At 38.0% G+C, this 72,089-nt stretch overlaps 2 protein-coding genes and 1 pseudogene across 2 annotated transcripts; all 3 read left to right on the top strand.

Annotated features, from left to right (window-relative positions):
* Nucleotides 1-4,357: 4,357 nt before the first annotated feature.
* LOC121465846 (olfactory receptor 4F3/4F16/4F29-like) lies at nt 4,358-5,329 on the top strand. The gene has a single exon (XM_041679256.1). The coding sequence runs from the start codon at nt 4,358-4,360 to the stop codon at nt 5,327-5,329; it is 972 nt and encodes a 323-aa protein (XP_041535190.1).
* A 41,844-nt stretch (nt 5,330-47,173) lies between these two features.
* Nucleotides 47,174-48,145, top strand: LOC121465845 (olfactory receptor 4F3/4F16/4F29-like). Its single transcript, XM_041679255.1, has one exon. It carries the CDS (start codon nt 47,174-47,176, stop codon nt 48,143-48,145), a length of 972 nt encoding a protein of 323 aa, XP_041535189.1.
* Nucleotides 48,146-57,618: 9,473 nt separating this feature from the next.
* On the top strand, nt 57,619-58,563 carry LOC121465708 (annotated as a pseudogene).
* The last annotated feature ends 13,526 nt before the right edge of the window (nt 58,564-72,089 follow it).

Below are 72,089 nucleotides of genomic sequence, written 5' to 3'. Positions count from 1 at the left end.
AATCGTGTTATTAGAACAAATCTCATGAAAACATACAGACCGTTATCTTGCAGTGACATAATTATTCACTATATGTCCCAATGCTTTCCCAATTTGATATTATTTTCCAACTCTGTTCATCTCTCAGATTTAAGGAGACAAAAGGTACAAATATTTCACCACTCCAGTTACACCCATTTTCCATTTCTCTCCTTTTTGTGGATATATTAAGCAGCGGTCCACACCCTTGACACGAGTATGCCATTCCTTGTTGCAGCCATTTCCTTACAAGTTGTAGAAAATCAAATCACAGTATAGTTCACTGTTGCTACACCCTTACTATGCTGTGGTACTTACTGAAAAATAAATCTATTTTTTGTCCACATTCATGTTTATTTACTTGTACAACAGTTTAATAAATGATGTTCTGCTGTCAGCTCTTTGTATAAACTGTGTAACTTTTTGTACATAGTCTCAACATTCTTTCAGGGGGTTGTAGGAATTGCCATGGGTGGAGCATTGTTTCTTTGTTATTCTTAGTTGATAGATATTTTGGACATCATAGTTATAGGTCACAGTTTTACTGAAAATGAGGACTTCACACAAATTCTTCTTCTTAAACTACACTATAATTGAAATATTAGTTTCATTTAATTCTGTGATGATAGTTAAACTTTGAGAGAATATTTATCTATTATTCAGGAATAATAGCAGTGATATATTTTTGCATTGAGCAGGATCTCACTATGTAGCTCTAAATGTTTTGAAAGTCACTATTTAAGGCTGGCTTCAAACTCACATAGATCCACCTGCCTCTGCCTTCTGATTGCCGAGATTAAAGGTGTGTGCCACCATGTTAACTGTTAAACTTTCAAATGCATGTAGTTTAATGATACCATAATAACCCTGGTTTCTTTTGTTTCTTCTCCTTAATATCATACTGTGAGCTACAGAAATTGTTTGGTCACACAGACCAAATCCAAATACTGTAGAGAAAAGAATTCTATAATTAAATGATGCTTCTAAATTGCCATGTTTTTGTAATGACCCTTCGTCAGTGACCTCTTGAGGTGTATATAATGAGTTTCTTATCTCCCTAATGGAAAATTCCATGTGGTATTTTATGTGAGGGCACACAGAGAAGCTTGACTCTGCTAAGACGATGTTGTTATCATTCAGGTAAAATGCATGGCCGGAAATAAACTTAGCAATGTTTGGGTGTCTAATTCCTAGATGTTAGTTTGTGCTGGGAATTACTGTGGATAAGAGTCACATCCTAAAGGGCTTGAGGAAGACAAGCAAAGTAGAGAGCAGTCAGGAAAAGGAATTGAATGCACAGGAGGATAGCTGATAAACAGTAACTGAAGTATTGGCAAAGGCTAAGTAACTGGCTGCCTATGAGCTAGAACCACATTGTAAATAACCTTGAGAAATCAAACAACCTTGTAACATTTTCTTCTAAGTTTATGTAGAAATATAATTAATCAATTTTTGCTCATCAATAATTGATTGAATGAATGATATAATATCCTACAAATGGGTAACTAATAAAACATTAATAATTATAGATAAACACAAGGAGATTTGTAGTTTTCTTCTCACTGGCTTTTTGAAATAGGTTGAGTGTTAACAACTCACCTTCTACAAAATGTTTGGTGGATGTTCTCTAAAACAGAAGGAAATTTTGTGAGAGTTTTTCATACTTTTCAGGTTGGAAGAGTGTTATAAAAACCTGACCAGAAGTAAATTTTAACATGAGACCAAATGCCTCAATGTTGAAAACAGCTGTTGTGATAGAATGTCATTTTAATTTCCGAACTAAGTGGTATTTAAAATATAAAAAATTGAAATTATTTTCTTGTTTTCATCTGTGGTGTAAAATATAATGTTGGTATGTTTGAATTAATTTGATTCTGATCAGTGTTTTTTATCAGGAAGACTAAAGATGTATGTGGTGACTTTTACCTAATTATGTAATTGAATAAGATACAGAAATACTTATATCTCCCAAACTATTAAATAAATGTAGTAATGTTCTTAAATTAGGGGCAACTATATTTGGTTAGGTTTCCCGGGATTTACGAAATGCTTTGAAAAAATAAGCATAGTGAAAATACAACAGATTCAACTGAGGGGGATAAGTTCATAATTTAAATATTTATGCCTATTTTACAGTAAGCTTTCTCATTTTTCTATTCTGATTATATAACAACTTTTTAAACTTCATAGTCTGTCTATGAGCATTCTACCTGATGTAGATTTAGATTTTTCCTTCATTCTTATTTATCTCATTATTACCACTTTTTAAAGCCTGAGAATAATTTTTTAGTGTTTAGAAGAAAATTACCCAAGGGAAGACAATTTTTAAATCTCAGAAGTACTTTATGGGAGGAAGGAGAGAGAGGGGCTGAAGAAAGATAGAGACTGAGAAAGAAGGTAAGAATGTGAAGGAGAGACAAAGAGAGAATTAGTTAAGGTGACTTGCACAACAGGTACATGAAGGGAAAGAGGGAAAGGAACTTTAAAGAAAGCATAAGGAAGCCCTGAGAACCAGAGGAAGTATGCTTAAGACAGGCTTAGGGCAGAGTTAGAATGCTTAAAGAAAAGATTACAGTTCATTTTCTTTATCATTTCATAATTATATCCAATCTTTAATATTATATAATCATGTATATTTTGTAGTTTTAAAAAACATAAATGGAAAATTTTCAGTGTTCACTAAATATGTATTTTTCCTAGTTTTCTAGGCTTTCAGAGTCTAGGCTTTGGTATGCACTAATGAGAAGTCATACATAAATTGAGCTGTATAGAGGTTGGTGTTTGAAAAAATGAGCCAATTAATTAGTTTTTTTTAGTACTAAACATATATATGATGTTCTATGAGAGCAAATGCACCAATTTCACATTTGAAATGTGTTATGGTGTTGTTGAAATGATGTGAATAATGTAATGTGTTAGTTAATGGGAGATGGGTAATGCTTTTGGAACATATTTGGGCATGTTAGTGTGACGCCCTCTGCTTGTTCATATTCATTAATGATTTTGAGTAATCTCATGAATTGGTCACTGCTATGAGCAAGAGGAAGAAATGCATGATATTATGATATTGTTAGCATTAATTAAATATCCATAAATGGAGCTCTTATCTATTGTAGACATGATTGTGTTTATGGCTGCCTCACTCTGTCCTGCCCACACCTTACTGAATGCATGAATGTGATCTGTGTTTCATTGCTATAACTTCACTGAAGTAACCATTTTAATTTGTTTAACAAAAAACTCCTCAAGTTTGAGTGCTTAGCAGCTTTTCTAATGGTAGACAGCACATAGCTGATTAATCAAGGTTCCTGAATCTAAAGAAAAGATGATGTCTGCTATGCTGTTCCTTCTCTAAATAAAATAATACTACCAAATAATATAAATCTTTTCATAAGATTATGATAAAAGGATTCTTACATTTTTTTGGTTTTTATATATGTGCCCTTATAAATGTCTCTAAATGTTAAATGAACAGAGGTTGTTCATCATAATATTAATGTTTTAGAAATAATAGTACAATAAAATGGGAAACATATTCATATAATGTTTCTTCTGCTTATATACCCTTAAGGTGAGAATTTTTATATTATATGGTATTTCTCTTTTAATCATTTGCATCTTTTCTCTTGTCTACTTTTTTATACTTTATACCCCACCCCACTTCTTTTTTGTATTATACTATTAAGGATAAAGCCAATATAAAGAAATAAATTGTTAGACAAGCACACCTATAGTGTGCTGCAAATTTAAACTGTAATTCAGATTTTGAAAACTTTCCATACTTTTTTTCTTTAATGAATGTGTTAATTTAAATGTCATCAACAGTTTGTAAAAATATTCTCTTTTTAAAGGTTCATTTAAAAATTACTTGTATGTGTCCTTGTGATTAAGTTCATGTTTCATGTTTGTGGAAATTTATGGAAATCAAGAGGTGTCATTTGACTTTCGGGAGCTAGAACTCTAGGCTAGTTTAAGCTACTTGAATGGAGGCTAAGAACAAAACTAGGGTCTTTTGAAATAACAGCAATTGCTCTTAAGTGATGAGTCATCTCTCCAAGCCCTAATATCCCCTTTTAAAACCCACCAAACCTTATTGTCTTTTGAGTTTTTGGTAAAACTTTTACTACAGGTGTTAAGTCATAATTCAAACTAATTTATAAATTTCAGATTATTGATTGTTTATAGAACTTCCTTCTCTCACACTATTTGCCTTAAAGTCAGTTTCAATGCTGTAGTAAAATAGATTTTCATAACATGGAGTTTCTCTTATTCTATTTATAAAATTATAATTTACAGTTTCTCACATTTTCTCCTTCAGGTAGTACTACAAACAAAGGCAATGGAAGGAGAGAATCAGTCTGTGGTGTCAGAGTTTGTGTTCCTGGGACTCACCAACTCTTGGGACATTCAATTATTCCTCTTTGTGTTCTCCTCCATGTTTTATGTAGCAAGTATGACAGGAAACTCCCTCATCGTTTTCACTGTGGCATCTGACGCTCACTTACATTCTCCTATGTACTTTCTGTTGGCTAACCTTTCCTTCATTGACTTGGGTGTTTCTTCTGTTGTGTCCCCCAAGATGATTTATGATCTGTTGAGAAAGCATAAAGTCATCACTTTTAGAGGATGCATCACCCAAATATTCTTCATTCACTTTGTTAGTGGTATAGAAATGGTTTTACTCATAGCCATGGCTTTTGACAGATATGTGGCCATATGTAAGCCTCTCCATTATCTGACCATTATGAGTTTAAAGATGTGCATCTTGTTTTCAGTGTCCTCTTGGGTGGTTGGATTTATGCATTCTCTCATTCAATTGGCTTTTGTAGTAAACTTACCATTTTGTGGACCAAATGTTTTGGACAGCTTCTATTGTGACTTTCCTGGGTTCATCAAACTTGCCTGTGTAGATACATTCGGTACATACAGACTGAAATTACTGGTCTCTGTCAACACTGGATTCATGGCTGTAGGTTTCTTCTTCATACTGATCATTTCCTATATTGTCATCATATTTACTGTTCATAAACATTCTTCAAGTGCCTCCTCTAAGGCCCTGTCAACACTTTCAGCTCATGTGACTGTGGTGGTCTTATTCTTTGGCCCTGTGATGTTCATCTACACACGGCCTTCTTCTTTCACACACTTGGATAAATTTCTGTCCATATTTGAGGCAGTTGTCACTCCCATTCTGAACCCTGTGATCTATACATTCAGGAATCAAGAAATGAAAAAGGCAATGATGAGAGTATTTAAACATATAGTGGGCTGTAGACAAATAATCAAACACTTGCACTCTTATCATTCTTAATTGCATATAAATGTTCATTGTTCACCAGTATTAAAGAAAATATTTTCTTGAAAATTTTGATATGTTTAGTCACTGTCATATATATTCTACTTTGTCTTGTACTTAGTAAGAATGGCAATATATCATTTACTTAAATAGTGAAAATATAACAAATCTAAATTCATATGAAATAATATTTTTCTGTAGAAAGCTCTTAGACATAGCAGAGGCGATGTTGCTTTAAGGTCTTCAGGTAAAGGAATATTTTCGTTCTACTTTTCCAAGAATTATTCTCTTTTATTATGTTGCTTGTATTCTGTATGTGCAAGTGTCTTAAATACTTGTAAGCAGAATTCAAGAAATACCAAATATTATTTGTTAGGACTCATTTAGCTTCATTCATATTTACAAAGGTGGTCCAACATGCTTAAAGTCAATAAATGTGTTTTATCACATGAATAGTCTCAAAGTCAGAGACTGCATGATCACATCTGAAAATGTAGAAAAACAACCTTTAATCCAATTCGTGACTTCATGATTACAGTAATGAATAAGCTATCATTAGAAGGGAGCTATCTCAAGACAATAAAAGCTATACTCTATAAATCTATAACTAACAACGTGGCAGATGAAGAAAAAAACTGTAACACTTTATTTAAAATCAGAAGAAAGATATCCTGCTGTTATTCAATATTAGGATTTGATTATTAACTAGAGCAATAAGACAACAGAAAGTATTAAAATGATATTGAAACTCTGAAAGTGACAGTGGAGAAAGGAGAAAGGTATTAAGTACTTTTGGTACTGTGACAAACACCTGAACAAAAGCATCTAATGGAAGGGTTTATATTGACTTATGTTTCCAAAGGGGAAGCCCACAATGAAAAGGAAAGCATTGCAGCAGGTGTTGCAGGAGGAAGCATGCTAATCTAGCTACCAATCACACACAGATAGTAGAGAATGAACTAGAAGTGAAGAGAAGTTATAATTTTTCAGGACCTCCTTGGAAATGCAGCTCCCCAGCAAAATATATATTCTATGAGTTCCATAACCCTCCAAAATCATTGCTAATAAACCAAGAGCTCAAATACATGAGCCTATGAGAGGCACTTCTATTCAAACCCCAATAGTAGTCCACAATAAGAGACAGACTTCCTAAATCGTACTCTGGTTGCTCAGGAAATAAAGCCAACAATTGGCAAATGAACTTTATGGAATTTAAAAGCTTCTGTTCAGCAGATAAAATTGTTAATTGAGTGAAGAGGTAGTCTACTACAGGGTAGGAAATCTTCCCCACCTATATATCTGATAGAATATTACTATCTAGACTATATGAAGAACTAAAATCTGTATTAATAAACAACTTAATAAAAATGGGCTACAGAGCTAAACAAAGTTCTCAGAAGAAAAATTTTAAAAGTTTGTAAGTATTTTGAATGATATGGAGCCTGATTGTCCATCTTCTATCACTAGGCTTGGCTCCTAGTGGTGACACTGGGATACTAACCCAGCCATAAAACTTTTGACCCACAACCTGTCCTGTCTGCAAGATGCCCTGGCACAGTGGTGTATCAAAGCTTGTGGTAGTGGCCATTTATCTGAGGCTTAAGCCACAAGAGAAAGCACTTCCCTGACACTGCCTGGATGGCCATGAATTGGAACCTGGATGGCTCCAAAATCTGGAAAGAATCAAACTTAAGTGGGAAAAAGTCAGTAAAATGATTTTTAATAATATTCTGCTATAAGCAAAGGTTGGTGTCTAACGCAATTGACCCCGAGAGGCTTTCTCCAGCAGATGATGGGAGCAAATGCAGAGACCAAGTGCTTGGTATAGATTGCTAAACTTGCAGAAGAAGAGGATGAAAACTGTAGGAGTCAGAGGATACCAGGAGCACAAGACCCATAGAATCAACAAAGCAGGGCTCACACAGGTTCACAGATAATAAGTCAACAACCATGGATCCTGGAAATGTTTGCACCATTCCTGTGCATACAAGTTGTGGTTGTTTAACTTGAGGTTTTTATGGGACACATAAATGTTGGATTGCAGATGTCTCTCTCTCCTTTGACTCTTTGGGGGATCCTTTTCCATATATATATATATATATATATATATATATATATATATATATATAGTCTCCATCTATGATTTGAGGGTTTGTGCCTAGTCTTATTGTTTCTTGTTATTCCACATTATGATATCTTGTTATGATATTCGTGGGAAGCAAGCTTATTGTTGAATAGAGACGGAGTAGTGGATCTGGGCGAGGGGGGGGCAAGCGAGGAAGGAGCATTGGAAATATTGATCGTGTTTTTACAAATGAAGCATCCTTAGAATCGGAGGGTGGTGCTCACCAATAGCGGATCTAAATGACTCACTGGGGTTTAGAGGACTATAGACAGAGAGAAGACAGGAAGTAGCAAGGTCCAGGAGGAGAGGATCTCTTTTTGGATGGAGGAATGGTAGAGGTATGAAGCAACTGGTGGCTGCTCCCTTCTTCTCTGGTCTTTCAGATTTTAACCCCAAAACCTGACTCCTGGGATTGAAAGAGACTAATTAGATTAATGCTTTGGAGGAAGGCAGGTTGCAAATGGGATTTATTGCATGAGAAAAGAATAAAAGGAAAACACTTTTATTTACTTATTACTTTATAAATAATAGGAATCAACATTTCCACTTCCTCTCCTTTACTCACTTCCCTCGTGCTTCCCCACTTACCTTTCTCCCCTTGCCCTCCAGTCCTAAGAGAGGGGAGGGTACCTTGGCCTTTACGATGTCCAAGGCTTTTCCCCCTGCATCTAGGCTTAGAAAGGTATTCATCCAATAGACTAGTATCCCAAGAAGCCAGTACATGCAGTAGAGACAAATACCAGTGCCATTTTCATTGGCTTCTAAGTCTACCCCAATGTCAGCAACAACTCGAGGCTCCAGTTTGATCCAATGCTCATTCAGTCCAAGTCCAGTTGGCTTTGGTGAGCTCCCATTATTTCAGGCACATTGTCTCAGTGGGTGGACCAACCCCTTGTGGTAGTGACATCCTTGCTCATGTTCTCCCTCCTTCCGCTCATCAACTGCACCTTGGGAGCTCAGTCCAGTGCTCCCATGTTGGTCTCTGTCTCTATCTCCATCTGCCACCAGATGAAGTTTCTGTGGTGATATTCAAGTTAGTCATTAGCCTGACTACGGGACAAGGCCAGTTCAAGCACGCTCTCCTCTACTGCCCAGAGTCCTATCTGGAAACATCCCTGTGGGCATCTGGGACCCTCTTTAGAGTCAAGTCTCTTGCAACCCCACAATGCCTCTTTTAATTAAAATATTTTCTTCCCTGCTCCTATATCTGTCCTTCCTCCATCTCAACCATCCCACTCCCCCAAGCTTTTCCCTTCTCCCTTCTCTCATCCCCTCTTCCCTTGCCCCCATACCCAGCCCCATGCTCCCAACTTTTGCCTGGCAATCTTTTCTGCCTCCAATTTCCAGGAGGATCTATATACGTTTGTTTTTTGGCGGGAGTTCACCTTATTATTTAGGTTCTCTAGGTTCGCAAACTATCGGCTCAATGTCCTTTGTTTAGGGGCTAGAATCCACTAATGAGTGAGTGCATACCATATTCATATATTTGGGTATGGGTTATCCCACTCAGAAGAGTGTTTTCTACTTCCATCCATTTTCATGCAAAATTCAAGATGTCATTGTTTTTACCACTGAGTAGTACTCTAATATGTATATGTACCACACTTTCTTTTTTCCACTCTTCCATTGAAGGGCATCTAGGTTGTTTACAGGTTCTGGCTATTACAAATAATGCTGCTATGAACATTGTTGAACAAATGCTTTTGTAGTATGATTGGACATCTCTTGGGTATATTCCCAAGAGTAGTATTGCTGGATCCTGAGGTAGGCTGATTCCCAATTTTCTGAGAAACTGGCATACTGATTTCCAAATTGGTTGTACAAGTTTGCATTCCCACCAGCAATGAATGAGTGTCCCCTTACTCCGCATCCTCTCCATCATAGGTTATCATTAGTGTTTTTGATTTTAGACATTCTAACAGGTGTAACATGATATTTCAAAGTTGTTTTGATTTGAATTTCCCTGATTGTTAATGAAATTGAACATGTCCTTAAGTATCTTTTGGACATTTGAAATTCTGTTGAGAATTCTCTGTTCAGTTCAATACCTCATTTTTTAATTAGGTTGTTTAGAATTTTTAATGTCTAGCTTCTTGAGTTCTTTATATATTTTGGAGATCAGATCTTTGTCTGTTGCAGGGTTTGTGAAGATCTTCTCCCATTCAGTGGGTTACCTTTTTGTCTTAATGACTGTGTCCTTTGCTTTACAGAATTCTTTTAGTTTAAGGTGTAGGGATAAGTCCCGCCCCTTAGGGGGCGTGTTCGCCTCGGGCTAATGTCTGCCTATAAATTTGGCAAGCATGCTCTGAGCTTCACTTCTGCTTTCCTGGTCTCTGCGGGAATGGTGGTTCTGTAAGTCTATTTCTACATTAAAACTATATATATTTTTACAATCTGTCTGCATTCGTTTACGCCGCTACATTTTGGCGCTATTTTGCCCCCACTCAAGCGGGTAGCCCGCTAGCTAACACTGCACCCTCCCTGGTGCTGTTTTTCAGTTCGTGACTCCGGCCCCAGTGCCGAGTTCGAGACATACTCGGCCACACAGGCCCATTCTGCCTGCCTTGGCTACGTTTTGCAGCGAAACCCCACTGCCTGAATTAGCAGAAGCTCAAGTACCTGCGGTTTTGCAACAAAAGCTGCCACAACGTCAGATTTGGTCTGATACAAAGTGACTTGGCCGGTCAGTGGTGGTGCACGCTTTTGATACCAGCACTTGGGGGCAAGGGCAGGTGGATCTCTGTGAGTTTGAGGCCGGCCAGGCAGTGGTAGCACACGCCTTTAATCCCAGCACTTGGGAAGCAGACACAGGCAGATCTCTGTGAGTTTGAGGCCTGCCAGGCCGTGGTAGTGCACGCCTTTAATCCCAGCACTTGGGAGGCAGAGATAGGCGGATCTCTGTGAGTTCGAGGCCAGCCTGGTCTACAAGAGCTAGTTCTAGGACAGGCTCCAAAAACACAGAAACCACCACTGGCAGGAGCCGATCATTGCAGGTAAAAATTTTTTCTTTTATAAATAAAATGTCTGAACACATTACTGTTCAAGAATTTAACAGTTTTTTTAATTGTACCATGTGGGAGATTTTACAAGAGGTGTCTATCACCCCACATCTATGGATCCTTCTGGGATTCGTAGTTTTCATTGGCACCAAATGGTTTGATAATAGAAATATGATAAAGTCTTTACGAGACAAATCCAGGATTCTTAAGGCAGAGATTGAACACTTAAAAACAATTGAGAATGATAACAATCTTCTCAAGAATCAGTTTGAAGTTCTCCAGGCTGATAACAATCTTCTCAAGAATCAGTTTGAAGTTCTCCAGACTGATAACAATCTTCTCGAGAATCAGTTTGAAGTTCTCCAGGCTGATAACAATCTTTTCAAGAATCAGTTTGAAGTTCTCCAGGCTGATGTTAAGGAGAAATTCATTACTATGGAAGAGGGAACAGCTGATCTGGATCATAAGGTTCAGTCCCTTTCTGTAGGAACTGAAACATTAGTGGCTGATATTAAGGAGAAATTCATTACTATGGAAGAGGGAACAGCTGATCTGGACCATAAGATTCAGTCCCTTTCTGTAGGAAATGAACATTAACTGAGAGAATCAAAACTGCTGAATGTGACAATCAGATTTTGTCTAAAGCTTATGACAGATTGACGGAAAGATTGTCAATACAAGAAGGCACGGTTTATGCCATAAAAATTATGTCCAAAGATGAGATGTTATCTCTAACGGACAAACTTCATACTTTAGAATCCTCAATGAAGGCTTTGGAACATAATTCTGGACAGGAGATTCAGACATTGCAGAAGGCAATGGTGAATAGAATTGAAAAGACTGAGGAATTTCTAAATTCTGATGAAGAAGAGCAAAGGGTAGAAAGGCAAATTTTAACTACATCTGTGGGTAAGTCTCTCCGGGACAATTTCCACAAAGCTCTACCTACAGCTCTACCTGCCTTTCCAGTAATAACAACAGAGAAGGCGATTGGTTCCGGAAACCCTAGGGTCATCAAGGAGGATACATGGGAGCCTGTCCGTATGAATGACCTCAAGGAAATTAAACAGGCTGTCATGACTTTTGGGATGCAAGCCTCTTTTGTTAAAGAGATGCTAAATCTTGGGCCATGACAAGCAGAGCAACCCCCTCGGACTGGCTCCAGCTGAGCTCTACAGTACTTGAGAGTGGACCGCAATTGAAATGGAAATGCTTATTCAGGCAAGAGGCTAGAATCTTAGAACAGCAGGAAAAAGCAAAGGGAATTGACATTTCCCTAGATCAAATTCTAGGTGAAGGGCTCTTTTCCGACCCTCAGGAACAAGCTAATTTGGATGAAAACACACTCTCCATGTGTACTACAGCAGCCTTAAGGGCTTGGGACAGGGTACAAGACCCAGGACAGAGAATGGAATCATTTGTCAGAGTTAAACAGGGTCAGAGAGAACCCTTTAGTGACTTTTTACAAATATTAACTAAGGCTGTACAAATAGGGATATCTGACCCAGAAGCAAGATGTATAATGATTGAGTCTTTGGCTTACGAAAATGCAAATGTGGAATGCAAAAGGATTTTGGGGCCTTTAAAGCTCAGATCAGCGCCTTTGGAAGAATGGGTCTTGCATACACTCAATGTTGATACATTTGATTTTGGCACTGAAGCATGGGTAGAAGAAGCAATTTCCAATGGTAAAAGGAGACACCAGAATACCAAATGTTTTAATTGTAGCAAAATGGGTCATTTGAAAAGGAATTGTAGACAACGGATTTTCAGAAATAATAATAATGATAATAATAATAATAATAATGCATCTTTCAGAAATAATAATAATAATGCATCTTCTAGAAATAACAGAAATAGGAGGACTCAGCCTTCAGGTTTATGTAGAAGATGTGGAAAAGGCAGACATTGGACGAATGAATGCAGGTCTACAAGAGATAGACAAGGCAACCTGATACAGTCAGGAAACGTGAGAGGGGGGCCTCACAGGCCCCCATGGCAAACATGGTTCAGTCATATCCAGTTTCTGCAGAGAACGTGCCTCATCAGGACAATTAGGAAACCCCATGCCTACTGTTACAAGCAATAATGATCAGAAAGATACGTTACGTGTGTTTTGGCAAACTTCTATAAATGATCAAAGACCTAAACTGAGAGTGTGTGTAAATGGCATTTTTATTACTGGCCTGCTGGACACAGGTGCTGATGTAAGTATCATTACCCCAGAATCTTGGCATCCGTATTGGCCTCTTCAAAATGTAAATGTTCAGCTCCTGGGAATTGGAACCCTATCTCGAGTAAGGCAGAGCACGAGATGGGTTGAATGTATAGGGCCAGAGGGACAAATAGGAAAATTAAAGCCATATGTAGCCAATATCGCAATGAATTTATGGGGTCGTGACCTATTACAACAATGGAATACCGAAATTAACATTCCTGCTAAATCTAGAGCCTATATTTCTGAGAATAATATTAAAAGATATTACAAACGGAGAAAACTGGCCATTCGGGCTGTACAAGAACAAGCAATTGATGTCCCTTCAGAGATACCAACAGCCTTGCCTCTAAATTGGTTGACTGAGAAACCAATATGGACAAAGCAATGGCCTTTAGCTGAGGAAAAGTTACAGGCTTTAGAACAGCTGGTACAAGAACAATTAGATGCTGGACATATAGAAGAATCTACCAGCCATTGTAATTCTCCTGTATTTGTGGTTAAGAAAAAAATCAGGTAAATGGAGAATGGTGACAGATCTCAGGGCCATCAACAAGGTTATTCAACCTATGGGCCCTCTGCAATCTGGAATTCCTTTGCCCTCTTTATTACCAAAAGGATGGCCTCTCATAGTTATTGATTTAAAGGATTGTTTTTTCACTATACCTTTGCAAAAAGAAGATAGAGAAAAATTTGCCTTCACAGTGGCTACTTATAACAATTCTCAACCTTCTAGGAGGTACCACTGGACCGTTCTCCCCCAGGGTATGTTAAATAGCCCCTCCCTGTGCCAATATTTTGTGAACCAACCATTGCAAATAATACCCAAGAAATTCCCCAAATCTATAGTATACCATTACATGGACGACATCTTGTTATCCGATTCAAACATGGATACCTTGAACAGACTGTTTGAAGAAATAAAGATACTTTTACCTAAATGGGGATTGCAAATCACTCCTGAAAAAGATTCAGAAGGGAGATTCTGTTAATTATTTAGGTTATAAAATAGGTTTGCAAAAAATTAAGACACAAAAAGCACAAATTAGGAGAGATCGCCTACGGACTCTTAATGACTTTCAAAGACTGTTAGGAGACATTTCCAGTCTATGACCAGCTATTGGAATAACACCTGATTTAATAATTCATTTGAACAAAACCTTGGATGGTGATAAAGATTTAAACAGTCCCAGAGAATTAACCGCTGAAGCAGAAAAGGAACTGACAATGATTGAGGAAAAATTACAACAGGCACATGTGGACAGGGTGAATCCAGAGCTCGATTGTATTCTCGTCATACTACCATCAAAAATTTCTCCTACAGGAATTTTAATGCAGAGAGATGATATTATTTTGGAATGGATCTTTTTACCACATAAACCAAGTAAGAAACTGAAAACGTATGTGGAAAAAGTCTCTGAGTTAATTATAAAAAGCAAGCTGAGACTTCGTCAACTAGCAGGCATAGACCCAGCAGAAATTATAGTGCCATTCACTGCTGATGAACTAAAGAAATTATGGGAAGATAATGAACCATGGCAAAGAGCTTGTGCTAATTTTTTGGTAGACATTAATAACAACTATCCAAAAAGCAAGCGGCTTAACTTCATAAAGAGAATCTCTTGGATTCTTCCTCGAATCGTCCGTGATGCTCCAATAACTGGAGCCCGTAAATTCTATACTGATACCAATAAATCAGGGAAGGCAGGTTACAAATCAGAAGACTTGGATAAGGTGGAACAAAGTCCGTATAATTCTGTCCAGAAGGCAGAATTATATGCCATTCTTATGGTGCTAAGGGATTTTAAAGAACCTATTAATATAGTCACTGATTCACGATACGCAGAAAGTGTTATTTTACATATTGAAACTGCTGAATTTATACCTGATGATACAGAACTAACCTCATTGTTTCTCCAGGTTCAAGATTTGATCTATGTACATAACACACATCTGATCCCATACAGGTCTGCCAGGTCCTCTAGCACAAGGTAATGCAGAAATTAATCAATTCTTGATTGGCAGTGTGCTACAAGCCTCTGAATTTCATAAAAAAACATCATGTTAATAGCAAAGGTTTGAAGAAAGAATTTTCAATTACATGGCAACAAGCTAAGGAGATTGTAAAGAAATGCCCTACTTGCTCTTTCTATAACCAAATGCCACTGCCTACAGGTGCTAATCCAAAGGGCACCCAAAGGAATGAAATCTGGCAGATGGATGTGTTCCACTTTGCAGAATTTGGCAAATTAAAATATGTTCATCACACCATTAACACGTATTCAGGCTTTCAGTGGGCAACTGCTTTAAGTTCAGAAAAAGCTAATTCAGTAATCACTCATTTATTAGTTGGCTATCATGGGTATACCTACACAAATAAAAACGGACAATGGTCCTGCTTATGTTTCTAGGAAAATGAAACGGTTTTTTGATTATTACAATATCAAGCATGTTACAGGTATACCATACAATCCTACAGGTCAGTCATAGAAAGATCAAATCGAACTATAAAGGATATGTTGAACAAACAGAAAGGGGTGGAAAACACCCCCAGAAATAGGCTACATAATGCTTTGTTAATCTTGAATTTTCTCAACACTAATGAGAAGGGAACAACGGCTGCAGAAAGACATTGGATAATGGAAAAGTCTACTGAACTAAATCAACCAGTTTATTTCAAGGATGTGCTGACCTCACAATGGAAGCCAGGAGATGTGCTATGTTGGGGAAGGGGTTTTGCTCTTATCTCCACAGGTGAGGAAAAATTGTGGATACCATCAAAATTAATAAAAATTCGGTTCGACGAATAGAAGCCACTTGGAAAAGATAAATAACAATTCTTTCATAAGGATGGCAAACATACTGATGGTAATAAAGACAGATAGGTTGGAGGCAGGGTTCTTTTCTTATCTCCACAGGAAAATACTCATCTTCAAGGAAATTGAGGGACTCTGAATATTTAATTACTGATGGATGGACACATTTTGTAAGTATTAATTTTTATTTATATGTCTTATTAAACATTTCTTTATAGATATATAGAGCTGGTTTTGAAGTTGGACTCTGGCTCAGTCCCTCTCCAATTCCAAGCCTGTTAGTAAGAGACAAACCCAGAGTTTCTGGAGTTTCTGTCTCATGTCAAGAGCCATGATACGGGACAGAAAGAAATATGAGTTTAGAAAACATCTTTGCTTTTCATCATATCTATCATACTTGTCATTGAATATATCTATCATGCCTATCATCGAATATATATATGTATGTCTATATATGTCTATATGATTAATGTTTAAGTTTTTCACAATGAACAACGAGTTTTTCCTGAAGTGACATTTGAAGTTTCCAGGAAGAAGATGGGGCCCCACAACAACAACTCTACCTGGTTGATATGACGTCATGATACTGATAGCGCTACTACAAGACCTGTTTTGGATACCAGCTGCACAAGACGATCCCAACTTGGTTAGCTGAAATGGTGCACATCTTGTACAACATTCTGGCCAGACTGCCACAAAATACTCAGAGACTATTTGCAATTTTAAAAGACATTGATCTTGAAATTTAACCATCATTTTACTTTCACAGGATCCCCCAGAAAGAACGTCGCCCCCATGACAGCTGGAAGTAATTCTAGAGGATGACGTCCCCTCTCCCAGTAAAGTTTACCCCTGGGTTTAGGGACATCATTTAGGGGTTGGGAGGTTGGGGGAGGAATTTTATAAGCTCAGGGATCATTTTGAAAGAAAAAAAAGAGGGAATGATGGGATAATAGATTTATAATTGTGAGTTACTGCTTTTAGACAAATATATTGGTATCAATTCTTGTATATTGAAACAAAGTTAAATTATATTGACTATTGTATGCTTGCATGTTTCTATCTCTGTTTAAAACATTTTTATGTATTGACATATATTGTATTGATATATATATTGTATATATTTACCATATTGCAATGTACATTTCTACCTCTGATTAAGATACTTATATAATGTTTGTGTATTGATATATATTTGCCATATTGCAATGTATATTTGTACAGTGTTTATATTTGGAGGTCATTATCCTCATTTGTTACACAGTTGTTTATTGTCTTAGTCTTTAAGTTAGATAGATATTGAGAATTATATAGACAAATAGTCATCTAAGTTTGTCATTTATAATCAGACTAATCAGGTTCTTTAGATATATAGAGATTATACTCAGTATAGATAGATAATCTTCAACCTCTTCAAAGATCTGTAGAAAATGGCCTTTAATCTAACTCAGAGTTTTGTGGTAGTGAAACACAGTTGCTCCTGGAAACACTGCTGTATTCCTGAGAGAATGTTGAGCACCAAAGACACTCCACCTGGAGCCTTTCTTTTTGGCAGAACTGGCCTTTGGGCAAAGAAATGCCCATTCCTCAACCACTGAAAGATATACAGAGCATGCATCAATGGATAAAACAGGACTGTCATATCCTGCCAAGACAGGGTAAGATAGTTTTGAAAAGTTCCTTGCCTTTAATATTGGTATGTCAGTTATGTTAGGCCTTAGCCAAAATTGGTTGACTCAACATTGCAAACGAGACTTTGGGTGATTGACCAGGTAGTCAGTTGTCTCTGTCAATTGTTGTACATTTCGGATATATCCCGTTTATTGAGTAGTGTTTATTCCCTTCTCAGATCTTTGACTGAGTTGAACATTATATAATTGTAGTTACTCTTTACATTATTTGGACTCCTTGAGATAGAATGTTTAGCAAAGCTTTTGTTCTCAATATTGTTTGTTATATTTATTATTTGTTGTTATTGTATTTGTATATGTAGTTGTATTTGGTTTAGTTCTGTCTTATTTAGACAAAAAGAGGAGATGTAGGGATAAGTCCCAACCCTTAGGATGCGTGTTCGCCTCGGGCTAATGTCTGTCTATAAATTTGGCGAGCGTGCTCCGAGCTGTTGCTTCTGCTTTCCTGGTCTCTGCGGGAATGGTGGTTCTGTAAGTCTATTTCTACATTAAAACTATATATATTTTTACAATCTGTCTGCATTCGTTTACGCCACTACAAAGTGATGTAATGAGATTACATCATAATCACAAAAATAAGAGAAAAATATCTATACAAATATTGGAAAAAGCAAAACTACTGACTGCCTTTGAGCTAAAACCACATTATACATAGGGGAATATAAGTAGTACTGGAAATTGACAAAAACGTTGTGATGTTTTGTGTGAAACTTCTGCATTAATCAGTTATTCTATGCTCAGATTATGATATAATCTCCTACTAAATTACAAATAAATAATAACTTGTTAACACGTATAAATAAAATGGCAGTTGTTGCCATTTCTTTCATTTCTTCAAGTAAAGGATATAAACTTACCATTTTGTTTAACATAGTAGCAATTTTATTAGTGAGTTTGCAAGATGACAGTGCCTCATGTGTTCCTTAGTAGGAGACAGCGCTTAACATGGAGAATACAAGACCCAGTGCTGAAAGCATACTGTCCCATTTAATTTTATTTTTACATCATGATGGGGCAATTTCAGAACACAGTGATTTCTGAGGAGCTAGGAGTTATATTTCTTTCTTTCTTCATTCTAAAGAATGTAAATTGTACTGATAATTTTGTTTCTAAACTATAAGTATAGTGGAGAAGGTTTAAAAATTTTATCAAGCAGATATAGTAGAATGTGAGAAAGAGAATCATTAATACAAAGCCATTGCAAAAGCTATTTAGACAAGTGTAATCATTGTAGTTTTTGACTTTCTGTTTATTATCATTTATTTATCCAGCATTCTCTATTCAGTTTTAATAATATCATTTTTCTTCAGTTTTCTCTGTTGCTTCAGAATTCTGCCTAGACTATCTCAATAAACTATACAACTACATATAGAGTTTTTCATCGATAAATAACATCTTTTCGCATTCTACAGTAAAATATAATGACATCTTGAAATTTACAGGCAAATGGATGGGTCCAGAGAAACCATACTGAATTAGGTAACCCAGAACCAGAAAGACAAGTATAATTCACACTCACTCATAGTGACTTTCAGACATAAAACAACAACAAAAAACCATTTACAGCCTACAACTTCATAGAAGCTAGACAACGAAGAGAATTCTACGAGAGCTATACATGTTCTACATAAATAGGAAACAAGACAAGATCTGCTGAGTACATTGGCAACATGAGAGTCACAAAAGAGGATAGAAAGGGAGATGGGAGAAAAGAAGGAGAGTGGAGAAAATGTATAGTTCAGTAAAAGCAATACAAAGAACATCTTTTAGGAAATATTGGCTTCTTCCAATTTTAAAGGTTTTATGATTCTTTTTGAGATGAGAAGACAGGAAAACAGACATAAGATGAAGCCTAATAGGCTGATGTCTAATTGAGGAGGGTTTTGTTGCGGGAGGTCCTCCCACTTCTCCAGCCTATCACCGCTGAGGTACCAGCCCACTGGGGCGTGGTTTCTCTCCCTTTAAAAAAGCGGCCACTTCCCTCTTCTCTCTCTCTTCACTTCCTGCTCCGCCTGCGACTAGACTCCTTTCCTGGTTGCGAAGAGGGCTGTTGCCTGGGACAGTGATCTGTAAGTTTTTTCCCCTTTAAATAAATACCACCCTAATAATCATAACCCCGAATTGGTGTGGCATTGTTTGTGACTTACGCCTTCATTTTGGCGCCCAACGTTTGGTTTTAGAACCTCTCCTTTCCCCACTCCCAGCTGCAAGTTCGGCTTGGAGGCCCCAAGTTCCGCTTGGCGGCTGCGGGCTTGGTGGGCGCAAGTTCAGCTTGGCGGCCGAGGGCTTGGCAGGCTCTAGTTCGGCTTGGCGGGAGCCCCTCCTTCCTCAGCGCCAGAGGCCTTGGACTCCCCACGTGGATTTAAACTCCACAGGCCGGTGTAGTCTCTGGCCGCCTGGTTTGCTCTTTTCTTAGTCATTTTTAAATCTCCCTTGCAAGTACAGCTCTTAAGTGGCACGAACCAGAGCACGTGGTTGCTGAAAGCTGCAACCCCTCAGGGTGACTTGTTCCTTCTCAGGAATTGATTTAATTAAATTTATTTTGTTGAGAAACTTGCATTTTCCAGTTTTTAACATCTACTAAGGCACTGAAACAGGACCATGTTTTCACCGCGACTCTGCAACAGCGCCACCTGCTGGATAATAGGTAATATTGCAGTTTTTGTTTCTAACGCAAATTTTACTGCTTTGTTTTCACTAATACAATGGATTAGTAAATTTATATTTACTAATACAATGAATTACATCATACAAGGTTTATATGATTATGGGGATACCTTAATTTGCTTGTTACTAGCCTTCAGTTTTCTTTTCCATATTCTATCATTAAGGAAGTATATGGCACTCCTAAGAACGATTGAATCTTTACGTACTAATAATGAACAGAAGAATATGGCACTCCTAAGAATGATAGAATCTTTACGAACTAATAATGAACAACTAATTGACAGGATTAAAATTATTGAAAATCAGAGGTTATCTGAACAAGTGGATACTATGACAGACAAAATTGATTCCATATCCAAGGGTATTAGAAAGTTACCTGAAAGGGTTCAGGCTGTTGAATTTGACGTTCAGACTTTATCACAAAGTTTTGATAAGGTAACAGACAGAATGTACCTCCAAGATGGGAATCTACATGATATACAAGAAAAGTTTAAGGAGGACATGTTATCTTTGAAGGAAAAAATTAAAGCTTTGGAATCACAGGTGCAGAATGGGGACCAAAAAATTGATACCTCAGTGAAATCACTGGAAATATATACAGGTCAGGAGATTCAGGATTTAAGAGAGACAATGATAAAAAGATTTGAAAAGATTGGGGAAATTATTACAGCTGGTGAACAGAGTAAGGAGACACAAGGACAGGATATAAGGCCTCCACCAGCTATTAGAACTGGCTTACCCAGGGTTCTAGCGACATACCCTATACTTAAATCTGAAAAAGCATCAACTTCTAAAGGCTCAAAGGGAGTCAGAGAAGCTAGATGGACGCCAATAGCAATGAATGATCTGAAAGAAATTTAGCAAGCTGTTGTTAATTTTGGCTTGCACAATGCATATGTAAAGGAAATGATAAGGACTTGGGCTTCTAATGCTAGAGCTACTCCCCATGATTTCCATCAGTTAGTGTCTGCAGTTTTAGATAATGGACCTTTCTTGATGTTCAGAATTTATTTCAGAGAAGAATCCAAACATATGGAACAGAAAGGAAGAGCAAAAGGTATTGAGGTTTCCCAAGATCAAATTCTTGGTGCAGGAGAATATGCTGATCCACAGGTCCAAGCTCTTTATGACGATGAAGTACTGTGTCTATGTCACCAAGCAGCTTTAAATGCTTGGAATAGGATACAAGATCCAGAAAAAAGGGTTGAATCATATACCAGAATTAGGCAGGGACCGAGAGAACCCTTTATTGACTTTTTGCAAAGATTAATTAAGGCTCTGGACATAGGGGTAACAGACCCAGAAGCTAGACGAATACTTCTTGAATCTCTAGCTTTTGAGAATGCAAACATAGAATGCAAAAAGATAATTGAGCCTTTAAAGTCTAGATCAGCACCTATGGATGAATGGATTCAGCATACGATGAATGTTGAGACGTTTAGCTATAATGATGAATCTTGGGTAGGAGAAGCGATTTCCAAAGCAATGAGGAGACATCAAACTGCCAGGTTTTTTAATTGTGGTAAATTAGGACATTTGCAAAGGAAATGCAGGCAAAGAATTTCTAGGAATAATATCTCTTCTGGGAATGACAAAAATAGGAGACCTCGGCCTTCAGGTATATGTAGGAGATGCGGTAAAGGCAGGCATTGGTCCAACGAATGTAGGTCAACAACAGACAGACGGGGCAATCCGATATCATCAGGAAACTCCATGGGGGGCCTCTCGCAGGCCCCCAAGCCAACAGTGGCCCAGTCATTCCCAGTCACAGTGGAGAACGTGCCTCACCAAGAAAATTAAAAGCTCCAATTTCTGCTGTAAAAAGTAATACTGGTCTAAATGAAGAATTACGTGTGGAGGATGAGTCAAAAAACCCAATAGGACAGAATAAACGTATATTTTGGCAGACTTCTATTAATGATCAAAGACCAAAGCTAAGAGTCTGTATAAATGGCACTTTTATTGAAGGCTTATTAGACACAGGTGCGGATGTAAGTATCATTACCCCAGAATCTTGGCATCCGAATTGGCCTCTTCAAGAGGTAGATGTTCAATTCCTGGGAATTGGAACCCTATCTCGTGTAAAACAAAGCACAAGATGGGTTGAATGCATAGGGCCCGAAGGGCAAATAGGAAGACTAAGGCCATATATAGCCAATATTGCCATAAATTTATGGGGCCGTGACCAGCTACAGCAATGGAATACCCAGATTAACATTCCTGTATTTCCAGGAACTCATAATTCTGGGAAGGATATGATGAGGTATTATGGAAAAAGGTCACCAGCCATTCAGGCTGTACAAGAACATACAGCAAATACCAAACCTTTAGAGGTACCAACGGCCCTACCTTTAAAATGGCTAACTGAGAAGCCAATATGGACCAAACAATGGCCTCTAGCTAAAGATAAACTACAGGCATTGGAACAGCTGGTGCAAGAGCAACTAGATGCTCACCATATTGAAGAATCAACCAGCCCTTGGAATTCTCCTGTGTTTGTTGTAAAAAAGAAATCAGGTAAATGGAGAATGGTGACAGATCTAAGAGCTGTCAACAAAGTAATTCAACCTATGGGCCCACTACAATCTGGAATTCCTTTGCCTTCTCTGTTACCAAAAGGATGGCCTCTTATAGTCATTGATTTGAAAGATTGTTTTTTCACTATACCGTTACAAAAAAAGGATAGAGAAAAATTTGCCTTCACAGTGCCTACTTACAATAATTCTCAGCCTAATAGGAGATATCAATGGACTGTCCTCCCACAGGGTATGCTCAATAGTCCTACACTGTGCCAATATTTTGTAAGTAAACCATTGGAAATAATTCGTAAACAATTCCCCAAGTCCATCATTTATCATTACATGGATGACATCTTATTATCTGATTCAAATAAAGATACTTTAGAAAGGATATTTGAAGAAGTAAAGAAAGTCTTGCCTAGGTGGGGATTACAAATTGCCCCTGAAAAGATTCAAAGAGGAAATTCTATTAATTACCTAGGTTACAGAATAGGGTTAGAGAAAATTAAAACGCAAAAGGCACAAATTAGGAGAGACCGGATAAAGACTCTTAATGACTTCCAAAGATTGTTAGGAGACATTTCCAGTCTACGACCAGCTGTTGGGATAACACCTGATCTAATAGTTCATTTAAACAAAACCTTAGATGGTGATAAAGATTTGAATAGTCCAAGAGAACTGACAGCTGAAGCAGAAAAGGAACTGACAATGATTGAGGAAAAATTACAGGAGGCACATGTGGATAGGGTGAACCCAAATCTTAGCTGCACCCTAGTCATATTGCCTTCCAGAATTTCTCCTACAGGGATTCTAATGCAGAGGGAAGATATTATTTTAGAGTGGATATTTATACCTAATAAACCAAGTAAAAAATTAAAAACTTATGTGGAAAAAGTCTCTGAATTAATTATAAAAAGTAAGCTGAGACTTCGTCAACTAGCAGGTATAGACCCAGCAGAAATTATAGTGCCTTTTACTACTGAAGAAATAAAAAAGTTATGGGAAGACAATGAACCGTGGCAAAGAGCTTGTGCTAACTTTTTGGGAGAAATTAATAGCAACTATCCCAAGAGTGATAGACTTAATCTCATAAAAAGAACTTCTTGGATTCTTCCTAGAATTGTACGTGATGCTCCAATAACTGGAGCCCGTACGTTCTATACTGATGCAAATAAATCAGGGAAAGCAGGTTACAAGTCAGATGAATTGAGTAAGGTGGAACAAAGCCCTTATAATTCTGTCCAGAAGGCAGAATTATATGCCATTCTTATGGTGCTAAGGGATTTTAAAGAACCTCTTGATATAGTTACAGATTCACAATATGCAGAAAGAGTTATCTTGCATATTGAAACCGCTGAATTTATACCAGATGACACAGAGTTGACTTCATTGTTTATCCAGGTACAAGACATAATCAGGAACAGGCTTTGTCCGATGTACATAACACACAACCGGTCCCATACAGGTCTTCCTGGTCCTCTAGCCCAAGGCAATGCTGAGATTGATCAATTATTGATTGGAAGTGTGTTTCAGGCCTCAGAATTTCATAAGAAGCATCATGTCAATAGTAAAGGCCTAAAGAAAGAATTTTCAACAAGCTAAGGACATTATAAAGAGATGCCCTACTTGTTCTTTCTATAATCAAACACCGTTGCCTGCAGGGAGTAACCCAAAGGGTACTAAGAGAAATGAAATCTGGCAGATGGATGTGTTCAACTTTATGGAATTTGGTAAATTAAAATATGTACACCACACCATAGACACGTATTCAGGTTTTCAATGGGCTACTGCCCTGAGCTCAGAAAAGGCTGATTCAGTAATCACACATTTATTGGAAGTTATGGCCATCATGGGTATACCTGCGCAAATAAAGACAGATAATGGTCCAGCATATGTATCTAAGAAAATGAAATGCTTTTTTGATTATTATAATATAAAACACATTACAGGTATACCAAATAATCCTACAGGTCAGGCAGTTATAGAAAGATCAAATCGTACTATAAAGGATATGCTGAACAAACAGAAAGGGACCGAAAATACCCCCAGAAATAGATTACATAATGCTTTATTAACCTTGAATTTTCTTAACGCTAATTAGAAAGGAATGACAGCAGCAGAAAGACATTGGATAATGGAAAAGTCTGCTGAACTAAATCAACCGATTTATTTCAAAGATGTGCTGACCTCTCAGTGGAAGCCAGGAGATGTGCTACGTTGGGGAAGGGGTTTTGCTCTTGTTTCCACAGGAGAAGAAAAATTGTGGATACCATCAAAATTAATGAAGTTTCGATTTGAAGAGGAGAAACCTCTTGGTAAGGAGAAATGACAACTCATCCACAATGATGATATTCATACAGGTGGTAAGAAAAACATAGAATGGGGGCAGGGTTCTGTTCTTATCTCCACAGGAAAACACTCATCTTTGAGAAATTCAAGGGACCCTGGATGTTTGGATACTGACAGATGGAAAAATACCTGCCCAATAGGAAATATCAAGACAACTGAATGGGTTGTGTAAGTAATATTAAACCATATTTCTAAATTTATAAAGCTGGTTTTGAAGTTGGACTCTGGCTCAGTCCCTCTCCAATTCCAAGCCTGTTAGTAAGAGAAAAGCCCAGAGTTTCTGGAGTTTCTGTCTCATGTCAAGAGCCATGATATGGGACAGAAAGAAATATGAGTTTAGAAAACATCTTTGCTTTTCTTCATATCTATCATACTTTTCATTGAATATATCTATCATGTCTTTCATTGAATATATATATATGTCTATATATGTCTATATGATTAATGTTTAAGTTTTTCATAATGAACAACGAGTTTTTCCTGAAGTGACATTTGAAGTTTCCAGGAAGAAGATGGGGCCCCATAACAACAACTCCACCTGGTTGATATGACGTCATGATACTGATAGCGCTACTACGAGACCTGCTTTAGGTACCAGCTGCACAAGACAGTTGCAACTTGGTCAGCTGAAATGGTGCACATCTTATACAACATTTTGGCCAGACCTGCACAAAATACTCAGAGACTTTTGGCAATTTTAAAAGACATTGATCTTGAAATTTAACCATCATTTCACTTTCACAGGATCCCCCAGAAAGAACGTCGCCCCCATGACAGCTGGAAGTAATTCTAGAGGACGACGCCCCCTTTCCCAGTAAAACTTGCCCTTGGGTTTAGGGACATCATTTAGGGGTTGATTATAATTAGTATACGATTGAGGATTGGGGGAGGAATTTTATACGCTCAGGGATCATTATAAAAAAAAAAAAGAGGGATGATGGGATAATAGATTTGCAATTGTGAGTTACTGTTTTTAGACAAATACATTGGTATAGATTCTTGTATATTGATACAAAGTTAAATTATATTGACTATTGTATGCATGCATGTTTCTACCTCTGTTTAAAACATTTTTTATGTATTGACATATATTGTATTGATATATATATATATATTGTATATATTTACCATATTGCAGTGTACATTTCTACCTCTGATTAAGATACTTATATAATGATTGTGTATTGATATATATTTACCTACTGCAATGTATATTTGTACATTGTTTATATATGGAGGTCATTGTCCTCATTTGTTTCACAGTCGTTTATTGTCTTAGTCTTTAAGTTAGATAGATATTGAGAATTATATAGACTAATAGTCATCTAAGTTTGTCATTTATAATAGACTAATCAGGTTCTTTAGATATATAGAGATTATACTCAGTATAGATAGATAATCTTCAACTTCTTCAAAGAGCTGTAGAAAATGGCCTTTAATCTAACTCAGAGTTTTGTAGTAGTGAGACACAACTGCTCCTGGCAACACCACTCTACTCCCGAGAGAATGTTGAACACCAAAGACACTCCACCTGGAGCCTTTCTTTTTGGCAGAACTGGCGTTTGGGCAAAGAAATGCCCATACCTCAACAACTGACAAAGATACAGAGCATGCATCAATGGATAAAACAGGACTGTCATATCCTGCCAAGACAGGGTAAGATAGTTTTGAAAAGTTGCTTGCCTTAGAAAATGGTATGTCAGTTATGTTAGGCCTTAGCCAAAGTTGGTTGCTTCAACGCTGCTAATGTGACTTTGGGTGATTGCCCAGGTAGGTAGTTGTCTCTGTAATTTGTTGCATGTTTTGGAAGTTGCTTTACTGAACTTCCTAATTACCCAGGTAACATTATTTCCCTTCTCAGATCTTCGATGGGGTTGAAGACTATATAAATGTAGTTACTTTCTCTCATGACTTGGCCAAGTTATTTATTATACAAGACCTAAGCTAGTTAGAATAGGATATTCGTACTTATTGTATATAATTTCATAGTAGGTTTAGAACTCTCTTATTTAAACAAAAGGGGGAGGTGTTGCGGGAGGTCCTCCCACTCCTCCAGCCTATCACCGCTGAGGTACCAGCCCACTGGGGCGTGGTTTCTCTCCCTTTAAAAAAGCGGCCACTTCCCTCTTCTCTCTCTCTTCACTTCCTGCTCCGCCTGCGACTAGACTCCTTTCCTGGTTGCGAAGAGGGCTGTTGCCTGGGACAGTGATCTGTAAGTTTTTTCCCCTTTAAATAAATACCACCATAATAATCATAACCCCGAATTGGTGTGGCATTGTTTGTGACTTAAGCCTTCACTTGGTGCCCAACGTTTGGTTTTAGGAACTCTCCTGCCCCCGCTCGGCTGCTGGCCACGAGTTAGGCTTGGCGCAAGCCCTTCCCTTTCTCAGCCACTGCCTGTGGCTTGTACGTGGAGCCAGCAGTTTAATATAAATTATCACGCAGTGGCTTTTCTTGCTGCAGTTCTTGTTTTTTTCATTATTTTTTTATTGAGAAAAGGAGAAAAAAAAAACAAGTTTCCACCTCCTCCCAGCCTCCCACTTCCCTCCCCCTCCTCCCACCCTTCTCCCCCTCCTCCCACCCTTCTTCCCCTCCCCCCACATCTCTCCCCCTCCCTCTCCAGTCCAAAGAGCAGTCAGGGTTCCCTGCCCTGTGGTAAGTCCTAGGTCCTCCCCTCTCCGTCCATGCCTAGGAAGGTGAACATCCAAACTGGCTAGGCTCCCACAAAGCCAGCACATTACGTAGGATCAAAATCCGTTGCGATTGTCCTTTGGGTCTCATCAGCCCTCATTGTTCGCCATGTACAGAGAGTCCAGTTTTATCCCATGCTTTTTCAGTCACAGTCCAGCTGGCCTTGGTGAGCTCCCAGTAGATCAGTTCCACTGTCTCAGTGGGTGGGTGCACCCCTCGTGGTCCCGAATTCTTTACTCATGTTCTCCCTCCTTCTGCTCCTCATTGGGACCTTGGGAGCTCAGTCCAGTGCTCCAGTGTGGGTCTCTGTCTCTATCTCCATCCATCACCAGATGAAGGTTCTATGATGATATGCAAGATATTCAGCAGTATTGCTCTAGGTTAGGGTCATTTCAGGTTCTCTATCCTCAGCTGGACAAGGAACTAACTGGGGACCTCGGCTTGGGCATCTGGGAGCCACTCTAGGTTCAAGTCTCTTGCCAACTCTAAGGTGGCTCCCTTGACTAAGAATTGTGCTTCCATGCTCCCCTATCCAACCTTCCTTTATCCAAATCCTCCTTTTTCCCCAAGGTCCCCGCATTCTCCCCTTCTCCCTTTTCTCTCCCTATCTCCCCTTACCCCCATCCCATCCCACCCCCACGATTTCAATTTTCTCCCCGGCAATTTTGTCTAATTCCCATAGCCAAGAGGACAACTATATGTTTTTCCTTTGGTTCACCTTCTTACTTAGCTTCTTTGGGATCACCAATTGTAGACTCCGTGACCCTTGTTTATGGCTAGAAACCAATTATGAGTGAGTACATCCCATATTCATCTTTTTGGGTCTGGGTTACCTCACTCAGGATAGTGTTTTCTATTTCCATCCATTTGCATGCAAAATTCGAGAAGTCATTGTTTTTTTACCGCAGCGTAGTACCCTAATGTGTAGATATTCCACACTTTCTTCATCCATTCTTCCATTGAAGGGCATCTAGGTTGTTTCCAGGTTCTGGCTATTACAAATAATACTGCTATGAACATAGTTGAACAAATGCTCTTGTCATATGATAGGGAATCTCTTGGGTATATTCCCAGGAGTGGTATTGCTGGGTCCACGTGTAGGTTGATCCCCAATTTCCTGAGAAACTGAAACACTGATTTCCAAAGTGGTTGCACGAGATTGCATTCCCACCAGCAATGGATGAGGGTACCCCTTCCTCCACAGCCTCTCCAGCAAAGGCTATCATTGGAGTTTTTTATTTTAGCCATTCTGACAGGTATAAGATGATATCTCAAAGTTGTTTTGATTTGCATTTCCCTGATTGCTAAGGAGGTTGAGCATGACATTAAGTGTCTTTTGGCCAATAGAAATTCTTCTGTTGAGAATTCTCTGTTCAGTTCAGTGCCCCATTTTTTAATTGGGTTAATTAGCATTTTAAAGTCTAGTTTCCTGAGTTCTCTATAAATTTTGGAGATCAGACCTTTGTCTGTTGTGGGGTTGGTGAAGATCTTCTCCCAGTCAGTAGGTTGCCTTTTTGTCTTGGTGACAGTGTCCTTTGCTTTACAGAAACTTTACAATTGGTGATCCTAAAGAAGCTAAGTAAGAAGGTGAACCAAAGGAAAAACATATAGTTGTCCTCTTGGCTATGGGAAGTAGACAAAATTGCCGGGGAGAAAATTGAGATCTTGGGGGTGGGGTGGGATGGGGGTAAGGGGAGATGGAGAGAGAAAAGGGAGAAGGGGAGAATGCGGGGAACTTGGGGAAAAAGGAGGATTGGGATAAAGGAAGGTTGGATAGGGGAGCACGGAAGCACAATTTTTAGTCAAGGGAGCCACCTTAGAGTTGGCAAGAGTCTTGAACCTAGAGGGGCTCCCAGATGCCCAAGCCGAGGTCCCCAGTTAGTTCCTTGGGCAGCTGAGGATAGGGAACCTGAAATGACCCTATCCTAGAGCACTACTGACGAATATCTTGCATATCATCATCGAACCTTCATCTGGTGATCGATGGAGATAGAGCCAGAGACCCACACTGGAGCACTGGACTGAGCTCCCAAGGTCCCAATGAGGAGCAGAAGGAGGGAGAACATGAGCAAAGAAGTCGGGACCACGAGGGATGCACCCACCCACTGAGACAGTGGGGCTGATCTATTCGGAGCTCACCAAGGCCAGCTGGACTGTGACTGAAAAAGTATGGGATAAAACTGGACTCTCTGTACATGGCGAATAATGAGGGCTGATGAGATGCCAAGGACAATGGCACGGGTTTTTTTTTTTTTTTTTTTTTTTTTTTTTTTTTTTTTTTTGGTTTTTCGAGACAGGGTTTCTCTGTAGCTTTGGTGCCTGTCCTGGAATTAGCTCTTGTAGACCAGGCTGGCCTCGAACTCCCAGAGATCCGCCTGCCTCTGCCTCCCGAGTGCTGGGATTAAAGGCGTGCGCCACCACCGCCCGGCTGGCACGGGGTTTTGATCCTATGTAATGTGCTGGCTTTGTGGGAGCCTAGCCAGTTTGGATGTTCACCTTCCTAGACATGGACGGAGGGGGGAGGGCCTTGGACTTACCACAGGGCAGGGAACCCTGACTGCTCTTTGGACTGGAGAGGGAGGGGGAGAGGAGTGGGAGGGAGAAGAAGAAGGGTGGAAGGAGGGGGAGGGAAATGGGAGGCTGGGAGGAGGTGGAAACACGTTTTTTTTCCCCTTTTCTCATTAAAAAAAGAAATGATAAGGACTTCAGCTTCTAATTCTAGAGCTATCCCCTATGATTTCCATCAGTTAGTGTCTGCAGTTTAAGATAATGGACCTTCCTTGATGTTTGGAATTCATTTCAGAGAAGAATCCAAACAGATGGAACAGCAAGGAAGAGCAAAAGGTATTGAGGTTTCCCAAGATCAAATTCTTGGTGCAGGAGAATATGCTGACCCACAGTTCCAAGCTCTTTATGATGGTGAAGTACTGTGTCTATGTCACCAAGCAGTTTTAAATGCTTGGAATAGGATACAAGATCCAGCAATAAGGGTTGAATCATATACCAGAAATAGGCAGGGACAGAGAGAACCCTTTATTGACTTTTTGCAAAGATTAATTAAGGCTCTGGACATAGGGGTAACAGACCCAGAAGCTATATGAATTCTTCTTGAATCTCTAGCTTTTGAGAATGCAAACATAGAATGCAAAAAGATAATTGGGACTTTAAAGTCTAGATCAGCACCTATGGATGAATGGATTCAGCATACGATGAATGTTGAGACGTTTAGCTATAATGATGAATCTTGGGTAGGAGAAGCGATTTCCAAAGCAATGAGGAGACATCAAACTGCCAGGTGTTTTAATTGTGGTAAATTAGGACATTTGCAAAAGGATTGCAGGCAAACAATTTCTAGGAATAATATCTCTTCTGGAAATGACAAAAATAGGAGACCTCGACCTTCAGGTATTTGTAGGAGATGCGGTAAAGGCCGGTATTGGTCCAACGAATGCAGGTCAACAACAGACAAACGGGGCAATCCAATATCATTGGGAAACTCCTTCAGGGGCCTCTCGCAGGCCCCCAAACCAACAGTGGCCCAGTCATTCCCAGTCACAGTGGAGAACGTGCCTCACCAAGAAAATTAAAAGCTCCAATTTCTGCTGTAAAAAGTAATACTGGTCTAAATGATGAATTACACGTGGAGGATGAGTAAAAAACCCCAGTAGTACAGAGTAAACATATATTTTGGCAGACTTTTATTAACGATCAAAGACCAAAGCTAAGAGTCTGTATAAATGGCACTTTTATTGAAGGCTTATTAGACACAGATGCGGACGTAAGTATCATTACACCAGAATCTTGGCATCCGAATTGTCCTCTTCAAGAGGTAGATGTTCAGTTCCTGGGAATTGGAACCCTATCTCGTGTAAAACAAAGCACAAGATTGGTTGAATGCATAGGGCCTGAAGGGCAAATAGGAAGACTAAGTCCATATATAGCCAATAGTGCCATAAATTTATGTGGCTGTGACCTGCTACAGCAATGGAATACCCAGATTAACATTCCTGTAGTTCTAGGAACTCAAAATTCTGGGAAAGATATGATGAGGTATTATGGAAAAAGGTTAACAGCCATTCAGGCTGTACAAGAACATACAGCAAATGCCAAACCTTTAGAGGTACCAATAGCCCTACCTATAAAAATGCTAACTGAGAAGTCAATATGGATCAAACAGTGGCTTCTAGCTGAAGATAAATTACAGGCATTGGAACAGTTGTTGCAAGAGCAACTAGATGCTCACCATATTGAAGAATTAACCAGCCCTTGGAATTCTCCTGTGTTTGTTATAAAAAAGAAATCTGGTAAATGGAGAATGGTGACAGATTTAAGAGCTGTCAACAAGGTAATTCAACGTATGGGCCCACTACAATCTGGAATTCCTTTGCCTTCTCTGTTACCAAAAGGATGGCCTCTTATAGTTATTGATTTGAAAGATTGTTTTTGCACTATACCGTAACAAGAAAAGGATAGAGAAAAATTTGCCTTCACAGTGCCTACTTACAATAATTCTCAGCCTAATAGGAGATATGAATGGACTATCCTCTCACAGGGTATGCTCAATAGTCCTACATTGTGCCAATATTTTGTAAGTAAGCCATTGGAAATAATTCGTAAACAATTCCCCAAGTCCATAATTTATCATTACGTGGATGACATCTTGTTTTCTGATTCAAATAAAGATACTTTAGAAAGGATGTTTGAAGAAATAAAGAAAGTCTTGCCTAGGTGGGGATTACAAGTTGCTCCTGAAAAGATTCAAAGAGGAAATTCTATTAATTACCTAGGTTACAGAATAGGGTTAGAGAAAATTAAAACGCAAAAGGCACAAATTAGGAGAGACCGGTTAAAGACTCTTAATGACTTCCAAAGATTGTTAGGAGACATTTCCAGTCTACGACCAGCTGTTGGGATAACACCTGATCTAATAGTTCATTTAAACAAAACCTTAGATGGTGATAAAGATTTGAATAGTCCAAGAGAACTGACAGCTGAAGCAGAAAAGGAACTGACAATGATTGAGGAAAAATTACAGGAGGCACATGTGGATAGGGTGAACCCAAATTTTAGCTGCATCCTAGTCATAGTGCCTTCCAGAATTTCTCCTACAGGGATTTTAATGCAGAGGGAAGATATTATTTTAGCGTGGATATTTATACCTAATAAACCAAGTAAAAAATTAAAAACTTATGTGGAAAAAGTCTCTGAATTAATTATAAAAGGTAAGCTGAGACTTCGTCAACTAGCAGGTATAGACCCAGCAGAAATTATAGTGCCTTTTACTACTGAAGAAATAAAAAAGTTACGGGAAGACAATGAACCATGGAAAAGAGCTTGTGCTAATTTTTTAGGAGAAATTAATAGCAACTATCCCAAAAGTGGTAGACTTAACCTCATAAAGAGAACTTCTTGGATTTTTCCTAGAATTATACGTGATGCTCCAATAACTGGAGCTCATACGTTCTATACTGATGCAAATAAATCAGGGAAAGCAGGTTACAAGTCAGATGAATTGAGTAAGGTGGAACAAAGCCCTTATAATTCTGTCCAGAAGGCAGAATTATATGCCATTCTTATGGTGCTAAGGGATTTTAAAGAACCTTTTAATATAGTTACAGATTCACAATATGCAGAAAGAGTTATCTTACATATTGAAACCGCTGAATTTATACCAGATGACACAGAGTTGACTTCATTGTTTATCCAAGTACAAGACACAATTAGGAACAGGCTTTGTCCGATGTATATAACACACATCCCGTCCCATACAGGTCTTCCTGGTCCTCTAGCACAAGGCAATGCTGCGATTGATCAATTATTAATTGATAGCATGTTGCAGGCCTCAGAATTTCATAAAAAGCATCATGTCAATAGTAAAGGCCTAAAGAAAGAATTTTCCATTACTTGGCAACAAGCTAAGGGCATTATAAAGAGATGTCCTACTTGTTCTTTCTATAATCAAACACCGTTGCCTGCAGAGAGTAACCCAAAGGGTACTAAGAGAAATGAAATCTGGCAGATGGATGTGTTCCACTTTATGGAATTTGGTAAATTAAAATATGTACACCACACCATAGACACATATTCAGGTTTTCAATGGGCTACTGCCCTGAGCTCAGAAAAGGCTGATTCAGTAATCACACAGTTATTGGAAGTTATGGCCATCATTTTTATACCTGCATAAATAAAGACTGATAATGGTCCAGCATATGTATCTAAGAAAATGAAATGCTTTTTTGATTATTATAATATAAAACACATTACAGGTATACCAAATAATCTTACAGGTCAGGCAGTTATTGAAAGATCAAATCGTACTATAAAGGATATGCTGAACAAACAGAAAGGGACCGAAAATACCCCCAGAAATAGATTACATAATGCTTTATTAACCTTGAATTTTCTTAACGCTAATGAGAAAGGAACGATAGCAGCAGAAAGACATTTGATAATGGAAAAGTCTGCTGAACTAAATCAACCGATTTATTTCAAAGATGTGCTGACCTCTCAATGGAAGCCAGGAGATGTGCTACGTTGGGGAAGGGGTTTTACTCCTGTTTCCACAGGAGAAGAAAAATTGTGGATACCATAAAAATTAATAAAGTTTGGATTTGAAGAGGAGAAACTTCTTGAAAAGGAGAAATGACAACTCATCCACAATGATGATATTCATACAGGTGGTAAGAAAAACATATAGCATGGGGGCATGGTTCTGTTCTTATCTCCACAGGAAAATACTCATCTTTGAAAAATTCAAGGGACTCTGGATGTTTGGATACTGACAGATGGAAAAATACCTGCCCAATAGGAAATATCAAGAAAACTGAATGGGTTTGTGTAAGTAAAATATATTAAACCGTATTTTAAATTTATAGAGCTGGTTTTGAAGTTGGACTCTGGCTCAGTCCCTCTCCAATTCCCAGCCCGTTAGTAAGAGAAAAACCCAGAGTTTCTGGAGTCTCTGTCTCATGTCAAGAGCCATGATATGGGACAGAAAGAAATATGAGTTTAGAAAACATCTTTGCTTTTCTTCATATCTCTCATACTTTTCATTGAATATATCTATCATGTCTTTCATTGAATATATATGTATGTCTATATATGTCTATATGACTAATTTTTAAGTTTTTCACAATGAACAATGAGTTTTTCCTGAAGTGACATTTGAAGTTTCCAGGAAGAAGATGGGGCCCCACAACAACAACTCTACCTGGTTGATATGATGTCATGATACTGATAGAGCAACTACCAGACCTTTTTTGGGTACCAGCTGCACAAGACGATCCCAACTTGAAATGGTGAACATCTTGTACCACATTCTGGCCAGACCTCCACAAAATACTCAGAGACTATGTGCAATTTTAAAAGACATTGATCTTGAAATTTAACCATCATTTTACTTTCACAGGATCCCCCAGAAAGAGCGTTGTCCCCATGACAGCTGGAAGTAATTCTAGAGGATGACGTCCCCTCTCCCAGTAAAGTTTACCCCTGGGTTTAGGGACATCATTTAGGGGTTGATTATAATTAGTATACGATTGAGGGTTGGGAGAAGAATTTTATAAGCACAGCGATCATTTTGAAAAAAAAAGGGATGATGGGATAATAGATTTGTAATTGTGAGTTACTGTTTTTAGACAAATATATTGGTATCGATTCTTGTATATTGATACAAATTTAAATTATATTGACTATTGTATGCATGCATGTTTCTACCTCTGTTTAAAATATTTTTTATGTATTGACCTGTATTGATATATATATATATATATATATATATATATATATATATATATATATAGTATATATTTACCATATTGCAGTGTACATTTCTACCTCTGATTAAGATACTTATATATTGTTTGTGTATTGATATATATTTACCATACTGCAATGTATATTTGTACATTGTTTATATTTGGAGGTTATTGTCCTCATTTGTTTCACAGTCGTTTATTGTCTTAGTCTTTAAGTTAGATAGATATTGAGAATTATATAGATTAATAGTCATCTAAGTTTCTCATTTATTATTAGACTAATCAGGTTCTTTAGATATTTAGAGATTATACTCAGTATAGATAGATAATCTTCAACCTCTTCAAAGATCTGTAGAAAATGGCCTTTAATCTAACTCAGAGTTTTGTGGTAGTGAAACACAGTTGCTCCTGGAAACACTGCTGTATTCCTGAGAGAATGTTGAGCACCAAAGACACTCCACCTGGAGCCTTTCTTTTTGGCAGAACTTGCCTTTGGGCAAAGAAATGCCCATACCTCAACCACTGACAGAGATACAGAGCATGCATCAATGGATAAAACAGAACTGTCATATCCTGCCAAGACAGGGTAAGATAGTTTTGAAAAGTTGCTTGCCTTTGAAAATGGTATGTCAGTTATTTTAGGCCTTAGCCAAAGTTGGTTGCTTCAATGCTGCTAACGTGACTTTGGATGATTGCCCAGATAGCTAGTTGTCTCTGTGACTTGTTGCATGTTTTGGAAGTTGTTTTACTGAACTTCCTAATTACCTAGGTAACATTATTTCCCTTCTCAGATCTTTGATGTGGTTGAAGAATATATAAATGTTGTTACTTTTCTCTCATGACTTGGCCAAGTTATTTATTATACAAGACCTAAGCTAGTTAGAATAGGATATTTGTACTCATTGTATATAATTTCGTAGTAGATTTAGAACTCTCTTACTATAACAAAAGGGGGAGGTGTTGCAGGAGGTCCTTCCGCTCCTCCAGCCTTTAGCCGCTGAGATACCAGCCCATTGGGGCGTGTTCTCTCTCCCTTTAAAAAGTGGCTACTTTCCTTCTTGCTCCTGCTCCATTTCATGCAACTAGACTCCTTCCTGATTGTGCAGAGGGCTGTTGTCTGGGATGGTTATCTGTAAGTTTTTTCCCCTTTAAATAAATATCACCATATTAATCATAATTCCAAACTGGTGTGGCATTGTTTGCGACTTATGCCATCAACCAGTAGCTAAAGTTTGGTGTTAATCTTAGTTTTTGAACCAAAACCCCTATCTTCTCTAGTATCTATGTTAATTCTTAAAATAGAACAAAACCCTACAGTATTTTGTGGCAACCCATTTTACAGAGATATGAACATATAGTTAATATTACATGATGTTATCTTGCAGAGGATTAGGACAATTGGAATTACTTCAGGGCAGTGATTCCTTTTATTCCCAGCACTTCAAGGACTTATAGTCTCCAAGAATGTGAGTTTGGATACTTATTTTGTCACAATGTCAATGCTAGAAAAATTGGGCTAATGGGTGTTCCTCCAATGTGGTAGGAGCCGAAGTAGCTGTGCCAATCTTGCTAACAGTTCCCAGTTGTTCACCCAGTTCTGTAGCTATACATTTTACTTTTGACTTTTCAAGCCTCTATTTTTTTCTTAGCTCCATTGCCCTTTTATGGTAAGAAATCACTATTCTAGACATCTCTGATTCTTTTATTATCTTTTATTTGTTCTTATAACCCTGCTCAAACTCTTAATATCTTTGCTTACATAAATTCTCTTCCATTATCAGAGTTTGTTATATTTTGTTTCTTGGATCTTGATTCATTCCCTGTTACATCTGTGAAACAATAAACAGAAAATTGAATTGCATTTATTTGCAAGTATATATATATATATATATATATATATATATATATATATATAATTGCAATATACAAGAAAGATCTGAAAGAACACAAATGACACAATGGTTATCCCAGAAGGATTAGGTAGGGTTTGTTATTCCTGAGTTGTGAGATTCCCCCAGCAAGACCACCAAGAATCAATGAAATTAAGAGCCTGCATAATACTTATACAAATATTATAGGACAGACCATTTGTATTGGATAGCCAATTAATGTGTTCTTCCTTGGCGAAGATTATTTCTTCTAAAGTCAGCTTTCCTAAGCTGTCTGTAGTTCTCTGTGCAGGAATGAGACTCTCGGGCTTTCCCTCATCCATTTTACCATGGATGTTGGCCCTGTTCACATCATGTTTAGACCATCATGCTGAGACTTTATGATTACAACTTCTGACATAACTAGAGGTCACAATCTCCTAGCAAACTCCCTGCCCTCTGACTCTTACAATCTTTCTGACCTCTTCTACAATTACTCCTGAACCTGAAGCATGGGAGTTGTTTTGTTTCAATAATGGTCTTCATCCATTCCAAAGAGGAGCTTCTTTGATGAGGAGTAAGGACATCACTTATCTGTGTGTATAAGGACAAATATTTAGAATGCAGTTAGAGATAACGCTGGCTTAATAAAGTGGCAGTTGTTGGTTTTTCCTCAAGATACATGAATTTCCTTCCCTGAGTATCAGGCAAGGTTTCCAATTTCACACATAATTATCATTTTGTTGTACAATTCTTTTATTTGTTTGTTATTTGTTTATTTCTTTAGGTTTTTTAAGACAGGGATTCTTAGTGTAACTTTGGCTGTCCTGGAACTCACTCTGTAGACCAGGCTGGCTTGGTGCTCTCAGAGATCTGCCTGCCTTCTGCTTTCTGTGTGCTGAGATTAAAGATGTGTGTTGCAACCATCTGACTTGAGCAAGTTTTAAGAAGTTATGCATTTTTCCTTTTTAATTTTTTTTTAAATTTCATTTTTCATTTCAACCATAGTTCTCACCCCAACTATCCCTGTCAGATCAAAGCCCATCCACTCCTCCCAATGTGTAAGGGTTCCCATGGGAAGTTAACAAAGTCTGGCACATTAAGTTGGGACAGGACTAAGCCCCTCCCCCACAGCCTGCATTAAGGCTGAGCATAGCATCTCACCATAGGCAATGTGCTCTAATAAGCTTGCTCATGCACCAGGGATAGATCCTGATCCTACTGCCAGGTGCCTCACGTATAGTCCAATTTTCACCCCTGTCTCTGACATAAGGAGGGCCTAGTTTGGTCCCATGTCAGTTACACAGCTTTTTTTCCAGGGTTCATGAATTTCCACGGGCATGGTCGAGATGTCTGTAGATTTCTCTATCATGATCTTGACCTATCTTGCCTATATATTCCCTCATCCCTCTCTTCAATTGGATTCTCAGAGTTTGGCCTGGTGCGTGGCTGTGGATCTCTCCATCTGGTTCCATCAGTTGCTGGATTGTTGGCTCTTGTTTTTCCTGGCTACCCAGAACTGAAATAATCACACAGAAACTGTCTCATTTAAATCACTGCTTGATCCATTAACTCTAGCTTCTTATTGGCTAAGTCTTACAACTTAATATAACCCATTGTGTATTTCCACATGGCTGTCTATTACTCAAATGATTCTGGCATGTCTGTTCCTTGTGGGGCTACATAGCATCTTTGAGATGCCTCCTTCTTTCTCTCAGCATTGTTTAGTTCTCCCTGATATCTTCTTAAATTTCTTTCTTAGAGACTTAAAGTTCTTATCATACAGGCCTTTCACGTATTTACCTAGAGTTAAGCAAAGATATTTTATGTTATTTGTGGGTATTTTAAAGGCTGATGTTTCTCTGATTTCTTTCCTGGCCCATTTATCATTTGTAAGTAGTATGGATTCTGATTTTTTTTTAGAGGTAATCTTGTATCCTTCCACATTACTGAAGGTGTTTATCAACTGTAGGAGTTTCCAGATAGAGTTTTTTGGGTCACATACATAAACTTATCCTATCTTATCATAGTGAAAGTTTGACATCTTCCTTTTTAATTTTTATCCTCTTGAATCTCCTTTTGCTGTTTTTGCTCTAGCTAGACCTTCAAGTACTATATTGACTAGATATGGAGAGCCTTGTCATGTTCCTGATTTTAATGGAATCACTTTGAGTTTCTTTCCATTTAATTTTTCTGTTAATTTTTTGGGTTTTAAATATTGCTTTCATAATGTTTAGATATATTTCTTGTATTCCTGACCTCTCTAAGATCTTTATTATAAGGGTGGTTGAATTTTGTCAAAGGCATTTTTGGCGTCTAATGAGATGATCTTGTGTTTTTTTTTCTTTCAGTTTCTTGATATGGTGGATTATATTGATAGATTTTTCAGATATTGAGCCAATCTGATGATCTTATCTGTGATGAAGTCTACTTGGTCATGGTTGATTTTTTTTGATGTGGTTTTGGATTCTATTTGTATGTTTTGAGTATTTTTGCATCAATGTTTGTAAGTGAGATTGGGCTTTACTTCTCTATTTGTGTGGTTTGGTTATCAGAGTAACAGTAGTAGAGTTTGGGGATGCTTCTTCTGTTCCTATTCCAGGGAACAATTTGAAGACTTTTGGAATTAGTCCTTACTCAAAATTTTGGTATAATTCTGTGTTGAAGTCATCTGGTCCTAGGCTTTTTGTGGATGGGAGACTTTTAATGGTTATTTCAATTTCCTTTGGGTTATAGGTTTATTTAAATTGTTTTTCTTTTCTTGATTTAATTTGGTATACGGAACTTATCATTTTTTAACCCTTTCTTTTAAATTTTCCAATTTTGTGGAGTACAGATTTTTTGAAGTGTGAACTGATGAGTCTCTGAATTTCCTCAGTATCTGTTGGTATGCCACTCTTCATTTCTGATTTTGTTAATATGTATATTCTTTTTATGATTTTTCATTAGTTTAGATGAGAGTTTGTCTATTTTATTGACTTTAAAGTGTTTATTTTGTTGAAACAACATGCAAACTCTTTGTTTCATTGAATCTTTATATTGTTCTCTTTGCTTCTATTTTATTGATTTTTTGCCTTCAATTTGATTCATAACATCTCACAGTTCCCTTTTTTTTTGTTAATTTTCAGTCTGGCAGACATGTGTATTAGTAAGATAGGGGTGTTGAAATCTCCCATTATAAGCTTGTACGGGTTAATGTGCAAATTAAGCTTTTGTAATACTTCTTTTACAAATGTGGGTGCCCTTGTTTCAGTGGCATAAATATTCAGGATTGAGACTTCATCTTAATGGATTTTTCCTGTAATCAATATTGAATGTCCTTCTTCATTGCTTTTGATTGATCTTAATTTGAAGTCTATCTTGTGAGACATTAGCATAGCTATACCAGCTCGCTTCTTAGGGTCTTTTGCTTGGAAAGTCTTTTTCTAACGCTTTACTCATAGGAAATATGTGTTTTTTCAGTTGAGATGTGTTTCTTGTAAATAGCAGAGGTTGAGTTCTGTTTTCATATCCATTCTGTTAGTCTTTATCTTTTTATAAACAAGTTGAGTCCATTCAGATTAAGGAATATTAATCACCAGTGATTGTTAATTCCTGTTACCTTTGGCGGCGGTATGTGTGTGTTTCTCTTCTTTAGGATTTGCTGTTGTGAGATTATCTATTGCCAGTGCTTTCATGGGTAAACCTATATTCCTTGGGTTGGAATTTTTCCCTCTAGTACGTTATGTAGGACTGGATTTGTGGATATGTATTGTTTAAATCTTGTTTTGTCATGGACTATCTTGTTTTCTCCATCTATGGTGACTGAAAGTTTTGCTGGGTATAGTAGTCTGGTTTGGCATCCATGGTTTTTAGTGTCTGTATAATACCTGTCAGGACCTTCTAGCTTTCAGAGTCTACATTGATAAGTCAGGTGTTATTTTGATGGGTCTGCCTTTATATATTACTTAGCCTTTCTTTTACAGTTCTTTCTTTATTTTATATATTTTATATTTTGATTTTTATGTGATGAATGAATTTTTTGGATCCATTCTATTTAGTGTTCTGTATATTTCTTGTATTTTCATAGGTATTTCCTTCTTCTTGTTGGTACAGTTTTCTTCTATGATTTTGTTTAATATATTTTCTGTGACTTTGAGCTGCTATTCTTCTCCTTCTATGCCTATTATTCTTGTGTTTGGTCTTTTAATGGTGTCCCAAATTTCCTGGATTTTTGTGTTATGACATTGTTTTCTTTAATTTTTTTTTTGACTGATAATTGTATTTCTTTTGCTTTTTCTGGCTTTGGATGTCAAGGTTCTTGTGGTACCAGATTGCTCTTTAGGTTGTTGAATATATTCTTGCATTGGTGTTTACCCATCTGTTAGTCCAATTTGTACAGGTAGTGTCTTTGCCTCTTAGTTCAATTTTTGCAGTTGGTGTCTGTGTCTCAGTTATACTGTCTTCTACCAATCTGTGCAGTTACTGTCTGTTTTAGGGAGTGGCTCTTGGTTCACTCTGTGTAGTTGCAGTCTGTTTGCTGCTGGTCACTCACTTATGGTCAGTTCTGTATCTCAGGGGGCTACTGAGATCACAGAGGATGAGTAAGCTTGTGATTGAAATGGAACATGTAGATTGCAGGACCTGATAGGTAGTGCTTGGGTACCCTGCCTATAGACGGTTTGCCCTTGTAGCTGAGGTGTGGAAAGTGCCCATGTTTTGCCTAGGGCATAGAAACTGGGCTGACAAGCTGAAATGCTGGTCACTCACCTCTTGATTTACTCTATGCAATTTTAGTCCATGTCTCATGGTGTTGCTGAAGTCGCCTGGGATTTGTGGGTTTGGAGATGAAATGTTACTTGTCAATGCTATGCATTTTGTGGTAGCTCTGGTGCAGGAAAATAATATGTAAATTTTGTAGAATCAAAGATTAAATTGCAGTATAGAGTGTCACAATTTACTTATCCTGAACACACACACACACACACACACACACACACACACACACAAACACACAATACACACGAACAATTTTAGACAGCTTTTCTAAGTAAAAGAAACAAGGAGATGACATCTATATCTATAAGACATCAGGACAATTTTTCAGGAGGATCTTCTCCCTACTTAGGTGATTCTAATTTTAGGCAAAATGACATTAAAACCAATCATAATGTACATATTCTCTCTCTCTCTCTCTCTCTCTCTCTCTCTCTCTCTCTCTCTCTGTGTGTGTGTGTGTGTGTGTGTGTGCACATACAACTTGCACTATTTTCTTCATTATGGAGAAGAAAACATAAAATGTATTGTGAAGGTATTCACATACATTGCTGGAATAACTTGAAAGAGAATATTCACTGAAAAATATCTAATACAGAAATCTGCCAATTATGTGGGTGCAATTTGGGCTCTAATTTACAGTGGGGACTGGAAACATGAGATTTAGAATTTAGGGATTGTTTTGCTGTACTTTTAACAATCTCTGATAAGTGGTTTTCATACATTGTAAATAAATAATGATACATATAAAATGTATCATGTCAAGTTAGATGGTTATTTAAGTGAAATTTTTCCAGTTTTTAAATAGATAATACTATGTAATACAAATCCTGATGAAGGATAAGATGATCTGACGGAAACTGTGTTATTAGAACAAATCTCATGAAAACATCTGGCAATGACATAATTACTCATTATATGGCCCAATGCTTTCCTAATTTGATATTATTTTCCCAACTCTGTTCATCTCTCAGATTTAAGAAGACAAAAGGTACAAATATTTCACCACTCCAGTTACACCCATTTTCCATTTCTCTCCTTTTTGTGGATATATTAAGCAGCGGTCCACACCCTTGACACGAGTATGCCATTCCTTGTTGCAGCCATTTCCTTACAAGTTGTAGAAAATCAAATCACAGGGCTGGAGAGTTGGCTCAGTGGCTAAGAGCATTGCCTGCTCTTCCAAAGGTCCTGAGTTCAATTCCCGGCAACCACATGGTGGCTCACAACCATCTGGAATGAGGTCTGGTGCCCTCTTCTGGCCTGCAGACATACACACAGACAGAATATTGTATGCATAATAAATAAATAAATAAATATAAAAAAAAAAAAAAAAAAAAAAAAAAAAAAAAAGAAAATCAAATCACAGTTGCTACACCCTTACTGTGCTGCGGTACTTACTGGAAATAAATCTATTTTTGTCTACATTCATGTTTATTTACTTGTACAGCAGTTTGTTAGATGATGTTCTACCGTCTGTTCTTTGTATAAACTGTGTAACTTTTCGTACATAGTCTCAACATTCTTTTCAGGGGGTTGTAGGAATTGACATGTGTGGAGCATTGTTTCTCTGTTATTCTTAGTTGATAGATATTTTGACATTGTAGTTATAGGTCACAGTTTTACTGATTTGAGGACTTTACACAAATTCGTCTTCTTAAACTACACTATAATTAAATATTAGTTTGATTTAACCCTGTGATGATAGGTATACTTTGAGAGAATATTTATCTATTATTAAAGAATAATAGCAGTGAGAATTTTCTGCACTGAGCAGGATCTCACTATGTACCTCTAAATGTTTTGAAAGTCACTATTTAAGGCTGGCTTCAAACTCGCTGAGATCTACCTGCATCTGCCTTCTGATTTCTGAGATTAAAGGTGTTTGCCACCATGTTAACTTTTAAACTTTCAAATTCACATAGTTTAATGATATCATAATAACCCTGGTTTCTTTTGTTCTTCTCCTTAATATCATACTGTGAGCTAAAGAAATTCTTTGGTCAAATAGACAAAAACTGAATACTCTAGAGAAAAGAATTCTATAACCACATGATGCTTTTAAATTGCTATGTTTTTAGAGTATACCTTGTCTGTGGCCTCTTGAGGTACATATAATTAGCTTCTTATCTCCCTAATGGAAGATTCCATGTGGCATTTTATGTGAGGGCACACAGAGAAGCTTGACTCTCCTAAGATGATGTTGTTATCATTCAGGTAAAATGCATGGCTGGAATTAAACTTAGCAATGCTTGGGTGGCTAATTCCTAGATGCTAGTTTGTGCTTGGAATTACTGTGAACAAGAGTCACATTCTAAGGGCTTGAGGAAGACCAGCAATGTAGAGAGCAGTCAGGAAAAGGAATTGAATGCACAGGAGGATAGCTGATAAACAGTAACTGAAGTATTGGCAAAAGCTAAGTTACCGACTGCCTATGAGCTAAAACCACATTGTAAATGGCCTTGAGAAGTCAAACAACCTTGTAACATTTTCTACTAAGTTTATGTAGAAATATAATTAATGATTCTTTGTTCACTTATAACTGATTGAATGAATGATATAATACATATAAACTGGTAACTAATGAAATACCAATGATACTTATAATCATTTGCAGTTTTCTCCTTTCTTAGTTTTAAAAATAGGTTGAGTGTGAACAACTCACCTTCTACAAAATGTTTGATATATGTTCGGTAAAATGATGCAAATTTGTGAGAGATTTTCATGCTTTTCAGATTGAAAGAGTGTTATGAAAACCTGACCAGAAGTAAATTTTAAAACGAAAACAAAAGCCTCAAGCTTGAAAATATATGTTGTGACAAAATGTCATTTTAATTTCAGAACAAAGTGGTATTTAAAATATAAAAGGTTTAATTATTTTCTTGCTTTTATCTGTGGTATAAAATATAAAGTTTGAATGTTTGAATTAATTTCATTTTGATCAGTGTTCTTATCAGGAAGACTAAAGATGAATGAGGTGACTTTTACCTAATTATGTATTTGAATAAGATACAGAGCTATTTATATCTCCCAAACCATTAAATAAATGTAGTCATGTCTTACATTAGGCCAACCATATTTGGTTAGGTTTCTTTGGATTTAAGAAATGCTTTGAAAGTATAAGCATAGTCAAAATACAGACAGATTCAACTGAGGGGAATAAGTTCATAATTTAAATATTTTTGCCTATTTTACAGTAAGATTTCTCAATTTTCTATCCCTATTATACACCAACTTTTCAAATTTCATAGTCTTCCTATGAACATTCTACATGACCTAAATTTAGATTTTTTTCTTTATTCTTATTTATCCCTTTATTACTGCTTTTTGAAGACTGAGAATAATTTAGTGTTTGGAAGGAAATTACCCCAGGGAAGATAATTTTAAAATCTCAGCAGTACATTAGGGGAGGAAGAAGAGAGAGGGGCTGAAGAAAGATAGAGACTGAGAAAGAAGGTAAGAATGTGAAGGAGAGACAAAGAGAGAGAGAATTAGTTAAGGTGACTTGCACATCAGGTACATGAAGGGAAAAGAACTTTAAAGAAAGAGTAAGGAAGCCCTGAGAACCAGAGGAAGTATGCTTAAGACAGGCTTAGGGCAGAGTTAGAATGCTTAAAGAAAAGATTACAGTTCATTTTCTTTATCATTTCATAATTCTATCTGATCTTTAATATTATATAATCATGTATATTTTGTAGTTTTAAAAAACATAAATAGAGAATTTTCAAATTTCATCAAATATGTATTTATTTTTCCCTCATTTTCTAGGTTTTCAGAGTCTAAATTTGGTATGCACTAATGAGAAGACAGATGTAAATTGAGCTGTACAGAGGTTGCTGTTTGAGAAATAAACCAATGAATTCAATTTTTATTTATTTATTTAAATATTTATTGAAATATATATGATGTTCTATGAGAGCAAATGCACCAATTTCACATTTGATATGTTGTGTTGTATTCTTGCTGAAATGATGTGAATAATGTAATGCATTTGTTAATGGGAGACGGGTAGTACATTTTGAAACATATTTGGTCATGGTAGTGTGATGCCCTCTGCTTATTCATATTCATTAATGTTTTTGAGTAATGTCATGAATTGGTCACTGCTATGAGCAAGAGGAAGAAATGCATTGTTATTTTAGCATTAATTAAACATCCACAAATGGAGCTCTTACCTATTGTTGACATGATTGTGTTTATGACTGCCTCACTCTGTCCTGCCCACTCCTTACTGAATGCATGACTGTGATCTGTGTTTCATTCCTATAACTTCACTGAAGTAACCATTTTAATTTGTTTAACAAAAAGAAAACTCAAGGTTGAGTACTCAGAATCTTTTCAAATGGTAGACAGCACATAGCTGATTAATCACGGTTCCTGAATATAAAGAAAAGATGATGTCTGCAATGCTGTTTCTTCTTTAAATAAAATTAAACTACAAATAATACAAATCATTTCATAAGATTATGATAAAAGGATTCTTACATTTTTTTGTTTTTTTATATGTGCCTTTATAATTCATGTGTCTATAAATGTTAAATGAACAGAGGTTGTTCATCATAATATTAATTTTTAAGAGTAATAGTACAACAAATTAGGAAACATATTCATATAATGTTTTCTTCTGTTTATATACCCTTAAGGTGAGAATTTTTATATTATATGGTATTTCTCTTTTAATCATTTGCATCTTTACTCTTGTCTTCTTTTTTTATACTTTATACCCCAACCCACTTCTCTTTTTGTATTATATTACTAAGGATAAAGCCAATATAAAGAAATAAAATGTTAGACAATCACTCCTATACTGTGCTGCAAATTTAAACTGTAATTCAGATTTTGAAAACTTTCCATACTTTTTTCTTTAATGAATGTGTTAATTTAAATGTCATCAACAGTTTGTAAAAATATTCCCTTTTTAAAGGTTCATTTAAAAATTACTTGTATGTGTCCTTGAGATTAAGTTCATGTTTCATGTTTGTGGAAATTTATGGAAACCAAGAGGTGTCATTTGACTTTGGGGAGCTCGAACTCTAGGCTATTTTAAGCTACTTGAGTGGATGCGAAGAACAAAACTAGGGTCTTTTGAAATAATAGCAAGTGCTCTTAAGTGATGAGTCATCTCTCCAAGCCCTAATATCCCCTTTTAAAACCCATCAAACCTTATTGTCTTTTGAGTTTTGATAAAAACTTTTGCTACAGGTGTTAAGTCATAATTCAAACTAATTTATAAATTTCAGATTATTGATTGTGTATAGAACTTCCTTCTTTCACACTACTTACATTAAAGTCAGTTTCAATGCTGCAGCAACATAGATTTTCATAACAAGGAGATTCTCCTATTTATAAAATTATAATTTACAGTTTCTTCCATTTCCTCCTTCAGGTAGTACTGCCAACAGAGCCAATGGAAGGAAAGAATCAGTCTGTGGTGTCAGAGTTTGTGTTCCTGGGACTCACCAAATCTTGGGACATCCAATTATTCCTTTTTGTGTTCTCCTCCATGTTTTATGTAGCAAGTATGACAGGAAACTCCCTCATCGTGTTCACTGTGGCTTCTGACACTCACTTACACTCTCCCATGTACTTTCTGTTGGCTAACCTCTCCTTCATCGACTTGGGTGTTTCTTCTGTTTTTTCCCCCAAGATGATTTATGATCTGTTGAGAAAGCATAAAGTCATCACTTTTAGAGGATGCATCACCCAAATATTCTTCATTCACTTCGTTAATGGTGTGGAGGTGATTTTACTCATAGCCATGGCCTTTGACAGATATGTGGCCATATGTAAACCTCTCCATTATCTGACCATTATGAGCCCAAAAATGTGCATCTTGTTTTCAGTGGCCTCCTGGGTGGCTGGCTTTATCCATTCTCTCATTCAATTGGCTTTTGTAGTAAACTTACCGTTTTGTGGACCAAATGTTTTGGATAGCTTCTATTGTGACTTTCCTGGGTTCATCAAACTTGCCTGTGTAGATACATTCAGTACATACAGACTGAAATTACTGGTCTCTATCAACACTGGATTCATGGCTGTAGGTTCCTTCTTCATACTGATCATTTCCTATATTGTCATCATATTTACTGTTCATAAACATTCTTCAAGTGGCTCCTCTAAGGCCCTGTCTACACTTTCAGCTCATGTGACTGTGGTGGTCTTATTCTTTGGCCCTGTGATGTTCATCTACACACGGCCTTCTTCTTTCAAACACTTGGATAAATTTCTGTCCATATTTGAGGCAGTTGTCACTCCCATTCTGAACCCTGTGATCTATACATTCAGGAATCAAGAAATGAAAAAGGCAATGATGAGAGTATTTAAACATATAGTGGGCTGTAGACAAATAATTAAACGCTTGCACTCTGCTCATTCTTAATTGTATATAAATGTTCATTGTTCACCAGTATTAAAGAAAATATTTCCTTGAAAATTTTGGTATGTTTAGTCACTGTCATATATATTCTACTTTGTCTTATACTTAGTAAGAATGACAATATATCATTTACTTAAATAGTGAAAATATAACAAATCTAAATTCATATGAAATAATATTTTTCTGCAGAAAGCTCTTAGACACAGCAGAGGAGATGTTGCTTCAAAGTATTCAGGTAAAGGAATATTTTCGCTCTACTTTCCCAAGAATTAATGTTTTTAATTATGTTGCTTGTATTCTATATGTGCAAGTGCCTCAAATACTTGTAAGCAGAATTCAAGAAATACCAAATATTATTTGTTAGGACTCATTTAGCTTCATTCATATTTACAAGGGTGATCCAACATGCTTAAAATCAATAAATGTGTTTTATCACATGAAGAGTCTCAAAGTCAGAGACTGCATGATCACATCTGAAAATGTAGAAAAACAATCTTTAATCCAGTTCATGATTTCGTGATTACAGTCATGAATGAGCTATCATTAGAAGAGAGCTGTGGCAACACAATAAATGCTATACTCTATAAATCAACAACTAACAACATGGCAAATGAAGAAAAAGTTTTGTGAAACTTTATTTAAAATCAGAAGAAAGATATTCTGCTGTTATTCAATAATAGGATTTGATTATTAACTAAAGCAATAAGACAACAGAAAGTATTAAAATGGTATTGAAACTCTGAAACTGTCAGTGGACAAAGTACATAGGTTTATTCGGTACTTTTGTTGCTGTAACAAATACCATGTCCGCGAGGGGTGCACCCACACACTGAGACAATGGGGATGTTCTATTGGGAACTCACCAAGGCCAGCTGGCCTGGGTCTGAAAAAGCCTGGGATAAAACCGGACTTACTGAACATAGCGGACAATGAGGAATACTGAGAACTCAAGAACAATGGCAATGGGTTTTTGATCCTACTGCACGTACTGGCTTTGGGGTAGCCTAGGCAGTTTGGATGCTCACCTTACTAGACCTGCATAGAGGTGGGCGGTCCTTGGGCTTCCCACAGGTTAAGGAACACTGATTGCTCTTCCAGCAGATGAGGGAGGGGGACTTGATCGGGGGAGGGGGGAGGGAAATGGGATGCGGTGGCGGGGAGGAGGCAGAAATCCTTAATAAATAAATAATTTTTTAAAAAAGCATCTATTGGAAGGGTTTATATTGACTTATGTTTTCAAAGGGGAAGCCTATAATGAAAAAGAAAGCATTGCAGCAGGTGTTGCAGGAGGAAGCATGCTAATCTAGCTACCAATCACACACAGATAGTAGAGAATGAACTAGAAGTGAAGAGAAGTTATAATTTTTCAGGACCGCCTTGGAAATGCAGCTCCCCAGCAAAATTTGTGTTCTATGAGTTCCATAACGCTCCAAAACAACATTGCCAATACACCAAGTGCTCAAAACATGAGCCTATGAGAGGCACTTCTATCCAAATCCCTATAGTAGTCTACAATAAGAGACAGACTTCCTAAATTGTACCCTGGTTGCTCAAGAAATAAAGCCAACAATTGGCAAATGAACTTTTTGGAATTTAAAAGCTTCTGTTCAGCAGATAAAATTGTTAATTGAGTGAAGAGGTAGTCTACTACATGGGAGAAAATCTTCCCAACATATATATCTGACATAATATTACTATCTAGACTACATGTAGAACTAAAATCTGTATGAATAAACAACTTAATAAAAATGGACTACAGAGCTAAACAAAGTTCTCAGAAGAAAAGTTTCAAAAGTTTATAAATATTTGGGATGATATGGAGCCTGACTGTCCTTCTTCTATCACCAGGATTGGCTCCTAGTGGTGATCCTGGGATACTAACCCAGCCACAAAACCTTAGACCCACAACCTGTCCTGCCTGGCACAATGGTGAATCAGACTTAGTGGTAGTGGCCATCCAATTCTGAGGCCTAAGTCACAAGAGAAAGCACTTCCCTGACACTGCCTGGATGGCCATGAATTGGAACCTGGATGGCTCCAAAATCCGGAAAGAATCAAACATAACTGGGAAAAAATCAGTAAAATGATTTCTAATATTATTCTGCTATAAGCAAAGGTTATTGTCTAGCCCATTTGTCACCAGGGAGGCTTTCTCTAGGAGATGATGGGAGCAAATGCAGAGACCAACAGCCTGGTGGAGATTGCGAAACTTGCAGAAGAAGGGGATGAAGGATTGTAGAAGTCAGAGGAAATCAGAAGAACAAGACCCATAGAATGAACATAGCAGGACTCACACAGGCTCACAGATAATAAGTCAACAACCATGGATCCCGGAAATGTTTGCACCAGCCCTGGGCATACAAGCTGTGGTTGTTCAACTTGAGGTTTTTATGGGACACATAAAAGTCGGGTTGGGGGTATCTCTTTCTCTTTTGCCTCTTTGGGGGATCCTTTTAACCCCTCCTTTTTTTTGTCTCCAGCCATGATATGAGGGTTTGTGCCTAGTCTTATTGTTTCTTGTTATTCCGCATTATGATATCTTGTTATGATATCCCTGGGAAGCAAGCTCATTGTTGAATAGAAACAGAGTAGTGGATCTGGGGGAAGGCAGGGGAGGAAGGAGCATTGGGAGATTGTTGTGTGATATTTTGATTGTGTTCTCACAAATGAACCTTCCTTCAATTCAGAGGGTGGTGCTCACCAATATTGGATCTAAATTAACCCTAGGGGTTTGGAGGACTACTGACAGATAGGAGACAGGAAGTAGTAAGGTCCACCAGGAAGAGGATCTGCTTTTGAATGGAGGAATGGTAGAGATATAAAGCGACTGGTGGCTGCTCCCTGCTTCTCTGGTCTTTCAGGTTCTAACCACAATACCTACTCCTGGGATTGAAAGAGACAAATTAGATTAACGCTTTGGAGTAGGGCAGGCTGCAAATGGGATTTATTGCTTGAGAAAAGAATAAATAAATGGAAGAAACATTTATTTATTACTTTATAAATAATAAGAATCAACATCTCCACTTCCTCCTCTCCTCCCACTTCCCTCACACTTCCCTACTTACCCTTCTCCCCTTGCCCTTCAGTCCTAAGAGAGAGCAGGGTACCTTGTCCTGTGGGAAGTCCAAGTCCCTCCCTCCTCCATCCAGGTTTAGATAGGTATGCATCCAAATAGACTAGGATCCCAAAAAGCCAGTACATGCAGTAGAGACAAATCTCAGTGCCATTATCATTGGTTTCTCAGTCATCCCCAATTGTCAGTTACATTTAGAGGGTCCAGTTTGATCCCATGCTCATTCAGTTCATGTCCAGCTGGCTTTGGTGAGCTTCCCTTAGCTCAGGCACACGGTCTCAGTGGGTGGTCCTGACTTGCTTTCTCATCTTCTCCCTCCCTCTGGTCTTCAACTGGACCTTGGGTGCTCAGTCCAGTGCTCCCATGCGGGCCTCTGTCTCTATCTCCATCTGTCACCAGATGAAGTTTCTAGGGTGATATTCAAGATATTTATATGGAACTGGCCATATGCACAAGGCCAGATCAGGCACCCTCTCCTCCACTACTCAGGGTCCTAGCTGGGGACATCCCTATGGAATTTGGGACCTCCTCTATAGTGAAACCCTGGCCAACCCCACAATGCCTCCCTTAATTAAGATATCTTCTTCCCTGCTCCCATATCTGTCCTTCCTCCATCTCAACCATCCCATTCGCCCAAGCTCTGCCTAACTCCCTCCTTCTCCCTTCTCTCATCTATCTCTCCTTCTTCCATCCCCCAGCCCCATACTCCCAACTTTTGTCTGGCTATTTTGTCTGCTTCCAATTTCCAAGAGGATCTATATATTTTTTTGGGGTGGGGGGAGTTCATCTTATTTTTTATGTTCTCTAGGATCGTGAATGATAGGCTCAATGTCCTTTCTTTATGGCTAGAATCTACTAATGAGTGAGTACATACCATAATCATATTTTTGGGTCTGGGTTATCTCACTCAGAAGAGTGTTTTCTACTTCAATCTATTTGCATGCAAAATTCAAGATGTCGTTGTTTTTTACTGCTGAGTAGTACTCTAATGAATAGATTTGCCATACTTTATCCATTCTTCCATTGAAGGGCATCTAAGTTGCTTCCAGGTTCTGGCTATTACAAATAATGCTGTTATGAACATTATTGAACAAATGCTTTTGTATTATGATTGGGTATCTCTTGTGTATATTCACAATAGTGGTATTGCTGGATCCTGAGGTACGTTGATTCCCAATTTTCTGATTAAACCATGCTGATTTAAAAAGTAGTTGCAATTTCACCCTGCCACAAACCCTTTAAATTACAATAGCAACATATCTGCATGATATACCCATTGGCGCAATAGTGACACGAATGCCGTGGAACTAACAAACATGGTTTGATTGAATTCAAGACCTATAAAATGATATGAACCCCATATTTGAGACTGCTAATTATGTCAAGACCCAAAGACTACATGGACCAGAGATGCTATTGAAAATATACTACAATTATTCTACTAACAAACGACTTTAAATAATGTATTACTATACCCATATATTAGTGAATCACTCAACTCTCATCAAGACAATTCTTGCAGTAGTGGGTAGTTAACACAGAGACTCACAGCTGGACAGGTGAGAGACTTCAGACCACCTATCATTAAATGAGATGACTGTAGTACTGCTCTCCCCTCATGCTAGAGATCTATATGGAAGAGGAGATAAAAAGATTCTAAGAGCCAAAGGTGTTCAATGACTTTAAGGAAACAGCATGGATGTTGGGCAAATGAACTGTCAGAGACTGTAATTACAAGCCCAATATCCACCAGGCTATTCAAACGAGAAAATAGCCTCTCAAGAAGAACGTAAAATGGGCGTAACATTCTATCCTGAAGAAACTATTTGCAATTAATGTTGGGACAGGGAAAATCAGTTTCACTAATTGACACTGGGTATATGACCCCAGAGAAGGCTACATGCTCAAGAAATACTTGTTCAACATAAAACAGAAAAAATTTTTTGTTGTTTGTTTTGGTGTTTATGAAAACTATTTTTTTATTGAGAAAAGGATAAAAAAGTTTCCCCCTCCTCCCAGCCTCCCATTTCCCTCCCCATCCTCACACCCTTCTCCCCCTCCCACACTCCTTTCCCCCTCCCTCTCCAGTCCAAAGAGCAGTCAGGGTTCCCTGCCCTGTGGAAAGTCCAAGGTCCTCCCCCCTCCGTCCATGTCTAGGAAGGTGAACATATAAACTGGCTAGGCTCCCACACAGCCAGAACATGAAGTAGGATCAAAACCCCGTGCCATTGTCCTTGGCTTCTCATCAGCCCTCATTGTTCGCCATGTTCAGAGATTCCGGTTTTATCCCATGCTTTTTCAGTCATAGTCCAGCCGGCCTTGGTGAGCTCCCAATAGATCAGCTCCACTGTCTCAGTGGGTACGTGCACCCCCGGTGGTCCTGACTTCCTTGCTCATCTTCTCCCTTCTTCTGCTCCTCATTGGGACCTTGGGAGCTCAGTCCAGTGCTCCAGTGTGGGTCTCTGTCTCTATCTCCATCCATCACCAGATGAAGGTTCTATGGTGATATGCAAGATATTCGTCAGTATTGCTATAGGATAGGGTCGTTTCAGGTTCCCTATCCTCATCTGCCCAAGGAACTAACTGGGAACATCGCCTTGGGCTCCTGGGAGCCACTCTAGGTTCAAGTCTCTTGCCAACCCTAAGGTGGCTCCCTTAACTAAGAATTGTGGTTCCGTGCTCCCCTACCCACCTTTCCTTTATCCCAATCATCCTGTTTCCCCAAGTTCCCCCCATCCTCCCCTTCTCACATTTCTCTCCCCATCTCCCCTTATCCCCAACCCACCCCACCCCCAAGATCCCACTTTCCTCCCCGGCAAGTTTGTCTACTTCTCATAGGCAAGAGGATAACTATATGTTTTTCCTTGGGTTCACCTTCTTATTTAGCTTCTTTAAGTTCACCAATTGTAGACTATGTGACCCTTATTTATGGCTAGAAACCAATTATGAGTGAGTACATCCCATGTTCATCTTTTTGGGTCTGGGTTACCTCACTCAGGATAGTGTTTTCTATTTCCATTCATTTGCATGCAAAATTCGAGAAGTCATTGTTTTTTACCGCAGCGTAGTCCTCTACTGTGTATATATTCCACACTTTCTTCATCCATTCTTCCATTGAAGGACATCTAGGTTGTTTCCAGGATCTGGCTATTACAAATAATACTGCTATGAACATAGTTGAACAAATGCTTTTGTCATATGATTGGGCATCTCTTGGGATTATGAAAACTTTTATTTGTTTTTGATTTTGTTAGTGTTTTTTTTTTAAAGAGAGGGTAAGAATATAAATTTAGAAGAGTAGGGCTGGGGTGTGTGGAGAAGTTGAATTTATGGGAAAGAATGTGATTAAAATATATCGTATTAAAAGTTTAAAACATAAATTAAGAGAAGAAAACATTAAAATAAAGTTATCATATTACCAGCTATACCAGTCATGGCTACATACATAAAGGACCCTGTCTTACTTGTTTTGCCATTTAAATGAGATAAAACACCATGACCAAAGCAACTTTTAGAAGAAATAGTTTATTTAGATTTATAGTTACAGAGAGCTAAGCATCCATGATGACGGAGGAGAAGCATGATGACAGGAACTAATAACTTACATCCTTGTTGTAAACACAAAACGGACCGCACTGGGATTGCTGAGAGGCTTTGAACCCTCAGAGACCATCACAGTCACTTACTTCTACCAGGTACTGTATAGCTACTAAACCTACCCAAACAATGCCACCAACTGGGGACCAAATATTCAAACATTTGAGCATATGGGAAATACTTTATTCAAATGACCACAGACAATATTTTGCTGCAAGGATATTTGTATATTCATGTTTTTGCTATTCTATTTACAATAGCTAGGGAAAGGAATATGTCACAGATCACCTAATGAATAAATAATACACACAAAGAAATTTTATTCAGCCCAAAACAATGAGTTATGATGTTTAAATTTTTTATAATTAGTATTAGTTTTGTAAAGAAAGCTGGTATGGAGATAGAGTCAACTGTTACTAGTCCATTCTCTTCTTCCACATGTTAGCTCCAGAGATTGAACTCAGATCCTCAAGCATGATAGTAAGTGCCGTTTTCATTGAGCCATCTCATTTGGCCAGGATATTTCTAATACTTTGATTATTTGTTTAATATTGAGAAGATACTTACCTCGAAGAAAGAAGTAATTGCAATGAGTAATTATCAATTATTGGATCCAAATATCTTAATGAGACCAAAAATCCACTGTCTCCATAGTATCTGAGTTTCAGAGTTCTTTGGACACACTGACCAAAACAAATAATTCTCTTGAGAAAAATTCTGTAACCATGAGCTTCTTCAAGCTATCATGCTTTTCCACTATTCCTTGCTCAGATACTCTCAAGGTGTATATAATTAGCTTCATATATTCCTAATGGAAGATTCTATGTGGCACTTTATCTGAGAGGACACAGGGAAACCTGGCTCTACAAGATGTTGTTATCATTCAGGTAAAATGGAGAGATGGAAATAAACTTAGCAGTGTATGAGTTGATCATACACAGATGTTAGTTTGTGAAGTTTGTGGTTAGTATTGCTGTGTACCCGAGTTGTATCCTAAAGTACTTGAGGAAATCTATGGCAAATTAGAGCACAGACAAGAAAAAAAATTGAACAACACAAAAGGATGATTGTAACAGTATTCACTGTGTGAAAAGGCTTTGAATTTGATTGGAAAGAGATCAAGGAGGGGTATGTGGAGTGCTTCGAAGGGAAGAAAGTGAAGGGAGAAATTATGTAATGAGATGACATCATAATCACAAAAATAAGGGGAAAATGTCTATAAAAATATTAGAAAAAGCAAAACTACTGACTGCCTTTGAGCTAGAACCACATTATATATAGGCGAATATAAATAGTACTAGAAAATGCCAAAAATGTTGTAATGCTTTGTGTGAAACTTCTGCATTAATCAGTTATTCTATGCTCAGATTATGATATAATCTCCTACTAATTTACAAATGAATAATAACTTGTTAACACGTATAAATAAAATGGCAGTTGTTGCCATTTCTTTAATTTTTTTCAAATAAAGGATATAAATTTACCATTTTGTGTAACATAGTAGCAATTTTATTAGTGAGTTTGCAAGATGACAGTGCCTCATGTATTCCTGAGTAGGAAATAGTGCTTAACATGGAGAATACAAGACCCAGTGCTGAAAGCATACTATCCCATTTAATTTTATTTTTTTCATCATGATGGGGCAATTTCAGAACATAGTGATTTCTGAGGTGCCAGGAGTTATATTTCTTTCTTTCTTCATTCTAAAGAATGCAAATTGTACTGATAATTTTGTGTGCGTGCGTGTGTGTTTTCCACTCATCTATTATTTAACACATCTTATTTTTACATATTAATCTTTATTTGTGAATGTTACTTCTTCTGGATACAGATTCTTCAAATTAGAATTGCAAATAATACAGTATTTTTAGATTTAAATTTAAAAAATTAATTTTATTATTATTATTTTGTATTTGTGATTTTATATATATGAGTAGGGTGAATATATACTTAATGTGTGTGTGTGTGTGTGTGTGTGTGTGTGTGCATATACGTGCACACACAGTAACACAGACCTGTGTCCACTGGAGATGAGAAGACAATGTTCTGAGTTCTGCTCTCTCAATTTCCACTTTATTCCTTTGAATGTGTCTCATGCTGAGATTGATTCTAGTATGGCAGTCCCCAAGATCAAGTGATCATTAATTTTCACTTTTCACCACAGCGTAGAGACATATACAATTAGCTTCTTGCATGGATGCTGGGATCTGAGCACAGGTCCTCACGATTGCACAATGAATTCCCTTAGAAATCAAGCTATATCTCTAGCATGATATTCCCAGGTTTTAGTCTTTTCCGTAGCTCTTCAATCTTTATTTCTCTGCCTACATCCTCTACAGCCTCTTTAACATTTGTGGTGTTGAGAATCAAATATAGAGCCTCACTCATCTGTAGTTTATTTCATTGTGCTACAAACTGAGTCTTTATCTCTTAATTTTTTGAAGTACCTCCATTATTTTTTGTCTTCCTGAATAAGTATATTAATATATAGTCACATCCAGTCTTTTTGAAATCCACCAAAGGTTATTATCTTAAAAATTTAAAATTTTTGAAATAAAAATACAACTACCTCATTTCCTTTTCCTTTTCTCCCCCAACACTTCCCATGGACCTCTACTGTTATCTTTGGAAACTGTGAGGTGATTGTTTTACTATGGTTTGAAGTTATGGTCTCCTGATGACTAGTGATTCTCAGCGCCTGTATGTATGTATGTGTATATGCACACACACACATGCAGGTCTTTACCTAAACCCAATTATAAATGATCATTTCTCTTGTTACTTCCTACAGGTAGAACTGTCAAAAATGTCAATGGAAGGAAAGAATCAGTCTGTGGTGTCAGAGTTTGTGTTCCTGGGACTCACCAACTCTTGGGACATCCAATTATTCCTTTTTGTGTTCTCCTCTACATTTTATGTCGCAAGCATGACAGGAAACTCCCTCATCGTGTTCGCTGTGGCTTCTGACCCTCACCTACACTCTCCCATGTACTTCCTGTTGGCTAACCTCTCCTTCATTGACTTGGGTGTTTCTTCTGTTTCTTCTCCCGAGATGATTTATGACTGATTCAGAAAACACACAGTCATCTCCTTTAGAGGCTGTGTCACTCAAATCTTCTTCATTCATGTCATTGGTGGTGTGGAGATGGTACTGCTTATAGCCATGGCTTTTGACAGATATGTGGCCATATGTAAGCCTCTCCATTACTTGACCATTATGAGCCCAAGGATGTGCATCTTGTTTTTAGTGGCCTCCTGGGTGGTTGGCCTTATTCACTCTCTGGTTCAACTGGCTTTTGTAGTAGATTTACCTTTCTGTGGACCTAATGTGTTGGACAGCTTCTACTGTGACCTTCCTCGATTTATCAAACTTGCCTGCACAGACACTTACCAACTGGAATTCATGGTCACAGCCAACAGTGGATTTATCTCTGTGGGCTCCTTCATCATACTGATCATTTCTTATATTGTCATCATAATCACTGTACAAAAACACTCGTCAAGTTCTTCCTCTAAGGCTCTGTCCACACTTTCAGCTCATATCTCTGTGGTTGTCTTATTCTTTGGTCCTTTGATATTCTTTTATGTCTGGCCTTCTCCTTCTATACACCTGGATAAATTTCTGGCAATTTTTGATGCAGTAGTTACTCCTTTTCTGAATCCTGTGATATACACACTCAGAAATCAGGAAATGAAGGTATCAATGAAGAGAGTATGCAAACAGCTAGTTAGTTATAGGAAAACTTCTTAAATCTATGTGCTGTGGACTGTCTTCAATGAATACAGAAGTTTACTTTCCATCAACGTGAGAAAAATCTTTTCATGTATGCATACATATATATATTTCACACACATATAAATTATGTATATATCTTTGTCCTTCCCTTATATCTCTATATATTCTCCTGCTTAGTCTGCATTAACAATCTCTCCTGAAAACAGAGAATCACATGTATTTATAAAGCAATGATTATAATAATCTTGAACTTATATTCCTAAGGAATAATGTTTATTTTGAAGTAGCTGATACTTAAGCCTTTAGAACATGAGTGTTTAATGTCAACCCTATGATTTGTTAATCAAAAATTTTTTTATAAATTTCCATGTTATTGAAATGATATTTCATCAAGCACAGGACACTTATAGCAGATTAAATGTGATAATGAGCCCACAACATATGGGACTAACTAGTCTACCAACAAGCTTCATTCCTTGTAAGCCAGTGATGGAAAACTTGGGCTAGGAATTGGGCTAATGGTTGTCCCCCCAATGTGGTAGCAGCAGAAGTAGCTGTGCCAATCTTGCTAAGAGATCCCAGTTGTTCACTCTATTCTGTAGCTATACATTTTACTTGGGGTTGTTCTGGCCTCCATTTTTTTCTTAAATCTGATGCCATTGGTATGGTAAGAATTCATCATTGTAGAGATCTCTGATTCTTTTTCATCTTTTATTTGTTCTCATAACCCTGATCATACTCTGAATATCTTTGCTTACATAAGTTCTCTTCCATTACCAGTTTGTTATATCTTGTTTCCTGGACCTTGATTTATTCCCTGTTACATTTATAAAACAATAAACAGATAATAGAATCACATTAAATTACAAAGGTAAATATATGTAAATGCAAAACACAACAAACATCTGAAAGAAAACAAACTAAACAATAGTTATCCCAAGAGGATCAGGTAGGAGTCTCTTTTGCCTGAGTGGCGAGATCCCCTCCTCCCCAGCATGACCTCCAAGAAGCCGACTTTTCAATGCAATTATACAGGATTTCTTTATTGTTCTATAGGCTTGCAAGCAGGAGCTGCTTTGTTCCACACACCAGTGCGGTGGATGAAGAAAAAGAACCCTGAGCTTACAGTGCAGGGGTTTTTTAAAGGGAAAAACCACAAGGAGGGAGTTATATGCCTTGGTATTACTGGATTGAGTATGGGGTTAATTGACTCTAAAATCAAGAAGGGATTTTTGTTACTTTCCACAGAACTACCCAGTAACTATGGAAAACAAGTAAGAATGATAAAGACAGTCATTCATATTCATTAAAGGAAAAATCCAACAAGAAGCTCTTCCAATTCTAAACATATAAATACTAAGCACTGGACAACCCGATTTCATAAAAGAAATACTATTTTTCCTAAATCCACAAGTTAACCAAAAAAGTGATAACGGGTGACTTAAATAGCCCACTAATACTAAACAACACATCTACCTCTAAGCAGGCCATAAAACTTTCCACAAACATGATGATGTATTAGGATGTAAAACATGTCTCAACAAATGTAGCAAAACTGAAATGACATTCTGTATTTTATATTACCCTAATTGGATAAGGTTGGATATCAACACCAGTAGACTATAGAGAAAGCATACTAGATCATGGAGAGCAAACGATACACTATTGAATGATAATTGATTCAAGGAAGAAATCGGGAAGGAAATTTAAATACTTCTATAATTGAATATAATGAAAACATGGTATCTAAAAATTTATGGAGCATAATTAAGGTAGTCCAAATTGGCAAATTTAGAGCACCATGTCCCTACTCTAAAATTTATTGAGATGTCAAATGAATAACTTAACTATGTGCTTGAAGGCCTTTGAAAATCGACAACAATAACTTGCCCAAACAGTAGATGGGAAGAGATAATCAACACTTGCTGAAATGAACCAAATAGAAAGCAAAAAAGTTTACAAAGAATCAATGGAATTAGGAGCCTGTATAATACTTTTACAGATATTATAGAACTGACCATTTTTATTGGAGAGCCAATTAGTGTGCTCTTCCTTGAGGAAGATTATTTCTCCCAAAGTCAGCATTCCTGAGCTGTCTGTAGTTCTCTGTGTAGGAATGAGCCTTTTGGGCTTTCTCTCATCCATTTTACCATGGATGTTGGCCCTGTTCACCTCATGTTTAGGCAATCATGCTGAGACTTTATGATTACAACTTCTGACATAACTAGAGGTCACAATCTCCTAGCAAACTCCCTGCCCTCTGACTCTTCCAATCTTTCTGATCTCTTCTACCTGAGGTGTGGGAGTTGTTTTGTTTCAATAATGGTCTCCATCCATTCCCAAGAGGAGCTTCCTTGATGAGGGGTGAGGGCATAACTTAGCTGTGTGTATAAGGACAAATGTTTAGAATGCAGTTAGAGATAACGCTGGTTATAAAAGTAGCAATTGTTGATTTTCCTCCAAGATCCATGAATCTCCTAGCCCTGAGTAGCTGGTAAGGTTTCCAATTCCATGCATAATTACTCTCTTGTTGAACAGTTCTTTTATTTATTTAGGTTTTCTTGAGACAAAGTTTCTCAGTGTAGCCGTGGCTGTGCTGGAACTTACTTTGTAGACCAGGCTGGCCTCAAACACACAGAGATATGCCTGCCTCTGCTTTCTGTGTGCTGACATTAAAGGCGTGTGACACTATTGCCCAGCTTGAGTGTGTTTTAAGATGTTACACATTTTTTTCTTTTTTAATTTATATTTTTAAATTTCATTTTACATTCTACCCACAGTTATCACCCCCAACCTCCCTGTCAGACTAAACCCCATCCACTCCTCCCAATGTGTAAGGGTTCCCATGGGAAGTCAAGTCTGGCACATTACATTGGGGTAGGACCAATCCCCCCCGCCTGCTGCATTAAGGCTGAGCATAGCATCCCATCATAGAGAATGGGCTCTAGTAAGCTATCTCATGCACCAGGGATAGATCCTGGTTCTACTGCCAGGTGCCTCATATATAGCCCACGTTTCACCACTGTCTCTTACACAGGGAAGACCTAGTTTGGTCCCATGGTGGTTCCTAGCTTTTGGTCTAGAGCTCATGAGTTTCCACGAGCTTGGTTCAGCTGTCTCTGAAGATTTCTCTATCATGATCTTGACCTCCCTTGCTCATATATTCCCTCATCCCTCTCTTCAACTGGATTCCCAAAGTTAGGCCTGGTGTTTTGTTGTGGATCTCTGCATCTGGTTTTTATCAGTTGCTGGATTGTTTACAGAAGCCACTTGTTTGTTCCCAGCTGCCCATAAATGAAATAATCAAACAGAAACTGTATTATTTAAATAACTGCTTGATCTATTAGCTCTAGCTTCTTTTTTTTTCAGACTGGGTAAGCTTTATTTATACAATTAGGAACACATGCACATACATATATATGTAACAAGAAAAGAAAAGGAGGTTATGGATTTGTGAAAGAGTAAGGAGAATACAAAGGGGTCAGGGTAAAAAGGAAAGAGAGAAAATAGCATAATTATATTTTAATTTCAAAATATATTTTTAAAAAGAAAAATTGAATTTTTGTCATGCTACAATTTCCCTTATGTATGATCATCTTTTTTTATTTTATATATTTTTTGGACTGGAGAGGGAGGGGGAGGGGAGTGAGGGGAGAGGGAAGGAAATGGGAGGCAGGGAGGAGGCGGTAATTTGCAATAAAAAATAAAATAAAAAAATAGCTCTAGCTTCTTATTGGCTAACTCTCACATCTTAATTTAACCCATTTCTATTAATCTGTCTATCACCATATGGCTATGGATTACAGGCAAGGTTCTGGCATGTCTGTTTCTGGTGGGGCTACATGGTATCTCTTTGACTCCTCCTTTCTCCCAGCATTCAGTTTAGTGTTCCCTGCCTACCTTTGTTCTGCCCTATTATAGGCTCAAGCAAGCTTTCTTTATTTGCTAATGTTAATCACAGCATACAGAGGGGAATCCCACATCACTGGATGAAGGCTCAATGATGATAGTTGGAGTATTCACCAATCTGATTACAGGGATAGACCAGTTTGGGCTCCCTCTCCACTATTGCAAGAATCTTAGCTGGGGTCATCCTTGGGGATTCTTGGGAATTCCTGGCACTAGGTTTCTCCCCAACCCCACAGTGGCTCTCTCTGTCAAGACCTCTCCATTGCTCTCCCACTCCATCCCTCCTTTCCCTCAACCATTCTGTTTCCTCAAGTTCTAATCTCCCATGCCCTCCCTTCCCCTTTACCCACCGATTCCCTCCAGTTTACCCAGGGGAATCTCATGTAATTCTTCCTTGCGTGATCCATGTGTCACTCTTAGGGTCTTCCTTGTCACCTGGATTCTCTGGATCGGTGGACTACAGTTTGATTATCCTTTGCTTTACATCTAATATCCATTTATGGTTGAGTACATACCATGTTTATCTTTCTCAGTCTGGGTTACCTCACTCAGCATGGTTTTTTCCCATCAATTTGCCTGTAAATTTCAAGATGTCATTGTTTTGTACAGCTGAGTAATACTCCAACATTTTCTTTATCCACTTTTCAGTTGATGGGCTTGGAAAGTCTTTTTCTTAATCCTTTACTCAGAGGAAATATATGTCTCTGAAGTTGAGGTGTGTTTCTTGTAAACAGCAGAAGGGTGGATTCTGTTTTCATGTCCCCTCTGTTAGTCTGTGTCTTTTTATAGGCAAGTTGAGTTCATTCATATTAAAGAATATTACTTTGAGACCAGCCTGGTCTACAAGAGCTAGTTCCGGGACAGGCACAAAAGCTACAGAGAAACCCTGTCTTGAAAAAACAAAACAAACAAACAACAAAAAAGGAATATTACTGACCAGTGATTGTAAATTCCTGATACCTTTTGGTGGCAGTATGTGTGTTTTTCTTCTTTAGGATTTGCTGTTGTGGGATTATCTATTGCCTGTGCTTTCATGGATAAAGCTAATTTCCTTGGGTTGGAATTTTTCCTTCTAGTACCTTATGTAGGGATGGATTTGTGGATAGGTATTGTTTAAATCTTGTTTTGTGATGGACTATCTTGTTTTCTTCTTCTATGGTGATTGAAAGTTTTGCTGGTTATAGTAGTCTGGTTTGGCATCCATGGTCTTTTAGTGTCTGCATAATACCTGTCTAGGACCTTCTAGCTTTCAGAGTCCACACTGAGAAGTCTAGTGTTATTCTGATGGTTCTATCTTTATATATTACTTAGCCTTTTTCCCTTGAGCTCTTCATATTCTTTCTTTATTCTATATATTTTATTTTTTGATATTTATGTGATGAAGGAACTTTTTTAGGTCCAGTCTGTTTAGTGTTCTATAAGTTTCTTGTATTTTTATTGCTATTTCCTTCTTTAGGTGGTAAAATTTTCTACTATGGTTTTGTTGAATATATTATTCGTGCCTTTGCGCTGCTATTCTTCTCCTTCTATCCCTATTATTCTTGTGTTTGGTCTTTTAATGGTATCTCAGATATCCTGGACTTTTTGTGTTATGACCTTGTTGCCTTTAATGATTTCTTTGAGCGATAAATCTATTTCTTCTGCCTTTTCTGCTCTGGGATGTTCAGGTCTTTCTGCAGTAGGACTACAAGGTTCTGGTGGTGCCATATTGATCCTTAGGTTTTTGAATATATTCTTGCATTGGTGTTTGCCCATCTGTTAATTCAATTGGTGCAGTCAATGTCTTTACCTTTTAGTTTGATTTTTGCAGCAGTTGATGCCTGTGTCTCAGGTATCCTGTCTTGGACCAATCTGTGCAGTTACTGCCTGTTTTAGGGAGTGGCTCTTGGTTCACTCTGTGTACTCACAGTCTGTTTCTCAGGGAGCTGCTGGTCACTTACCTCTGTTCAGTTCTGTGCAGTCACAGTCTGTATCTCAGGGGGCTGCTGAGGTTGCAGTGGATGAGAGTGAAGTGGGACATATAGATTGCAGGTCTTAATGGGTGGTGCTTGGGCCCCCTGCCTTTAGGAGGCTTGCCCTTGTAGCTGAGATGTGTGTGTGGGGGGAAGGGCCTGGGTTTTGCCTTGGGCCTAAATACTGGGCTGTCCAGCTGAAAGGCTGGTCACTCACATCTTGGTTTGTTCTATGCAGTTTTAGTCTGTGTCTCAGGGAGCTTCTGAAGTCACCTGAGATTTGTGGGTTGGAGATGAAGTGGTACTTCATATACATTTTTTTATAGTAAAAAAGATAAAATTGCAATGTAGAGTGTCATAGTTTCCTTATCTCGAATACACACACACACACACACACACACACACACTAACAATTTTAAACCGGTTATCTAAGTGAAAAAAACAGGGAGATAACATCTATTCCTACAAGATAATCAGGACAATTTTTCAGGAGAGTCTTCTCTCTACTCAGGTGATTCCATTTTGTGGCAAGTTGATGTTAAAGCCAATCTTAATGTACATATTCTCTCTCTCTCTCTCTCTCTCTCTCTCTCTCTCTCTCTCTCTCTTTTTGTATATATATCTTGCAGTATTTTCCCCATAACTCATGAGAAAACATGAGCCTGTATTGTCAATGGATTCACATACATTGCTGGACTAACTTGGAAGTGACTATCCACTGACAAAAATCTAATACAGAAATCTGTCAATTTGGGGACTGGAGAGATGGCTCAGTGGTTAAGAGCATGGCCAGCAACCACATGGTGGCTCACAACCATCTGTAAAGAGGTCTGGCGCCCTCTTCTGGCCTTCAGGCATACAGACAGAATATTGTATACATAATAAATAAATAAATATTTAAAAAAAAGAAATCTGTCAATTATATGGGTACAATTTGAACTCTACAATGGAGACTGGAAACATGATATTTATAATTTAGGGATATTATTGGTGTTCTTTTTTTATTTTTTTTATTTTTTTTATTGAGAAAAGGAGAAAAAAAAGTTTCCACCTCCTCCCAGCCTCCATTTTCCCTCCCCCTCCTCCCACCCTTCTCCCCCTCCTCCCACCCTTCTCCCCCTCCCCCACTCCTTTCCTCCTCCCTCTAAAGTCCAAGAAGCAGTCAGGGTTTTCTGCCCTGTGGTAAGGTCTAGGTCCTCCCCCTCTCCGTCCATATCTAGGAAGGTGAACATCCAAACTGGCTAGGCTCCCACAAAGCCATCACATTACATAGGATCAAAACCCCCTGCGATTGTCCTTTGCGTCTCATCAGCCCTCATTGTTCGCCATGTTCAGAGAGTCCAGTTTTATCCCATGCTTTTTCAGTCACAGTCCAGCTGGCCTTGGTGAGCTCCCAATAGATCAGCTCCACTGTCTCAGTGGGTGGGTGCACCCCTCGTGGTCCCGACTTCTTTGCTGATGTTCTCCCTCCTTCTGCTCCTCATTGGAACCTTGGGAGCTCAGACCAGTGCTCCAGTGTGGGTCTCTGTCTCTATCTCCATCCATCACCAGATGAAGGTTCTACGATGGTATGCAAGATATTCGTCAGTATTGCTCAAGGATAGGGTCATTTCAGGTTCCCTATCCTCAGCTGCCCAAGGAACTAACTGGGGACCTCGGCTTGGGCACCTGGGAGCCCCTCTAGGGTCAGGTCTCTTGCCAAACATAAAGTGGCTCCCTTAACTAAAAATTGTGGTTCCATGCTCCTCTGTCCAACCTTCCTTTATACCAATCCTCCTGTTTCCCCAAAGCCCCACCTCCTTCCCTTCTAACTTTTCCCTCCCCATCTCCCCTTACCCCCATCCCACCCCACCCCCAAGATCCCAATTTTCTCCCTGGCAATTTTGTCTACTTCCCTTAGCCAAGAGGATAACTATATGATTTTCCTTGGGTTCCCCTTCTTACTTAGCTTCTTTAGATTCACTTATTGTAGACTCCGTGACCCTTATTTATGGCTAGAAGCCAATAATGAGTGAGTACATCCCATGTTCATCTTTTTCCATCCATTTGCATGCAAAATTCGAGAAGTCATTGTTTTTTACCTCAGCGTAGTACTCTAATGTGTATATATTCCATACTTTCTTCATCCATTCTTCCATTGAAGGACATCTAAGTTGTTTCCAGGTTCTGGCTATTACAAATAATACTGCTATGAACATAGTTGAACAAATGCTCTTGTCATATGATAAGGCATCTCTTGGGTATATTCCCAAGAGTGGTATTGCTGGTTCCAGGGGTAGGTTGATCCCGAATTTCCTGAGAAACCGAAACACTGACTTCCATAATGGTTGGACAAGATTGCATTCCCACCAGCAATGGATGAGGGTACCCCTTCCTCCACAGCCTCTCCAGCAAAGGCTATCCTTGGTGTTTTTGACTTTAGCCATTCTGACAGGTGTAAGATGATATCTCAAAGTTGTTTTGATTTGCATTTCCCTGATTGCTAAGGAGGTTGAGCACAACCTTAAGTGTCTTTTGGCCATTTGAACTTCTTCCGTTGAGAATTCTCTGTTCAGTTCAGTGCCCCATTTTTAATTGGGTTAATTAGCATTTTAAAGTCTAGTTTCTTGAGTTCTCTATATATTTTGGAGATCAGACCTTTGTCTGTTGTGGGGTTGGTGAAGATCTTCTCCCAGTCAGTAGGTTGTCTTTGTGTCTTAGTGACAGTGTCCTTTGCTTTACAGAAGCTTCTCAGTTTTAGTAGGTCCCATTTATTCAATGTTGCCCTTAATGTCTGTGCTTCTGGGGTTATACATAGGAAGCAATCTCCTGTGCCCATCTGTTGGAGGGTACTTCCCACTTTCTCTTCTATCAGGTTCAATGTGTTCAGATTGATATTGAGGTCTTTAATCCATTTGGAGTTGAGTTTTGTGCATGGTGATAGATATGGATAAATTTTCATTCTCCTACAGGTTGACATCCAGTTTTGCCAGCACCATTTGTTGAAGATGCTTTCTTTCTTCCATTGTATACTTTTAGCTCCTTTATCAAAAATGAGGTGTTCATAGGTTTGTGGGTTAAAATCCGGGTCTTCTATATGATTCCATTGGTCGACTTCTCTGTTTTTATGCCAGTACCACACTGTTTTCATTACTGTAGCTCTGTAATAGAGTTTGAAGTCAAGGATGGAAATGCCTCCAGAAGATCCTTTATTGTATAGGGTTGTTTTGGCTATCCTAGGTTTTTTGTTTTTCCATATAAAGTTGATTATTGTCCTTTCCAGATCTGTGAAGAATTTTGATGGGATCTTGATGGGGATTGCATTGAATCTATAAATTGCCTTAGGTAGAATTGCCATTTTTACTATGTTGATCCTCCCAATCCAAGAGCAAGGGAGGTCCATCCATTTTTTTCGTATCTTCTTCAATTTCTTTCTTCAATGCCTTAAAGTTCTTGTCAAATAGACCTTTCACTTCCTTGGTTAGCTTTACCCCAATATATTTTATGCTGTTTGTGGCTATCGTGAATGGTGAAGCTTCTCTGATTTCCCTCTCTGCTTCCATATCCTTTGTGTATAAGAGGGCGAATGATTTTTTGGAGTTGATCTTGTAACCTACCACATTACTAAAGCTGTTTATCAGCTGTAAAAGGTCTTTGGTGGAGTTTTGGGGATTGCTTTAGTACACTATCATATCATCTGCGAATAACGAAAGTTTAACTTCTTCCTTTCCAATTCGAATCCCCTTGATCCCATTATGTTGTCTTATTGCTATTGCTAGAACTTCAAGCACTATATTGAATAGGTATGGCGAGAGTGGACAGCCTTGTCGTCTTCCTGAGTTAAGCGGGATGGCTTTGAGTTTCTCTCCGTTTAATTTGATGTTAGCTCTTGGCTTGCTGTATATAGCTTTTATTATATTTAGGTATGACCCTTGTATCCCTAATCTCTCCAAGACTTTTACCATAAATGGATGTTGAATTTTGTTGAATGCTTTCTCAGCATCTAATGAAATGATCATATGGTTTTTTTCTTTCAGTTTATTTATATGCTGGATTACATTGATAGATTTTCGTATGTTGAACCAGTCCTGCATCTCAGGAATGAAGCCTACTTTATCATAAAGGATAATTTTTCGGATGTGTTCTTGGATTCTGTTTGCCAGTATTTTGTTGAGGATTTTTGCGTCGATGTTCATGAGTGAGATTGGCCTGTAATTCTCTTTCCTGGTTGAGTCTTTGTGTGGTTTTGGTATCAGAGTAACTGTAGCTTAATAAAAGGAATTAGGTAATGACCCTTCTGTTTCTATATTGTGGAATACATTAAGGAGTATAGGTATTAGGTCTTCTTGGAAGTTCTGGTAGAATTCTGCATTGAAACCATCTGGTCCTGGGCTTTTTTCCGAAGAGAGATTTTTGATAACCATTTCTAATTCTTCGCGAGTAACCGGTCTATTTAGATCATTCACCTGGTCTTGGTTTAGCTTTGGTATATGGTACTTATTTAAAAAAATGTCCATTTCTTTTGTATTTTCCAGTTTTCTGGCATTCAGGCTTTTTTAGTAAGATCTAATGATTCTCTGAATTTCCTCTGTGTCTGTGGTTATGTCCCCCTTTTCATTTCTGATCTTATTTATTTGCGTGTTCTCTCTCTGTCGTTTAATTAGTTTGGATAGGGGTTTGTCGATCTTGTTGATTTTCTCCAAGAACCAGCTTTTTGTTTCATTGATTCTTTGGACTGTTTTCTGTGTTTCTATTTTGTTGATTTCAGCCCTCAGTGTGATTATTTCCAGTCTTCTACTTCTCCTGGGCGCATCTGCTTCTTTTTTTTTCTAGAGATTTCAGGTGTGTTGTTAAGCCCCCAATGTATGCATTCTCCATTTTCTTTAAGTGGGCACTTAGTGCCATGAACTTTCCTCTTAGCACTGCTTTCATTGTGTCCCATAGGTTTGAGTATGTTGTCCCTTTATTTTCATTAAATTCAAGGAAGACTTTAATTTCTTTCTTGATTTCTTCCTTGACCCAGGTGTGGTTCAGTAGTTGACTGTTCAGTTTCCATGAGTTTGTCGGTTTTTTGGGGCAGCGTGGTTGTTGCCTTCTAACTTTAATCCGTGATGATCTGATAAGACACATGTGGACACTGATATTTTTTTGTATCTGTGGAAGTTTCCTTTGTTTCCGAGTATGTGGTCAATTTTTGAGAAGGTTCCCTGAGCTGCAGAGTAGAAGGTATATTCTTTCCTATTTGGGTGGAATGTTCTATAGATGTCTGTTAAGTCCATTTGCTTCATTACCTCCAATAATTCTCTTAATTCTCTATTAGGTTTCTGCCTGATTGACCTGTCCCTTGGAGAGAGAGGTGTGTTGAAGTCTCCTACTACTAGTGTGTGTGGTTTGATGTCTGCCTTTAGTTATAGTAATATTTCTTTTACATAAGTAGGTGCTTTTATATTGGGGGCGTAGTTATTCAGGATTGAGACGTCATCCTGATGAATTGTTCCTGTTATGAGTATAAAGTGACCATCTCGGTCTCTTCTGATTGATTTTAGTTTGAAGTCAGTTTTGTTGGAAATTTGTATGGCCACACCTGCTTTTTTCTTAGGACCATTTGCTTGAAACACGTTTTCCCAACCCTTTACTCTGAGTAGGTGCCTGTCTTTGTGGTTGAGATGTGTTTCTTGCAAGCAGCAGAATGTTGGATCCTGTTTTCGTATCCAATCTTTTAGCCTGTGCCTTTTTATAGGTGAATTGAGCCCATTAATATTAGGTGATATTAATGACCAGTGGTTGTTTACTCCGGTTATTCTTATTGCTTTTGGTAGTAGAGATTGTGTGTCTCCCTTCTTTGAGATGTGCTGGTGAAGGGTCCCTAGATGCCTGGGTTATTGTAGGCAGTGTTGGCATTGTTGGATTCCTTGGGTTGCGATTTTCCTTCTATTACTTTCTGTAGGGCTGGATTTGTGGCTACGTATTGTTTAAATTTGTTCTTATCCTGGAATGTCTTGTTTTCTCCATTGATAATGAACGATAGCTTGGCTGGGTATAGTAGTTTGGGTTTGCATCCATGGTCTCTTAGCTTCTGCAGAACCTCTATCCAGGACCTTCTGGCTTTCATAGTTTCCATAGAGAAGTCAGGTGTAAGTCTGATTGTTTTACCTTTATAAGTTACTTGCCCTTTTTCCTTTGCAGCTCTTAATATTCTTTCTTTAACCTGTATATTTTGTGTTTTGATTATTATATGGTGAGGAGATGTTTTTCTTTGATCCAAGCTGTTTGGTGTTCTGTATGCTTCTTGAATATTTAAATGAATATCTTTCTTTAGGTTGGGAAAATTTTCTTCCATAATTTTGTTGAAAATATTTTCTGGGCCTTTGAGCTGTGACTCTTCTCCTTCTTCTATTCCTATTATTCTTAGGTTTGGTTTTTTTATTGTGTCCCATAGTTCCTGAATGTTTTGTGTTGAGAATTTGTTGGCTTTGCTGTTTTCTTTGATCTGTTCGTTTATTTTCTCTATGGTGTCCTCAGCATCTGAGATTCTTTCTTCTAGCTCTTGTATTCTATTGATTATGCTAGTTTCTGTAGGCTGTGCTCGTTGACCTAGATTTTCCATATCCAGCTGGTCCTCAGTAGGACCAGGAGCTTAAAACTGTTCTTGAGCACTGGTCCTAGCATACAGCAGGGCAGGGTTGGTTTGGGGTGCTGGGGGGCCTGGGTCATGCGAAAGAAAGACAGCCCTGCAGAAGGAGCTGCGGGAGGGGGGTTTGTGCTCTCTTCCGGGACAGTCCGCCCCTGGACAGCACACACTCACCCGTCCTGATGGGATTCCTCAGCAACTAAACAGGGCCTCCGGTAGCCCGATGATCCAGGGCCAACAGGATGCATGGAGCAAGGGGCGGGGGCGGTATCCAGGAGCGCACAGGAAGCCTGGCGCCAGAGCTGAACGTGCCCAGGCTCCCTTACAGGGGACCCTGAGGCCTGCCTGGTAGGCAGGCACTCACCGCTCTGGGTGGGTAGCCTTAGTGTAGGAGCTTAAAACTGTTCTTGAGCACTGGTCCTAGCATACAGCAGGGCAGTGTTCTTTTAACAATCTCTGATAAGTGTTTTTCATACATTGTAAATAAATGATGATACATATAAAATGTATCTTGTCAAGATAGTTATTTAAAGTGAAACTTCTCTTTTTAAGTGGGAATACAATATAATACAAATCCTGATGGAGGATAAGATGATCTGAGGGAAACTGTTATTACAACACATCTCATGATAACATGCAAACAGTTATCTGGCAATGATATAATTACTCATTATATGGCCCAATGCTTTCCTAATTTGATATTATTTTCCCTACTCTGTTCATTTCTCATATTTAAGAAGACAAAAGGTACAAATATTTCACCGCTCCAGTTACACCCATTTTCCATTTCTCTCCTATTTGTGGATATATTAAGCAGCAGTCCACACCCTTGACATGAGGATGCCATTATTTGTTACACCATTTACTTACACGTTGTAGAAAATCAAATCACAGTATAGTTCACTGTTGCTACACCCTTACTGTGCTGTGGTACTTACTGAAAAATAAATCTATTTTTGTCCACATTCATGTTTATTTACTTGGACAACAGTTTATTTGCTGTTCTTCTGCTGTCTGTTCTTTGTAAAACTGTGTAACTTTTCTTATATAGTCTCAAAATTATTTTTTGG

The sequence above is a fragment of the Microtus oregoni genome, unplaced genomic scaffold (genome assembly GCF_018167655.1).
Source record: "Microtus oregoni isolate MIOR12 unplaced genomic scaffold, Mior012 000031F_ref0000149, whole genome shotgun sequence".
NCBI classification, from domain to species: Eukaryota; Metazoa; Chordata; class Mammalia; order Rodentia; family Cricetidae; genus Microtus; species Microtus oregoni.
This window is presented reverse-complemented; position numbering and strand designations above follow the sequence as displayed.

What these genes read in the sequence shown, in the direction of transcription:
- LOC121465846 (XM_041679256.1), top strand. Translation starts at nt 4,358, where the DNA reads ATGGAAGGAGAGAATCAGTCTGTGGTGTCAGAGTTTGTGTTCCTGGGA.
- LOC121465845 (XM_041679255.1), top strand. Translation starts at nt 47,174, where the DNA reads ATGGAAGGAAAGAATCAGTCTGTGGTGTCAGAGTTTGTGTTCCTGGGA.